The 56,774-nt window shown below is 41.4% G+C and overlaps 2 long non-coding RNA genes across 2 annotated transcripts; both read left to right on the top strand.

Moving 5' to 3' along the window:
• The first annotated feature begins 18,269 nt into the window (after positions 1-18,269).
• LOC138066194 (uncharacterized) lies at positions 18,270-19,447 on the top strand. The gene is made up of 3 exons (XR_011139435.1): positions 18,270-18,360; positions 19,129-19,183; positions 19,265-19,447. It is a non-coding gene; the product is annotated as an uncharacterized lncRNA (long non-coding RNA).
• A 20,539-nt stretch (positions 19,448-39,986) lies between these two features.
• LOC104146126 (uncharacterized) lies at positions 39,987-54,091 on the top strand. The gene is made up of 3 exons (XR_694564.2): positions 39,987-40,498; positions 48,043-48,285; positions 53,909-54,091. It is a non-coding gene; the product is annotated as an uncharacterized lncRNA (long non-coding RNA).
• Positions 54,092-56,774: the final 2,683 nt, after the last annotated feature.

Here is a 56,774-nt window from a genome sequence, read left to right as displayed (position 1 = left end):
GGGCCTGCCCTAGCAGAACACAGAAGCACATATTTGACCTCAGCTATATGACAAGTCCCAATGAGATCAGAGATGCGCTTGAAAATAAGCGTACATTTATAGGTACTTTGGCTCAGTTTGAAGCTAGACAGCTCCCAGTATTAGTTAGACTTGGCATTCAGTTGTTTAAATTGTGTGTCAGGCAAACCAGTCCCCTGATCAGCTCAGTTTCTTTCAACTTCTTCTTGTTTGCCCATATTTTTTTCAAGGCAGCGATTCCTAGATAAACGTAAAATTTCCTCATGCCTAAACTGTTTGTCGTCTGTCCCATGAAGTTGTGTATCTGTATGTACTCTGTCAATTGTGCTGTGCTCTCTGTTTTTTTTTCCACTCCGAGGCTCATCATATTTTAAATGTACATCTAATTTGTTGTCCTCTCTCACTTCAAGTTCGCTGTCTACAGTTGATGCTTGTCATTTTTCTTTAGGTCTTAGGTAGCTTCCTTATGTTCAGTGTTTTCTTTGGTGAGTCTTACTTCTCTTAGTGTTTCTTCCAGGCTAGTGCCACCAATGAGTATAATAAATAGATTATTTCCTTTGCTAGGTCATAAACTGCATCTTCCCTCTTCTAGGATTCACTTCTGCAATGCCCCAAACAGTGTTTAGGAGAGCAGGTGAGCGTATGCTGTAGGCATAGGAAAAAGTTTGATCGGTTTCTGTAGGGCTGTTCTTGTGGTGAAATGAAATATCTGATTAGGTCCCTGGCAGTCTGATCTGGCAGGATCAGCACCCTACTGCTTTCAACCTCTTGCTGACCAGTAAGTGGTTGTAGAGCCTGGTGAATGGCAGCAAGGTGCTTATGCTCAGCAGCTTCAAGGCAGAATGCAGTTTTCTACTTCAGGTAGGACCTTGAGTTGTCACAGTAGTGGTGGGCTTCATACTCACGTACTCCCCATGAACTCAATACCTGTCTACTTTCTCCATGGCTCTGTACCAAGCCTCCAAGAGCAACACTTTCTGCTCAGCAGAAGCACTCTCCTAGGAGGCTCTGCAATCATGTTGAAGCAGGCCGTGTTGTGGAGGGAGGACCAGGGAGAAGGTGGGTTACTGAGCCAGATGGCAGGAAGAGAGAATGGGCTGGGGACACAGACCAGTGCAGAAAAATGTGGGGACTTTCCACCACAAAACTGGCATTTCACCAGACAATGCTTGGAGAGGATATTACTGTTTCCATTCTTGCTGTACAGTTCTTTGGTGCCCAGGTATTGCTGTACCATTTCCAGAGCTATTGCTGCAAAATAACATTCACTGTGACCCACAGTGAAGTTTAATCAGCTTTGTAAGGTATGTTTTATATCCTACTTTTAAGAATAAATAAATAGAGCATCATTTAAAGACGAGGCATTTTAAAAGACCCTCTAGCTAAGCTTATTTCAATGACCCTTCTACATATAACTTTTTTTGTGAGAAATGGCCACTGTTTTGCCAAACATTTGGTAGACTTTTTAATTAAATGAACTGGCATTTTATACAACTTTTTTAGTTAACTATTGGCAGGCATTTCTGATATTTCAAAAAGACTGATGCTGAGTAAATGCAACTGGTCTCATATATTACGGCATCCCATTTTATATGTTGCTTTTTAAGAGAATTGAACAGGAGTTAAACCCAAATAAAACAATAATGATAACATTAATGGAGCAAACTGGGACCCAAAGAATGTATATGGAATTTGGGTTGTCAGTCTAATCAAGTGCCAACTGATCTGTCCTAAATTGCATTGTGCAGGCAGTTTTGTCTTTTTTTTTTTTATACAGAGAGTTACATAATGTATGCTACTCTCACAGCTCTGTACATAATTTTGTATATTAAAATATACAACCTATTCAAAAAATAGACACATGCCGTACAAGAGAAGAAACCCATAAAGTACAAATTTGCCCCTCTGTACACCTTCTCCAGGCACCCAAATGTTATTTTCTGCTATTTATATTCCCAGCAGTTCTTGTGCTTTGCATCTTCCTAGTGTTATGTAACTTTAAAGAACATTTTTTTTGTGCAGACCGAGCAAACTGATTAAAGAGAGGTGTCTGCCCTGCAAGTAAATCATCAGGCATAGGATCCTTATAGTTCTGTACAAGTTAATACACGCCTTCCTATCTCAATAACTGGAGGCGTTTTGTAACAAAATATATTTCACATTTCATTTGGTGATACATCAAGCATAAATAGTCAGTCAGACCCTCTCTCTCTTTCTCACTTTTTTGAGGTGTATATTTGTTTGAATTCTCATGTTATTCCCATGTACTTGCAAAAATTCCCATATATTTGCAGTTTGCAAAATGGATACTAAACTACTTTTGTGTTCTGCATATGATATATATCATTATAAGGTGCTTGCTTTAAATGTCTTCTCTCTGAAAATTTCAACCTGTAGTTGATCTTGCTCAGAGCTCCAGCACTGTTATTCAAGTTTAGCTTGCAGTTTATTATAACTCTGTGATCCTTTTTTGAAGAGCTGCTAACCAATTACTCTCCATCCTATGACTGCAGAGTTGTATTTTTGTGCCAAAACCATAATACTTTGTTCTTGTCTCTACTAAATTGAATACTGTTTTGCACGGATCATTTCTCCAATTTTCCTACAGGCATACATATTAATAAGAATAAAGTGGTTCCTCTAAATCAGCCTTAACCAAGTCATTTAATGCAGGTCAGAGGTGTTATAAAATGAAATCATAGCAGTCCAAAGAAATGAACAGATGCAAATGGCAGAGAGGAGAACTGAAATTTAACAGCTAACATCATGATGGTTCAAGTTGTGAAAATAAGTGTTAGTTTTAGGAATATTATTTGTATTGTTGTACAGTTCTACAAGTAAATATAAAAAAGTCTATCATTGTACCAATAAACATAATATTAAGTCCTTTTGTGCTAATAATCCAAATAACCAGGGTTAAGTCATTTTGCAAATGAGTGGTTTCTCAATATGGCTACTATGTGTAATTATATATTTATGTAGGTGCATACTCACAAATATTTTCTTTAAGAGTGCCTTTATTCAGGTTTGTTCCATAGTTTCCATTCTTCTTTACATATAGACGTGCAAACACGCACCCAGTTGTTGGAAAAAAGTGTAAGACCCACTATGTCTCATATTCATGTCATTTCTCATTATGAAAAGTGCCTGTACATGTGTTTAAAAGTGCTGATATGACCACGGGAATGACTGTTACAGATCAGCCCAATTCAGCCTTTCTAAATACCCACATAACCATTGAGCATTTTTCATATCCTGGCTGGTTATTATCAGTACACCCAAAGTTTCTCAAAAATTTCAATTGTAAGAATTCTTTAGGCATAGGCTCAAGGAAGCTTTGCACATTTTATTTGTAAATATTTTCATGTACAGTGGGCCAGCTATAGTAAAAATATAACACAAAGAACAAACGTAAATAAGGAATGTTAGATCAACAAGGCATACTAAAGAAAACACCGATGAAATTCCTCCATCTCTTCCATCTGCCCTCTTAATTTCTCAAGTATATCTTGTCGTAAACTACCCTGATTGCGTGACTGCTGAGACACTATTAATTTCTTTTCTTTCCACAGAGCCAAAGATTTCAATGCTAGATACGGATGATATTTTCCCACAACAGCTTGTCTTCTTGCACAGAGCAAGCCATAGAACTACACAGTATAATTTCTGCATCAAGCCCAGAGTGACTTTGAAATGTAGCATCTTTTCGGAAAGAAAGCCAGTCGCAAATCTAAGCTGAAAGTGATGGCAAGTCTACTGCATCCATAGAAAAACTGTCCCAGGGTTAAATTCTGATCTGAATTTCTTTATCCTCAGCTTCAAAATATAAACTATCCTTATGCTTTTATTTTCCACACAGTAGTAGACTAAATAAAGATGTCTGCTACTGGAATTTTTTTGAAGTTTTCTTCAAGAGCTTGTTTCATCTGTTTTACCATTGTCACCCCATTTCCACAATTCTGTAACCCAAAACACTAATCTGATTTTACATGTATATCTAATCAATTAGTTTCAGTTTAAAAAAAAAAAAGATTAAAATACTGTGTGATGATCCTTGCTCCATATCCAGCCCAACTCCTGGTCAGTCAAAGCTCTTGCATCAAATTCTACTCCTCTTTTCCCAAGTAGAACAATAGCCTCTTTGGATTGAAATAGTTATTAACTCATTTTGAAGTTCTTACTTCTGGCTCCGTGTCAGAGAATATTGTCTTATAACAGTATCTGAAGTGAGCTTGGGCTGTGAGACATGGTCTTATCCTGACCCTATAAGCCACCAATACAGTCCTGTCTAGCAGGATATTACTGCAAGATTCATCTGTGTTTGTGAAGCTAAGACAAGACAGAAGCCATCAAAGCAGAAAGTCTTATTAATTAGTAATTAAATTACTATAATGAATTAAAATTAGTAGGAAGAATTCTTTAATTCTGCATTGAACCTTTCTTTTTAAGTATAGGACGATTTCCTTACAGCTGAAGCTGTAAGAAAAAGAAATCAAAATAAACATGTGTTAATTATACTCCTGGACCTGCTTACATGTCACACTATTTTTAAAATATTGCTTCATTGTTGAGGGTTAGTATACTGTAATAGCAAGTGGCAGAACATGTCCTAAGTAGGGATTTTCCATTACACGCAGCAATTACAGACAATTGACATTTGATTATAATAACCAGCAAACTTTCATGAAATAAATGACACCTGAGTATGTTTCATAACCCTTTGCCTCGCCCTACCCTGGAATGCATCTGTGCTGCGTGAAGGCAAGGAACGTTTCTGTAGATTGCAAACAGAATTATTTGAAATCAAGAGAGTGCAGAGGTTTCCAGAGATAGGCTATAATAGCTAACTCAAATGCTGTTTGTAATGCCATTTAGAAGTATTTACTCTCCTGGGGTTCTGCATATTTTGTCAGGAGCAAAGTGGTAAAGGGACTGGGCTGTCCTCCCCACCTGTGTAGGGATTATATGCTTGCATCCAAAAGTTTCTGCTTTTCCCAGGCCTGGGTCAGCAGTGCCTTGCATTTTTACCAGCTCTCTGCTTACATCAGTGAATAAAAAGTAGAGGTAGCTGCTGTCAAATTAGAATCATTTTGCACAGAAGTACAGGACTTGTGCCACGTGTGTTTAGTGCCTGTGGTTTGAGCGGCAGTGTGCAAACCTATTTGCCTGCGTGAACGAGTTCATTATGTAACTATCTACTGTACATTTCCTTGCTTAAAGACCAAGTCCAACTAAACTATGTGCGTACAAATGCTATGCCAAGAAAATTAGGTTTGCGGATGTCTCTGGACTTGAGCAGTGGTGTGTAAAGATATAGGAAAGGTATAGCTTTCCGCAAGGGTGGTAGAACTGTATTTCCATAGACAGAAAGTTTCCATTTAAAGGGCTATCTGCACACATAGATCTTTTATATATACAGTGAATAATGTGGAAGCATATTTTTCTTCATTTAAAGAAAAAAAAGAGCAATGACTGAGAAAACAGATTTGTACCTTTCTAATGCTGACTAGAGTGTGATATACTGCTATTACACTATATAGTGATACCCGTTGCCTTTCAGCACCCTCAAAATTGGTCCTCCCTTCCACGTAGCCATCTTTCTTAATAACAGTCTACCTACCTCCTGATCTTATTTCTCCTCAGAACAGGTTTTTTTCCCCTCTTGCTGCCCCCAAGCAAAGATTTTTTCCTCCCCAGTGCATTCCTTGATCTTCTACTCACCAAAACCAGTCTGGGACACTCCACTGAGTGTTGTGCCACATCTTCAGTTCTTCTCAAGACAGCGTGACTAAACTGGTGACAGAAAACTAAATAAATGTGTAAACAGATGAAAAGAGCGCAGCTGGAGTTGAGGAACTGCATCTTATCACTTCTTGCTTTCTTCCATTCTTCTGATGAGGAACAAATTCTTGCAAACGCAGAGATCCACTTGGCTGATCAGAAGCACGGAGAAAGCATGGATGGAGACTGCAAGATGTTTCAAATACTTAACTGCTGTATAGTGATGAGAATATTTTTACAATACATTGGACAATATATATTAGGTTCTTCGCAATTCTGTTGTTTCCTCCCTCTGTGAATTTTGCTATTTTTTAACACAGGCTGTTAGTTTGTAGAGTTTATTCATCTTAAATGTAAGAAACAACATAACAGTTTTGACATTTGAACTTTAGGCAACCCTTAAGAACTCTTAATTGCACAGCTTAAAAAAAAATCAAGGCCCAGCACAGAACAGATGTATAGTAATAAACTTATCTCATAATGTCAAATGATTAAACAGTGGATTCTTTTTTACATTTAAATATACAAGACTTTCCATTAAGGGGCTTTGTTGACTCTGATAACAGTTTCACAACCATTAAGTTTATTTCTACAACTATTTGTTAAAAGCTAATAAGGAAAATAATAGAAACTAATTGAAAAGCAAAGCAAACAGAGCAGAGCCTAGAATGTTTCAGTTAATAAGCAATAGAGATTGCATTGATTTCATTTTATAAACAACATTAATCCTCAATAACAATTAATGTGCAGACAGGTTGCTTGTTTAAGTTATCAGATAAGATGGCCTACTCAGGTATATATCTGGGGCAGTAATTTGAAAAGGATATGAGGATTCAAGAAGCTATTGATCTCATCCATCATAAGCTTGTGTCATGAGAAATGCTCTTGGCAAGATGCAGCACTTCCGTTTTAACATTTTAGAAACCATTGCTGCTCAAAGAGCAGCGCAGAAATTCCTACTGCTGGAAAACTTGTCAAGCCTGAACAAAAACTTTAAAGTTTCAAAAAAAGCTTTATCCCAAACTAAGGAAATGACTGAATTGAAGTGGTCAGGTGGTGTCCATTCCTATTGCACAGACAGAGAGCGGGAGTGCTTGCATCCTCAAGTAAAGCTGAATTTAGATTCAAGGCTATGGGAAGGTTTGATCCTGGGTATCATCTGCTGACAGAAAACTGCAAAAGCTGTTCCTGAAACACGTCTGCTCTTAACTCAGGAGTGGAGCATTACCCCCTTCCAACTAGTAGCTTAGAACTGAAAGGGAGGCTGGAAAATGATGAAGCGAATGCAAGTCTCCACCCTGGAAATCCAAACCAAGGCTTTTTTCATGTTGTATAGAAGACACTAATGCAATTTTCACAGCTCTGGTGTTGACATGTATTGCTTGCAATTACTCTATGACACTGTATGCTAGGTGGTGACTGAAAGCCTCTTGAGGTATATTGATGTAGCTCGCTGGGGAGATGCTCCACTTTGTTTAGCAGGTGGTGTAACAATGGCCAGAAGAGCAGCAGTACAGACACAGCATGGCCTGGCTGCCCTCTTTTAGTTTCATGAGAAGTCCAGAGACTTTTCCGGGTTGCAAGCCTGTGCTGAAGATCATGCTATCCCCCCACAGTTGCTGCTGGTTCCTATGCAAGGCTGCTGAGAGAGAGCTAGGTAGATGTGTTGTGCTGCGGTTGTATGTTCAGTTGTAGTGCGGACATAAAGATGGAGCTATGAAGCTACAGATCAGGCAGGCATGGTCTGAAGGCCTCTGGCATAGTCAGAGTAGTTAGCACCTTAGCACTTGCCTTACGCCTAAGCCTCATGTGGGTTCATGAGCAACCTGCTTTTTCTGTTTCATTATCTGCAGGACCTGGTCCAGTGGGTTTGCTATGAAAAATTTACTGTGAAAATGCCTAATGTGCCACAGTCTACACACAGCTTGGTGTGGCAAGGTATCCTTGTAGCCATGTGTTTAGTGCAGTAACCCATGATACAAAAGTGGGTGTTTGGGCTCAGTTTTCTCCGTTGCCACAAGGAACACTGAAGTTGCACGTTGTTCTGTCAGCAGTGGTGTGACTTATTGTTCTTCTGCTGGAACTGTGCTGATTTGCAGGGATTAGTTCAACATACATTAGATGAGAAAGGAAGATAGAGAATCTGGGTGTGCTTCTGCCATCTAATGTTTAGGCACTTGCATAGGAAGAAGACGCTTTGGTGTCAGTACCTGATTGACTAAACAGGCAATATGAAACTGGGAAATAGGCAGTAGACAAGGTCTGACACTCTAGTTTCCTCCATTTAACTGAGCGTCCTAGAGACTAAACTCTCTCTGGCACGGAAAATACCTGATTATTCCAAGTGGTGTGGAATAGCTTCCACAGGAAAGGAACACATTAATCCCAAACTGCTCTTTAAGGAAAATTGATTCAAATTCTTTTGTTATGAGGAGAAAAATGAAGCCCATTCTCCTATGGATGTGGGTGAGGTCTCTGGTGCTGAGCCAGGCAGATAAAACAAGAGTAACTTCCTCCATCTGTGCTTTGAGAAAAATGGAATGTAGTCCTACCTCAGGTTTTAATGGAGTCTGACTGTATAGCATAGGGTTTTGAAGCTCATGTAGGGTGTCAAAAGCCCTAGGAAAGGATAGGATTTCAGACGTGGTCTTCTCAACAGCCTTTGCTGTTCTGTAGAAACCCTAGTCTGTGAAAAGAATGTTTGGGCAATCTCACCTTAAACCGGAAAAGGCCAGGAGCTTCAGGAGCTGCCCTGAGAAGGTCTGCTTGAGGGGAATGCCTTTTTCTCCTTTCTGAACTGAAATGATGTCCTGTGCAAATGAACGCTGAGAACAAACGCAGGACTGCGGTAGTGAAGTATAATGTAGAACGGCTGTGTTAGAAGCTTGTAATTTGATATTCTTTGTTCAAGACAAATGCGTTCCCATGTATTCAGATCAAATTTTAAAATAGAGCATTACACTGCACTATATTTTTGCATATATTCTCTTTCCTATTTGGATAATATGTATTATCAATTAAAGATAACAATACAGATTGTTGGAATCATCAGATCAGTAAGAGAGAAGCTAGCAAACTGACATAAATGGAAACATTTGCTGCAAGCACATATCTGTTTATTATAAAATCGCCTGGGTTTAGGAGAGCAGACCAGAAAAGATGGTAACAAAAAGGAACCAACAAAACTGTCTGTTTTAAGGCAGAAGCTTGCAGTTTCCCCAGGTAAAAATTTCCTGTTAACTTTTGCAGTCCTTGGAGAGTAGCCGACTGTCATCAATTCCTAGTCAATATTTGTGTAATGCTCTTTGGCAAGTCACGCCATTTGCTGTTTACTCGATCAATGCATAATAGGCCAATGACTCAATATTATAAAACTCAATGACCTGTGAAACTTCAACATTTACATTTCTGTTAAAAATCTCAAATAGTTTTTTATTAGTAGGAACTCAAGCTAAAATGCCAATCAGATAAGCACTATGACAATTATTAGCTATTTTCTTAGTCACATTGAGACATATTCTAGCGCTCTTTCTTAGACCAAATAATATGAAATAAATGAAACTACTCATAGGGAAAGATAAAATTAATCATACATTAGTGAGATTAGAAGATGTGGAGATTAGACTCTGTCCCGGGCAGCACCAAAACCCTATCTATCTGACTTTTCATGTCAGCTTACTATGGCATGTTGCAGTGATTGTACCAATATGGGCATAAAATGTTCTCTATCTTAAAGTACTGGTTAGATGTTTCACAGGATCTCTCTAGATGGACAACAATTAGTTGTCTGATTATCAATGTCTATATGGTTTTGCAATGTTAAGAATGGTAAATATATTATGAACTGAAATCCTGACCCCACTGAAATCAAAGACTCCCTTTCATTTACAGCCTCCTGAAACGTTCAAGTTGCAGCTTGTTGCCGATACTCAAACCGGCTTCTGGCAGCATAAAACATCTTTTACCATGACTTAAACTATAGCTACATGAGTAGCTAGTGCAGTCTCAATACTAGTCAGATCCTACTTTCCCTTCCATTGCCAAATAAATCACTGTGTTGCTCATGTCAGGTAAAACCGTTGTGAATTAATGAGCATGGCTGAAAGAGAGGACCAGGGCTGTTGCGGTTCAGTTGGGTGTTTACTCAGGCACCATGTCTCCATGCAGAGGCGCCAGCTTCTGCAACTGCATTTCTGTTGATAGGGCACTCCCAGTATGTTTCACTGCAAAGTCAAACCTGGCAATGTAAACTGCTACTGTAGGTGGCTTACATGGTTTAAAGTTACATGTCTGACTGTCCTGAAAGCATTAAAAAAGCTCAGACAGGTTGCTATGTCTGAGAGGCAATTCAGGAATTTGGTCCTTACAGTGCTCTAATTAACATTCAGTGGTGGATGGTGTGGGCACTTAAGTTCATTTCAGTGCAAAATCAAATGGGTGAAGTTAAACTATTTATTCCTGAACGCAGTTTGAAGACGCCTGAGAGTGCTTATACCAGCTGGTCTGCCTTGCATCTGTCACAGATAACCACCTCTAAGCTCAGGGACAAGTACAACAATGTTGTGAGTGTTGTACATCAAACATGAATGCTGGTTTGACCTACTGGCTCTGGGTAGAAAGTTCTGGTACCTTAACTGTATGGATATTCTGTTAATATAGCAGAATTGCATGCTAGAGATGTAAATCTGTCCTAAGAAAACAGATTTGGGCAAATACAGACATTATCACATATATCTTTTTTTCCTCATTTTTTAAAATACATAATCTTCAAGAATGGTCAAGAAGCTAAATCATAGACATGTTTACTAGAGCAACCGTTTTGACTAAATATCCTTATTTATTTTTTTCTATTGAGAAAATGCTCAGCAATCTATCAAGGTTAGGTTCAGTTGAGAAGGGAAAGGTATTACTAAGAACAAGGAGCTCTTAGTAATAATCTGATCTAGTTAATAGTAAGTGCTGATATAAGAGCCTTTGAGGCTCTTGGAAGATTCAAGGAAAGAGAAAGGTAGCAGAAGATGTGATACATGATAAGAGAAGCTCCCTGCTGGCCAAATGAGCTGTTTCCAGGCCAGGGAAACAGAACTTGTGAGCAGTAGCTACAGTCCTTCAGAAGGCAGGGTCTGAATTTGTAAGCTTTGACTGCTGCACCAAACACTATGAGGTGTATTCCTCCAGTGAAAGACTAGTGATGTGCAGCCAGTCAGAAATGCTCACATTTTGCATTTGGAGTAGCTCCTGTATGCTTCTCAAAAGCATTTGTGGAACAGGAGTAGTAGTAGGTGAGGCATTTCAAATAACACACACAGGAGGGGAAAAATATCTGGTTGCAGACACAAGAAGAAAGATAAGATTTATCAGACTATCCCCGTATCTCCAAAGAGTTTTTCTGACAATTTTAGCTGATTCTGACCATGCTGGCCGTGGTATGGCACTTCTGTTCCAGCAGTGCTTTGTGTCCCTCCCTTAGCACAATGGTCTCTGTTTATCTTGCCCAGTATGAATGCGCTGTAATCATACGTGTATATGTAAGTACAGGTTGTTACATGCACTACCTACCTAAAGCAACTAGGAGCAACTGTTGGGTCACTATTTGCATGAAGAATGCGTGTGGGTTTATCTTTATGCAAAAGGCACCAGACACACCTGCTAGAACAAACGAAACATTTCTAGAAAAAACAAACCTGCCTTTTGCTTTAGTGAATATCTTCAGTCTTTTCTCTTACGTATTGCACCATTTCACCAAACTTGGAACATCCATACTGGCTCGGGAAAGTTTGTGATTCATGTGAACCTTGAAGCAAATGCTCAGGAAACAAATTAAATCAGAAACAATGTGAGGAAAGGCTACAGGGGAGAGAACACATCTAGCAAGGGAAACCTGAGGGTATGTCAACAGAGTACAATGCTGAGCAGAGCCAGCCAATATTTCTGAGCCGCACTGAACAGCTGGACACAGCTACATTAGGCAACATCTTTTACTACCTCTGTACCACCAGTGCTTGCTTGTCAGAGCTGGGCGATAGTGCAGCTCGGTACTGTTAGAGCAGTTCTATCCTTCTTGCAGGGCGCTTGCACCAGTGTTATCCTGCCACTTCTTTCTTTTAGGACAGGTCAATATTATTTTTGATAGGGAGGGAGGCATTCAGGCTCCTTGTGAAATCAGACTCATGTCAGGGAGAAGCAGCTGCCTCCTCTCCCACTCTCTCCCAGGGCGGCCTCAGCAGGAGTCCCTGCCAAGCTCATCCCCTGCTAGGCTCAAGGGCAGCCTGCAGCTCCTCAGCCCCATCATGTTGCACTCAGAAATATGCCCAGCTTTTCTTCCCTCACTTCATACTATGGAGAGGGGTTGTTCAGCTCTGGGAATGAAAGCATGCTTTGGATGCTAAAGTTCAATTTCCCCTGCCTACCTTTTGTTTATTCTGTTTGCACCACAGTAAATGAAGCCTCACCCACAGCTAACTCCATTTAGAAAATCTGCCAGGCCTTAAGGCCTTAAAAAAAAAAAACTCTGTTAATTGTGTTATACTGAATAATGAAATTGGAGCTATCGATCATATATATATGTATAAATACTTAATAGGGTAGCGCTCTTGGGAATAAGCAACGGAAAAGCCTTGCAGTACAGAAGGCAAACGACAAATGTTCATTCTCCTCATTATTTGAAGTGCATGAACAAGCAACTACATGGACATTGAAATAACAGTGACTATGAAATAAAAGGAATAGTGAAGCATGGAATGCCAGTTTAGGATAAGGTGCAGTAAGTAGCAGTGCACTACGGTAATAAAAAAGGAATAGAAAGAGTTCTAGTTTCCATTACTGCTCAGTGCGTTTTGTTAGGCACTGCATTTGCTGTGAATGGATGAAGAGGGTCTAATAATGGACAGGATCAATAATAGGAAATTTACCTTCTGATGTTTCTCATCACCACTGCAAGAACTTGCTTCGTACAGTATCTGCACAGACAATTCTGAAATCTGCTTTCAGTGTCATGAGACATACACCTACAGAGCTCTGAACATTGTTACAGGAGTCTCATATTTCTCAGCCAGTGGACTAATGATGCGTCACTTTCTGTCAATTTCCACACCTGGATAACATGTCATCTACCTAAGCACACTAAGGCTTGTTTTGGCTCCTCCTCTCCAAATCTTAAACTGGATTAGTGCTCAGGTCTTTGACGGAGAAGGAAAGACTTGAGCGGTAGTTTCTTCATCTCTCTCTGAACTCAGACGTCATTGTGAACCTGGTTAATCTGTGCTATCAGATAAGGTGGCTTTTTGCTAATGTCAGTGAAAGAGAAAAGAAGTAAATGCCTTTTTCATCAGGCTTATAAACTGCAAAGGAAAGGGAGGATGATGCTACCAGGGTAAATGAAAGAATGATGTGCATATATGCATACAACTACTTAAAATATGCATGCATTCTGTGAAATGTATTTAATGAAATCCCACTACAGCTTCCCAGGAGTATTGCTGAGTGAATGAATGAGTAGGCAGGGAAGCCAGTTAGTCATATGAATCTTTTTCAAGCCACTCCGCCGAGGTCAGCAACTTTACATTTTTTGACCAGTGGAGTGATCTCTGAAGTGAATTTGACCTACTATTCTATTTTAAAAACCAAGACTTTGGTCTTGCAAAGATTAGCACACCTGCTTCTGGTCAAACATGTAAGTAATCTTCAGGAATTCAGCATGATTCTTTGCATACTTAAAGTTCTCCATCACTGCCAATGTGTATACTTGCAGAAAAACATATTACATTTGAAAAAAAAATGAGCTAATCAGCTGAATATGAGCCTTCTTGTCTGAAAGTCAATGTCATCTGTTCAGGAATGGTTCGAAAATTCTACTGAAAAACTGAGACAGCAGCAAAAGTAAACGAGCGTCAGAAACACGGAGTGCTACAAAAAATCTAAAGGAATGGATCAAAGTAGAGCTATCCAGTGATACAGACTGACAAATCATGTTCTTTTTAGCCTCTTTATCAGTTGCAAGAAAGGACATCTCCATTATAGTATTTACATTTCGTACCTCTAGCTTAGATTTTTATGTATGAACAAAATTCACAATGAGTGTTATTTAACACTCATCACCCCTTATCTTAAAATTAGCCCTATAATCACTACAGGTTTCCTCTGCACTTGGGAAGCTTGTAATGGTGCTAGGAAGTGCTGATCCAGTAATATCCTCTGTTCAGACTGCAAATATCATCTTAGCTTTGATTGTAAAGGAAATGAAGGATTACACTGGTCCATCTTTTCAGATGTATCACGAATGTGGTGGTTTACTGTATTTTTAACTACTCCAATTTTCTTAGGCATATGTTACACAGTCTACAGAATTGTGTAACACAAAAGAGTTTTTACAGAAAATGGGTTATAGAAAATGAATTTTAATAGCAATTAGTTATTTTTTCTTTGTGGCCATATTTCTTTTTGGCATAATCAGCCTAATTTGCTAATAATATGGTAGCTGCTGTTTCCTGCCTATGATTTTTGGTGACCAGCCAATGCAGTCATCTTCTCCTATCCTACCACTTGATAAAAGAATCCCTTTCTTCAACTCCCCACGTCTCCTCTCCAAGTTATAGACTCCTACTGTGTTCAAATGGGAACTTGTGCAACACTGTCCGAGGAAAGGGAAAATCCCCATATGTATATAGAGAGAGTTCCAGAAGTACTTTTTCAAAGATGCTCTCAGAAAGGGACTTATTCTTAATGCAGATCACATAGGTTAAAATCAACTTCTTTTTTAGGCCTAATTACATCCCTTGTATAAGTGGAGCCAGCTGTTTCCCCCCCTCCCCCCAGCTTCTTCAGTTCCTAGAAGGTTACTCTAGCTCCAGGCCTATCAGGTTACTGTTGCCAAGGAGTTTACAGCTGTACTTAGAGAGGATAATCTACTGTCAGTCATCTCATCTGTATGATCACATGTAAACTCTGTTTCTTCAGGATTACGGGCTTTTTTTGCCCTCTCTTACATGCTGCCCTCTGTGATTTGGATGGTCTTGAAAGAAGGAAGTTACTGAGGCACCCAGGACAACAGCTCATGCCCGATAAATGCACCCACAGCTTAGCTGTGGCAGTGACCATGTGCGGAGACCCTTTCTTCTGGTCGTGAGCCATCATCCATGTAAAGAGCATCCTTCTGAATTGCAGTGTGTTTAGAGGACTGAAATGCATCTCATATTGCAGTTTTTTACTATGCCAGCCATGTTGGAGGGCTTATTTTGAGCTGTTGCAGGAGACCTCTTTTTTTTCTATTCAGCAGAAAGCGTTTAGGCAATCTGAAGAACTCTTGTCTCCCTTCCTCCATTTGAGCTCAAGTCTTCAATTAGACGTAATTGAAAAAGGTGGAGTAAATGGCAGGTGCCTGCCTCTTCGGAAGCCATAATTATGAGTAGCTTGCAGACTTGGAATTTTGATGACTGAATAAATAAAGACAGATGCGTTTGTGTGCACACTGGCAGCGGTTTTGACAAGATGACACAGGGATATTTGCAGCTCTGTGCTCTGTAGAGTAAAGGCAAAAGTGAGGAGTTTAGGCTTCTTTCCCACTTTTATTTGCAAAATGAGCATCCTTTCTCTTCATGTCATTATATGAGGTGAATTTCTAACATGCCTATGAAATATAATATCAACTGCAGTTGAGGCTTTGGCATTTGTTTGTGCTAGCCATAGAATTTTTTTCCAACATATTTAATAAGAAGACTTCTCTTATATTTCTATTTCTATTTTTACTCTTCTCATTTTTTCTCAGCCTTGTACAGGTGAGGGATGACCCTGAATCTGGGTAGAATTTGGGATGTGCTGCCAAGTAATCCTGTCTCCTAATATCAAAGGAATACCACAAAGAAGGCCATGAAAAAGACTCCTGATTCCTTTAAAAGTTCAGTCATACCCATGTTGCTATGTGGCATCTTTATGAAAAGTGAAAAAAAAAAACCAACGTCAGCAGAGAGCATTGCTTGGAACAGAGTAATAGAATGTTTGGGTAACCAAGTTCTTTACAAGGTCTTTGTGTTTCCTCTGCCATGGCTTGCAGGTAGCGATGCTGGGGACAAGGCAGGTCTCAATAACAAATCAAATGAGAAAAAGCTGTTATCTAATCTATGGCATAACAAAATACTGATGCATCTAAGACATTAGCTGTCTTCTCCTCATATATTGTTAACTTGCCATGATTATTTTATCTAATACCAAAAAATGTTCTCAGAGTACTGTTTGGTCAGCAGCCATCTGTGTTTCTATTATCTTGTATGTTCAAGATTCATACACCTTATTTTTATGCTCCATTCTGTGTGTGCAATCATGACATGGTCACTGTTGAAAATGACTCACCTTTTTTAAATTTACCGAGGTCCTTGGAGAATACTACTTGGTGTATTTTTAACACACTTACCAAGCTTAGTTCAAGAATGGTGTGTTAGTTTAAGATAATTTCTTATCTTTTATGTAACACAGAATTTGTACACAGTTAGACTTTGGTAGACCTCGTCCGACCCAGTTCTTCCTGTGTGGAAGGAATTCTAAATTACTCCATCTTACAACTTTATTCTGTTTTGCTGATATGTAAGCTTAAGTAGCCAACATATAAATTAAAATAGCTAGAGTGATGATTATAGAAGTTTTGACAGTATACATAGGGCTAGGAGATTGACATAAGGAGCGGTAATGTAAGAAAGTCTTTATTTTCTTGACACTTGGTCTCTGTTGTTGTAAATGAAATTTCTCAGGAACAGTATCTGTGAAAACTTATAGAAAGGATGCTTAGGGAACAGCTTTACTCATCTATTTATCCTGCCCAAAAATCAATAGTCACGGATATCCTTTCATTGCTCCCTAAGGAAGAACAGAGGAAAAGAAAACATCTAAACTGAAGGCAAAATATCTAAGCAGATAATGAATGAGAAATGAGTAGAAACAGCTTGAAACAGTATATTTCTTCCTATGTTAGATTATTATAGTTTTTTGAACTGCTATTTTTTTAACTCAGCTATTCCCCATTAGCTCACAGTTCCTTTATGTTTCCCCCCTATATTCTGCTCATTGGAATAATTTATTTCTGTAGCTGAGTGTCCATTATGTTGTGTAGTGAGGCCCTCCAGATTGAAAATGTTTTCATTCTTCTCTCTCCTTCAACTAGAAGAAAAGCTCTGGTCTGTGAGACATCTGCTTTCTAATCATTGGACCCACTATTCTGTGCTTCTTTGTTGTGTTTTATAGACCTGCAAAGTCACATCTGCCTTTACACACTTGTACGATGTACATTGTTTGCTTCAACAAAGCTATTTTGACTTATGTCTTGTTTCTACCACAGATCTGGCATGATTTCTCAAACAACTTGCTTGTGCCCAGGAACTGCACTGGTTTTACACTGAAGGCAGAAGTTGCTGAAGTATATCAACACGATGAGGTTTATTGGTGCAGAAATAATTCACTTCTGCCTCTGTTGGTTCTGTCTTCGAGTTCTAATGTATTCTTTTGTCTTTACTCATTACAGTAAAAGCTAGTGTTGCAATGTTCAATGACTGTAACATAGATCAGTACTGTGAGAGCCCAGTTTAGTTTTAGTGTTCTTTTTAGATGATAACATAGCTGCCCATTGCATATATTGTGGAATAGTAATCTAGAAGATGGGAGCATGTGCTTACATTTCCGCTTGTGGTACTAACTCTTGATTACAGCCCTCCCTCTGCTGTGAGCATTATAGCTAATGCTTGGCATTGAATTTTTAGGTAGAAAATTAGCAACAGGTGTTGTTAATAAAAATAAATTACATTTGCTATCTAAGATCATCCTGCTGCCTTGACTAGTGTGAAGCAACTCCTAGAAGCTCATCGCCAGTGGAGCTCTCACTACGAATATGATTATGCTACATAGTAGCAAAGTGGCATTTTTACCTGCATAATTATTTCCTACTTCTGTTCCTTGTAAGAAAATAAATGAAGGCAAAAATTCCAACTGGCAAAAAAGCTACTCCTGTGTCACAGAGCTGGTAGTGAAGCTGTTTTTGTCACTGGAAGTATTACTTCCCAACCCTCATTACAGAATCACAGAATCGTTTAGGTTGGAAAGGACCTCTGGAGATCATCTAGTCCAACCTCCCTGCTCAAGCAGGGTCACCTAGAGCATATTGCCCAGGATCACATCCAGACGGGTTTTGAATATCTCCAGGGAAGGAGACTCCACCACCCCTCTGGGCAACCTGTTCCAATGCTCTGTCACCCTCACAGTGAAGAAGTTTTTTCTCAGGTTCAGATGGAACTTCCTGTGGTTCAGTTTCTGCCCATTGCCTCTTGTCCTGTTGCTGGGCACCACGGAGAAGAGGCTGGCCTCATCCTCTTGACACTCCCCCTTCAGATACTTGTACACGTTGATGAGATCCCCTCTCAATCTTCTCTTCTCCAGGCTGAACAGGCCCAGCTCTTGCAATCTTTCTTCACAGGAGAGATGCTCCAGCCCTCTAATCATCTTGGTAGCCCTCCGCTGGACTCTCTCCAGGAGTGCCATGTCTCTCTTGTACTGGGGAGCCCAGAACTGGACACAGTACTCCAGGTGAGGCCTCACCAGGGCTGAATAGAGGGGCAGGATCACCTCCCTCAACCTGCTGGCAACACTCTGCCTAATGCACCCTAGGATCCCATTGGCCTTCTTGGCCACAAGGGCACACTGCTGGCTCATGTTTAACTTGTTGTCCACCAGCACTCCCAGGTCCTTCTCGGCAGAGCTGCTTTCCAACAGGTCAGTCCCCAGCCTGTCCTGGTGCATGGGATTATTCCTGCCTAGGTGCAGGACCTTGCACTTGCCTTTGTTGAACTTCATGAGGTTCCTCTCCGCCCACCTCTCCAGCCTGTCCAGGTCCCTCTGAATGGCAGCACAGTCTTCTGGTGTGTCAGCCACTCCCCCCAGTTTAGTATCATCAGCAAACTTGCTGAGGGTGCACTCTGTCCCTTCCTCCAGGTCATTGATGAATATATTGAACAAGACTGGGCCCAGGACTGACCCCTGGGGGACACCACTAGCCACAGGCCTCCAACTTGACTCTGCGCCATTCACCACAACCCTCTGAGCTCGGCCATCCAGCCAGTTCTCAAGCCACCTCACCGTCCACTCATCTAGCCCACACTTCCTGAGCTTACCTAGGAGGATGTGATGGGAGACAGTGTCAAAAGCCTTGCTGAAGTCCAGAAAGACAACATCCACTGCTCTGCCCTCATCTACCCAGCCAGTCATTCTGTCATAGAAGGCTATCAGATTGGTCAAGCATGATTTCCCTTTGGTGAATCCATGCTGACTACTCCTGATCACCTTCTTGTCCTCCAGATGCTTAGTGATGACCTCCAGGATGAGCTGTTCCATCACCTTTCCCGGGATGGAGGTGAGGCTGACAGGCCTGTAGTTTCCTGGCTCCTCCTTCTTGCCCTTTTTGAAGACTGGCATGACATTGGCTTTCTTCCAGTCCTCAGGCACCTCTCCTGATCTCCAGGACCTTTCAAAGATGATGGAGAGAGGCCTAGCGATAACATCCGCCAGCTCCCTCAGCACTCGTGGGTGCATCCCATCGGGGCCCATGGATTTGTGGATGTCAAGTTTGGACAAAAGATCTCTAACCCGATCCTCCTCAACCAAGGGAGAGTCTTCCTTTCTCCAGCCTTCCTCTCTTGTCTCCAAGGTCTGGAATTCCTCAGGACTGGCCTTAGCAGTGAAGACAGAAGCAAAGAAGGCATTCAATAACTCTGCCTTCTCTGTATCCTTTGTCACCAGGGCACCCGCCCCTTTCAGCAGCGGGCCCACGTTTTCCCTAGTCTTCCTTTTGCTATTGATGTATTTGAAGAAGGCCTTCTTGTTGTCCTTGACATCCCTTGCCAGATTTAATTCCAAATGAGCCTTAGCCTTCCTTGTCGCATCCCTGCACGCTCTGACAACGTCCCTGTATTCCTCCCAAGTGGCCTGTCCCCTTTTCCACATTCTGTACACTTCCTTCTTCTGCTGGAGTTTGGCCAGGAGTTCCTTGCTCATCCATGCAGGTCTCCTGCCCGCTTTGCTGAACTTCTTCCTCAGAGATATGCACTGATCCTGAGCCTGGAGGAAGTGACGCTTGAATATTAACCAGCTCTCTTGGACCCCTCTTCCTTCTAGGGCCCTACCCCAGGAGATTCCCCTAAGTAGGTCCCTGAAGAGGCCAAAGTCAGCTCTCCTGAAGTCCAGCGTTGCAATCCTACTCATTGCCCTGCTCCCTCCTCGCAGGATCCTGAACTCCACCATCTCATGGTCACTGCAGCCAAGGCTGCCCCCAACCTTCACATCTCCAACTAGACCTTCTTTGTTCGTTAGTACAAGGTCTAGCATTGCACCTCTCCTCGTTGGCGTCTCCACCACCTGGGTCAAGAAATTATCATCAATGCTCTGCAGGAACCTCTTTGACTGTTTGTGCCTAGCTGTGCTGTCTTCCCAACAGATGTCAGGGTGGTTGAAGTCTCCCATGAGAACCAGGGCCTGTGATCGTGAGGCTTCTTCCAGCTGTCTGTAGAAGGCCTCATCGACGACTTCCTCCTGATCAGGTGGCCTGTAGTAAACCCCCACAACAGTGTCACCCATGTTACCTTGCCCTTTAATCCTTACCCATAGGCTCTCAACTTGCTCTTCATCCACCCCGAGGCAGAGCTCCATACATTCTAGTTGCTCCCTCACATAAAGAGCAACTCCACCCCCTCGCCTTCCTGGCCTGTCTTTCCTAAAAAGCACATAGCCATCCATGACAGCATCCCAGTCATGTGAACTATCCCACCATGTCTCTGTCACTGCAATGAGATCATGGCCCTGCGACCGCACACAGATCTCTAACTCTTCCTGCTTATTCCCCATGCTGCGTGCATTGGTATACAGGCATTTGAGAGAGCCAGTCAAGCACACAGGCTTCCCAGAAGAGGTGCAAGAGGATCCTCCATAGCCATGTTGCATGCTGTCTCCCCTGGTTGTATGCACCCGCTGGAGGCATCCTGACTTGAACGGTGTTTTACTGACTCCCCTGCCACTATACCACTCCCCTTCCCCCATCTTGCCTAGTTTAAAGCCCTCCTTACCAGGCTGGCCAATCTGTTGGCAAAGACGCGCGTGCCCCGCTTGGTAAGGTGGATCCCGTCTCTCCCCATCAGCTGTTGATCTTCAAACAGGGTCCCATGGTCATAGAAACCAAAGCCCTGTTGCCAACACCAGCAGCGCAGCCAGCTGTTAACTTGGAAAATTCGTCTACTCCTCCTCCTGTCCTTTCCCCTCACAGGCAAGATTGAGGAGAAAACGACCTGGGCTCCCAGACCCTTCACCACCATTCCCAGAGCTCTGAAGTCCCGTTTGATGGTTTCCAGTTTGCCTTTCATGTCATTAGCACCCACATGGAAGATCAGCAGAGGGTAGTAGTCTGATGCATGGACAAGCCTTGGCAGTCTTTCCATGACATCTCTTATTCGAGCCCCTGGCAGGCAGCAAACCTCTCTGGACAAGAGATCAGGTCGGCAGATAGGTGCCTCTGTCCCCTGCAGCAGGGAGTCACCCACAACAATCACTCGCCGTTTCTTCCGGGGGTTCCTGCACGGCACAGGGTCTGCCAGGCCAGTTGCCTCCCTTGGAGCCATGCCCAGCTCCTCCTCGGCTTGGAGGGCGCTAAACTTGTTCTTCAAGGGTAAGTCTTGAGGAGGAGCAAGAGCCTTTCTCCTTCTGCGAGAGGTCACCAGCTTCCAGCCCTCTTCAACAGCGTTATGATGCACCTTTACACACGGTGCTGAGCCCTCTGACACCTCCGCTGCAGTCGGGGCAGGGGACTCCCGGAGCTGAACAATCTCCGAGAACACCCTGTCAATCTCCCGCTCATCCTCTCGGATGCTACGCAGCCTACTAACCTCCTCCTGTAACTCCTTTATCTGGTGACGCAATTGGTCAACCACAGCACACCTCACACAGGAGAGCTGACTGTCAGCCCAGGCCTCGCGGAGAGGCCCCAGGCACTGCCTGCAGCCTGACACCTGCAGAGCTGCATCTGCTGTCTGAGGGTCTGTCTGGGTTGAGGCCTCAGACACAGCCAATGCAGCACCTCCCGCAGCCACTGGGGAACGTGCTCTGCGGCGTGTCATGACCATGCCTGGGGAAGGACACACCACTGTGTAAAATGGAGAGATGCCTTCTTTGCCTTCTGGCGCCCTTCTGCGCGAACTGCTGCGCAAACTGCTGCGTCTGTTCGCTGCCTCTGTTGCGCAAACTGCTGCGTCTGTTCGCTGCCTCTGTTGCGCAAACTGCTGCGTCTGTTCACTGCCTCTGTTGGCTGCGCTCTGGGAGCTGCGCTCTAGGCCTGGCTCTTATATAGGCCTCTGCCTAGCAGTGACTCACAAGGGTGCTTGACCCACCCAATCAGGAGCCACCTGAAACAAAAGCCCCAACTCCCTCTGACCAGGGCAGCCCAGAGAGCTCGTTAGCAGCAGCCCCACCTAGCTAGAACTTCCCAGGAGAAGTTAAGTCAAGGTCCCCTGCAGTAGTCCTTGCCTCGCTCTCCCTTCCTGCTAGCAGCAAGCACCGTCTAGTTCCTCGGGGGTCCCCAGAAAGTCTCCACAACTTCCAACAAGGCCCACAAAAGGCCCAGGCAGAGCCCAGACACTGCTGCGCAAACTGCTGCGTCTGTTCGCTGCCTCTGTTGGCATTGCTACCAGGATGTCAGTTAAGCATGTCATATAATGCAGGTCTGAATCAAGAACAGCTGCAGTGTGAAGATAAAAAAGGACCACAAGGAAGGAGAAAAGGGAAGTGATTTCCACAATCTCTAATTTCATTATTCCATTTCATTATTCATTTTTTTTCCTTATATTAAAATAAAAAATGTCAATATTGGAGTTTTCTTCAGTCTGGTCAAGGAGAGGAGAAAAAAGAGAACAGCTTTCTTTCTGGAAAGGGAAATTAAAAACATTATTAAAAGTATAAAAACTAGCATAAAATGTACAATGGACAATGTACATGCAACTACAGTATGAAAGTTATCCAGTCATAGCATAAACTGTTTTAAGGTCTAGCCATCTTTCTCTTATACTATTTGGAGAGCTCTAGACTATGAGGGGGAGTGTTCACATGAATGAGAAAGGAGACAAAGACAGGCCCTCATATCACAATAATATAGTGCAGCTGTTGTCCTGGATATGTGAGCCAGAAGTGAACCACTTTCACACTCTGCTATATTATTAGGAAATATTTTGAAGAAAAAATATTTATATCTCAAAATACAATTCAAAGGTTAATGATAATACAAGACACTGTTTTCTTTTAAACCATTACCTGTTGTTATTTGTGTGATGATAGGATCAAGCAGTCCTAGCCACAGATAAGAACCTCATTGTTATATAAACAGAGAGTGAAAGGTCGGCCTCCTTAGAGCTTGCCAAGTAAGCACTTACCGAAAGATGAGGGAACATGGGAAGACACTAGGACTCTACTGAGCTGTACGTTAGGATGTGCATTGGCCCAGCTTAGGCAGTGTATTGGCACCGTCGGGGCCTTTTCCCAGGTTTTTCTAGGTGTCATGATAGAGGAAAACGTTAGAGACAGATTTTGAGGAATATAGGCAAGAGCTTTCTGGATGTTTTTTTCAGTCAGAAAGAGAAGAGAAAGGTATGTGTGTGAAACGTTTAGAAAGCAGGTAAGAGAAGCCAGAGCTGCTGCTTTTGATACTAAAGGAAAGAACACAGGTGGGGTAAAAATAAGCCTGGAAAGTGCAGGGAAGGGATTGTGAATGAGAAGCAGTAGAAACAGGAGGATCAGTGAAAATGGATAGCCTTTTCTTAGGAAAGAAAGCTTTCCAAATTCACATCTCCCTTCTCCCATTGTCCTCGGAGGGGCTTCTTAACACAAATCTCTGGTGTTTCTAACATGGTTGAATTCAGAATGCAAAATTCAGAGGTTCAGTTCCAATAAATATGTAACATTCAGACACTTCTGTCACACCATAAGCAAGTACTTTTTGAATTGGATGTAGCCCAGCTGGAAATAAGGTGAGAACGGACTTTCTTGCAAGATTTCTGGTACAGGCAGCTTTTGGCTGAGTTGGAGACATTTTGAAAGGAATATTTTTAATGCTATTTCAACATTTCTTCATCCAATCAAAGCCAGGAAGCTCAAGGATAATAATTTAAAAAAAGAAAGAAACCTTGTTGAAAAGCTACAGTAACTGACACACTAGAAATAGGATAAGCAAACAGACATTTTATCTGAAACACAGTAATGTGGGTTTTCTTCCTTCCATGATAGAGATGAACATTCAGGCTGCGACTCTTCCACTGCAACTCATTGTTCCTCTTCAGTTAATATATATAAATGGCAGCCATGGGCCCAGAGCAGATTCCTTCCCCTAAATATTTTTAAGTTTTGAGGATGTTTGTTTGAAATCTCCATCTGCATTATATTTTCCCTATGATGAGAGTAAATGGTAATCTAAACTCAAAAGGGAGTAAGCGTACGCCACAGTTTGAAAGCACAAAAGCAAGGTTACCTGAGAAAGGCACCACAAGAGAGCATCTTTATAGCAAGAAAGGAACTCAGAGACTGCCTGTCCTTAGATATAAATACGCAGCACTAAGAATATGGCCTCACCTCTGTCTTTATTGCTGAGCTGAACCTGTAGTTCAGTGTAGGTGCCTGGATCTGGGGTCTGGGGCTTGCACAGGGTTATCGATCTGAAAATTCCAGGGTAGATCTGCCTTCCTTTTCTTTTTCATCTCAAGTTCGCGCTGGTCATTTCTTGACTTATGGCACCACATTCCTCTGCCTCTGTTCCTTCAGAATTTTATTTCCTGTCTTACTTCTTCTAATCCCTTCCTATGTGAACACTTTGGTCATGTAGACACTCTTTATTGGACTCTATATTTTTCTAATAGCGGTGGGAAGAGGAGATAAATATTGTTCTTGTGTGTGAACCTGGGTAAGCTTTATCGTGTGTGTTCTTTTGACTCTTAAGCCATATTTCCTGCTTTCTTTGTTACCCACAGCAGTATGTAACTTTCCTTCCTTTGTCCTATTCAAATTCTTAAAAAAAGAATCAATTCAGAAAGCAGTTATGGGTTCATGATTTCTAAATTTTCCTATTTCCTTCTTTTTCTTTAACTTGCTCTCCAGAGCAGACTCTTTAACGTTGTGAGAATAAACACTTCTCCTCTGTTTATCTGTGCCATACCACAGGTGCTCAATACACATCTTTGGTTTCTTAACATGAATAAATACTCATACTCTCTCTGACCACAGAAGGTTAAGAGTTGAGAGTGGTCCTTCTGTGCTTGTGCAGCAGGGTGCCTGATATTACAATGGCTAGAGCTGGACAAGAAACAGCTTTCCTGTCTCACAATTTGGTTTTGAAAGTGTGACTTTCATCCCAGTTGTGATCATTTTGAAATGTTTCACTTGGATTATGGTCTTTCTTTTTCGCTATAACTATGAGGTAGCTAGGAAGATTTTTTTAAACAAAAAACACCTTCAACTGAAAATGGCACTGTGTTCATTTTTTAAATATCCAAACAAAATATTTATTGTTTTGAAAACTTCTTTCTTTGTTAAAATTTTTCAAATTGGGAAATTTATTAAAAATAAAAGCGATCGTTTCCTGCAAGAAAGTGTTTGTTTTAACAAATGGGTGTTTTCTGACTAGGAATGTCGCATGAAAAAATTCCCAAGTGGCTCCTCTAGAGGCTTATCAATTTAGCATAGTGACACATTAGAGAGCTGCTTTAAATTCTATAATTTCATTACTCAGTCAGTAGTAATAGATTTTTTCCTAAAGCCTGATCCAGAACTTACTGCAGTCAGCCACTCTTTGCATTCAATTGACTTTATACCTGAGAGATTCAAAGCACTTGACAGATATTAGTAGCTTCACGAGGCATCTCTGTGGAGCTCAGTGAATTTTTCTCAGTATTCCAAATGTCGAAACCGAAGCACCCAGAAGGTGAAGAGACTCGCTCAAGGATATTCACTGAGTCAGTAGTGGGAGCTTGAGCAGCAGCAGCATCTCAGAGCTAGACTTGGGCCTTCACAGCATAGGAAAGATAGACGTGGACAGCAGCAATAATCTTAGTGTTTAAGAATTTCATTCATAAGTGGTTCTAGTGGTGAGTAAGAGTCTAGAACATGTTCAGTGCAAGTGGATGCACAGTTCATTAAAAGTTTTGTGCAGCGCTCACGCCTGCTGCTTTTAGGGGGGAGCCGCTCGAGCTAAATAATAAAGTGCTGCTTCCGAGGGAGCAGCAGGTCAACCAAGCATCATGCAGTGCTTTGAAAGGCACTTAGAGAAGAGCTAGTTTTTCCTGTGTGCAGTTCCAACTGGCTATCTCTAATGCTAACAGCATCTCCATAGTTTCCACCCAACCCCAAATTCTCTGTCTCAGTCGCTTAAGGCTTTAAGGTACAGTTCTCTGTACCATAATTTCTTTTCAATTGAGAGGTAGTGCTTAAAAAAGCAGCAACCAATAACTACAGGTAACGCAAACTACAGATAATTATATTCTCGCATTGGCCACATCCTGGGCAGTTGTTGCACGAATGGCATATTTCATGGTCCATATTTCATCTAGACAAGGTTTTTAAAATTAGATTGACACCTTTCAAATTTAGTTTGTTATCTTAGACTTTCCTTGAAGGCTGAAATGTGTATGCCTGCAGCATCAGCCACATTTAAATTTGACTTGCAGATCATAAATTTGGTAGCTGGGAAAAAATAAATATAATCTTTTTTTGGGATAAGTTTGCCAGGACCCTTTTGGCAAAGATAATAAAGGGTTTATAATCAATTTGAAACAAACAGAAACTCCCATCAGTAAAGATACTAAACCTTCTCTACCCATGGCTTAAAATGACAGCTGTCCTCCCTAACTGCTAGTGCCCATGATATCTCAAGCCATCAGTTGTCAGCTGTGGCTGTACTTTGCTGTCAGAACTAGTAGCTTCCTTGGACAATTTATATGTTATGCTTCCCGATATACGAACAGTCCTGGAACATCTTTAATTCCTTCAGTACTCCAACTTTTTACACAGAATTGTGTCACTTCTCCTTTAGACCAATAAGCCACAATTTTCCCAACATGTAGTATGCTATGCTGAGCAATCTGTATATGCCCTCTTTGACTGTCAGGGGCAGAACTCAGCTTAAGTACCCCTTGCTGTGTTATCTTTCTTCTCATATATGTTTCCCCCCTTACATGGACTTTTTCTTGTTGTCAGTCTAGCTACAGCGCAGCACCTCTGCTGTCTTTTCCAAAATTTCCCTGAGGTTCTAATCATGTTCTTCCACTGTTTTTTCCCGTGGTCAAACAAATGTTATCTATTGCAGATCTATGCAATCTCAACTGTTGCATTTTCTGATGCAACTCTTGTGTCCTGAAATTAACCAAAATGCAATCTGAGGAAATATTGTCAGATGAAGTGCTGCATCTGCTCAGACTTGTTGGGCATTGCCATGGTAAGCATTAACTAGCAAAAAAAACATGAGTTACATGTGTCACCTGTGCAGGATTTCAACTTTAAGCTCTTTAATGACTTTTTGTTTCCAATCTTTTGCTACCTACAGGATTTTTTCTGGTAGATCTACAGGGTTCCCTCGTTTGGCAAATTCTGACTACTTTGTCATGATCTGTTTGTGTGTCTTCTAGTGTCCTGTCTTGGAGCTGTTTGTTCTAGACTCCAGGTGTGAGTGGGTCTCTCATTCAGCATCAAATTTTTCCTTCACAGTGGCTGTGCAACCTGAGATGAGTCACAGACTTTATTTTCCTGTTTGTGTTCTCCAGTCAAGAACCGCCATCTCTCACATTTCACTCTCTCCCTGGAGTAGAGCATGCTTCAAATTTTTGTAATGTGATTTCACTTTCAGTTCTCACTGTCTGCGTTAACTGAAGACTGTAAAAATCTATCAACTACTTCAGAACCCACTGCTGTTGGAAAAAAGATGATATTCTGATTATGTTTTTTTTCTCCTGATACCTGGGCTCTCAGATTCAAAACACAGAACTTTTTATATGTTTTCCAGTTTAGCATAATTGAAGAGAGATTCAGCTCCAATGGAGCTTCTAGGCATGCCATTTTCCCACCCAAAAAATTGTCTTATGTCTTTTGTACGCTTCAAGGACAGTGATTAGGTGCTTAAATTAGTACATGGAAGAGACGAGCCTTATATTCTACACCTGGTTCCATCTGGCTGCCCCTAACAAGAGTTTAACAGAAGCCTAAACGGATTCGGCCCAGAAAACTCACAGCATAAAGACAAAAACTCCAGTAGCAAAAGGTCTGAGTTAAGCTCCACTAACCGAAGGCATGAAAATCAATCCAACCATTGACGGCACTTGTGGACTAGAAGTAATTTGGAGATATCACAAAGAAAACTCGCAGTGGTGAGCCAGGAAGCTGTGCAGTTAGTTGGGGTGTATGGTATTTCGGTTATGACAGAAACACATTTTAGGATAACGTATTTAATTTCATCAGGAAACTATGCGTGTAATCAATACAGGGTGTGGGGATGTTACCTAGTGCTGTTTAGTGCTTGTCTTACTCCTGTGATTGCTTCCTGCCTGTGTGAGGGAGACTCTATAAGAAGTGTCCTTAGGTCTATATGTCAATTTTAAAAATTCCTGCTATATTTTAACCCACTAAAGAACAGGAAGGACTGATTTGTTACAGTCCTTAACAGTCTAGTGTGACGGAGCACTGTGTTGCCTTCTTTGGATCTCAGAACTGCGCCATGTCTTTGATCCAATCCAAGAAAAAACCCCTATGAACTATGTTTCCTATGTAATTCTTAGGCACTGAGGAGAAGAAAGTAATTCTCTTTGCCCCTTTTCCACCTGTCTACTTCCATTGCTACGGCTGTTTAACAGCAGCCTGTGACTTGCTACCTCCTCACATCTGCTCTCCAAGATGCCTGGTTCAGCCTTCGCCAGCTGGTGCCTGGGGAGCACCGTTGAAGCTGGTCGAGGCGGGAAGCATACCAGTATGAGAGGGCAAAAAGTGCCACAGCTCACTCTCTGGTGTATGAAAGGAAGGTCTAGTATCCCTGGAGGGGATTACTCCTTTGAACTACCTCTGGGGTAAAAGTAGCAACATGTTAGCCATCAGATAAGAGCAATCAGATATGCTGATATGCTGTTGCTGTATTAGCTTCATCTTCTGAGTAGTCATATGAAAACTTTTACTAGAATTTTTGTACATTTGCCCAGAAGAAACCGAGAGAGCTGTGCAATAGCTCTGTTCATTACTTAGACCAAGCCAGTCATGGCAGCAAGCAAAACCTGCTAACAGGTTGTCATGCTCACAGACTCCCCAGTTTGGAAGGACAAGATGAGACTGTGAGAATGTCATTTTAGGGAAGCAGTTTGAAAGAGCTATTTCTTATACATGCCATACTATGCCACTATATACATTTCTTAACCTACATACATTCACAGATCTCACATTCTGTTGGTTTTAGCATTTGGTTATTTTTATCATTTTGATATTAACTTTATCGTCAGTCCCTAATTACATATCTGTCTTGCAGGTGTGTTATCCATGCCTAATTTATAGTACCAAAACTGCCCTGGGACTTAATTCAACACGTATCCCAGTGTAGCAAGAAATTGTATCTTTACGCTCTATTTCCTAATTAACATAAAGCTATATTTCCCTTGCTGAGTAGAAAAATAAAATTCCTGCATAAAGTCATCTTTCAGTCATTTAATGCCTGGTCACTGCAAAACTCGCACCCAGTAGGCCTCCCAGGGCCCAGGGACTTTTCTTCTACTTGCACTGCTGTGCTGCTAAAAGTCCAATGCGTTCAACAACATGGCAGGGATACGATTCATAAAATTCAGACCTGCCTCCTGTCTCTGTATTTCATGTTGGCTCAGGTCTAGAGAGGGAGCGGGTGTGACAAATGGAAAGTCCAGATGTGGAAGAAGTGATAAGTGACAAAAGCCTGAAAATGAAAATCTTGGAAAAATGATTATTTCAGAAAAGTACACACACTTTACCACTTATACCTTAGTTTGAATAGCTATTTGTGCACCATCTGTTAAGTGGTTTGTAATTTGCCAATAGATATCAGCAAAATGAGTAAGTTAACTGTATGTATTACTTTGGTGTATTGACAGCTTTGGAACCCAAGTGAGAAAAGTTCATGGTTTTTGCAGAATGTTGTTTCCTGTGCCTCCACCCTTCCTAAACTGCAGAGCGAAAGACAATGTTTCAATCAAGCTAATGCAGAAAGGCATTCCTAAAAGACTGCTTGTTTATGTATTTTGTTACTGAACTTTGTTCTTGCTTCTTTTTTAGTGTGTTGATTTGCTCTGCGTTTTGGTGGAAAGTACACCACACATGGTTTTCTGACTTTATGTACCTCACAGGTGCTCCAGCTAGAGTATAGCAGTCAATTGAATATGAAGTTTAAGACTGAGGGAGAAGTGTTGTGGGGCACAGGACTCTGTTTTCCCCCCAGGTTGATGAAAGGCCCATCCCTGGCTCCTGCTGGAATGCTATAACTCTTCTGGAAAGGAGAGCAGAGAAGATCAAAGACAAAATACTGCCAAAGAACGAAACTTATAAAGATTCCGCAGCCTGTCTAATTATCGCATCATTCTTTGAGTCAACACGCAAGGCTTCTGGTGCCAGCTGTGAAAAAGGCAATTAATAACTTTAAACTAAGCCCAGCTTCAGGCTGAGGACAAGAAGCTGTGAAGAGCTATGTGCAGGTAACAGACCTGCTGTTTTCATCCCTTTGTGCAGCACACTGATCTTTTCGTGGTGTTGTAGTAGGGATGGGGGGAAGTGCCTTTAAGAAACTGAGAAACACGATTAAGTCTGTGTAGATTTTGAAAGATCTCTGTCGAACCTGAAAATGATGGCATTTCAAGAAGATAAGGCGAGGAAGTAAGGCTCACATCATAAAAGCTGAAGAACTGGTCTGCAAATGCTACAGGGAGAATAGCAAGGAGTTTGCATCCTGCTATCCTGAGATAAACTTTCCAAAGCGAAAAGGGTTCCTACCAACACACATTGTGCTCTGGCTCTGACAAAGGACCGTGAAGATTTCTAAACATTTCTGGTTGAATCATGGCAGCAGCTGGTGATGTAAACTTTGTAAATAGTTGCTATCTCCATTTTATAGGTGTGAAAGCTAAAGCACAGAGGGCAACGCTGATTCACGTGAAAGGTCTGAAAAGTCTCAAAAGGATGTCAGTTGTTTCCAATCAGTCTGATGCTGGGTTTTTGTTTGGGTTCGAAATTCCAGTTGTGAATGTGTGCCCAGGATGTGTCCACCAAAAGACAGCAACATTTTTGGCACTGAATGACTTACTCTGGCTCAGAGAAGAAGACTGTGTCTGAGTGCAGACTAGGAATCAGGTCTCTGCATTTCAGTGCCTGCCCTTGAAACTTAAGACTGTATTTCATCTTTTTAACATGTAAATAACCTGTTCCATGTACCCTGTAATACCTTCATACACCACACACTAAGCGTTTTCCATCAATGGCAGGCTTGGCAGCCAGAAAAGTGATCCCCAGTACCTGATGTGTGGTTTATGGAAAGAAGGATTTCATGACCAATTTTGCTACACATTAAGGGCAAAAAATTGCCCAAGTGTGTTTTATATACATCTAGCAGAAATCCCTGGTATTTCTGAAGTTGTTTCTAAGCCACCTTGTTCCAATTTAAGATTTAGCTATAAAATAAACCTTCTTAAAAGCTGCATGTCGTTATGTTTTGACTTAAAATTAAAGGAACATTGTAACTTCTTTTATTTTGTTAATATTCCAAAAATAAATATTTTTACTTATAAAGCTTTTAGGAAAATTCATTCCTGTTTACAATCCCAGCACATGCACCATGCTGGTTCCAATTCTGTCAGCCAAGCAGCTGTCCTGCCATTAACGCTCTTTAGCAGCTGTGTTCTTTTTGCTACCTAGGGACCTGTTATAAAGCGTTTACAGAGTTTCATGCAGACAGGTGTCCCTGCAAAAGCAATGCCGCCTGCAAAGGAATGTAATAAGAGCAATCTCTCTTCCAACACCCTCAGATATTTTAAATATTTTATGTCAGTAATAAAAGACAAAAGCAAATTATTAGTGTGCTCCACCCTCCTACCCTTCAGATAATTTAAACAAGGAAGTTGTACCGTTGCAACATTGTCCACTTGAATGGAAAATCTATTTCTCTCACTTTGCTTCTTTAACACTTTATAAAATGAACTAGAAAGGTGCTAAGGAATGAACTAGCAGTATAGATATGCTGTGTCCCTGACAGCTCCCTTATTGAGCATGCTAGCACAGTTGAGGTGTCTTATTTGGCATTTAGATATTTTGATGATGGGCACCACAGAGCAGTTAATTTCAGGATTGGAGACGTAAACTATCCTTTTGCTTAGAAAAAGAGTATGTCTGTTTCTCTGTCCTATCTTAACACCAAAATGTTTTCAACTTAGGTTAAAATAAATCAAATTGCAGAACCGGGCACGACTGTAATCTTAGGAAAAATAATTGGAGTTATATCTCTGTAGTAACTGTGAGTTAAATTTCAACATTTGTAACTGCATCAGTCAGGCCAGCTCTACCACTCATCAAATTTTCAACAGTGTGCAGCCTTTCCAGGAGCAATATAAAAAGCAGCTGCTAGCCAACATTTCCATTCATGAATGATCAGAGTTAGGCACCTAACACACCTCAGTAAAAGTTACCCCATTTACAAACAATGTGGAAATGAGTATGCTCAATTACAGTCAGTGTGGCGCTTGATTCAATGCTCTTGGCAAGTTCTTCCTTTGATTTTGGGAGATAAAGCTGTGGAATTTTTTTGTTTGTTGCTTAGTACTATCCTAAACCATCAAGAGATCATTGAAGTCTGCAAAGGTTTCTTGAAAGTCTGATGGACATAATTAAATCAACGTTGTAATACCTTTGTTATGCTCAAGTGCATCATGAATTGTGTGCATTGTGGTTGATTGGGTGCGACTGCAATCTGTCTGGCAGAAGCTGCCTAGTACAGAAAACTAGCAGAAAGCCTTGAGGTCAGATTTGTTTACCTGCAGCTGAACAAATAATATTTTGTTACATCTGAGATAAGAGTCTGTGAGGAAAGGTAGACACTTAACAATCAGCCTGCACGTACTCTAAGTGCCTTGCAGAAGGCCTTAGATGATGCAGTAGTCTCTCACTGATTGGAGAGCAACCTCTTGTACCTCTCAAGAGAGTTCTGCATGTGTTACCATTGGCTTTCTGTAGTGCTGAATATAGGGCATAGTAGTGATGCGTCTACACCAAGCATTGACTGCCAAGCATGGCCTCAAGCATGCTGGTGTAGCCACCTGGCAAAGCAAAGCGCTAACCCAGATGCTAGATACAGTTTAGCTGCATCAGCAAGGCTTGCTCCTGAACTCATCTGTTCTTTTTCTTGAACATTTGCATGGGATGCAAAGACCTTTAATCCAGATCTTTGCTCTGAATCTGAGAGAGGTAAGATCTAGACAAACATACCCAGCATTGCTGGAAAAACCCTTGCTTTCTGGTCTGTTGAAGAAAGGAGCAATAGGGACAAATTTTGTGTACCTAGTTCCTATCATTTTTTCAACCTAAAATATTTGAAAAAAATCATAATTAATTTTATATCTAATTGTCTAGCCCTCTCTGCTGGAAGAAGAAACCACAGGAGGAGGACAGCCGTGGCAGTCAGCCAGCAATGGGAAATCTCTGCTTATCTGAATACGACCATAGGGCCATAGAAATGTCGGTTGAGAGGAGCCTCTAGATTTCAGAGCTCTATTCAGACTTCAGTGGCAAAATCCTAAGCTTTATACTATGGCTAAACAATTTCCTACTGTATTTGTATTTGTATTTCTTCAAGTCCAGTTATCTATCTGAAAATAAGACATAAAAAATAGTAAGTGCCAGTTTGGACTTTCTCTCTGTTTATCTGATTTCCACAAGCAGCACTCTTTTTTATCCATCTCCCTAGCGTATCTGGAGTTGTCAAATGGCAAGGCCAACCTGCTCTTTGCAGGTGGTGGCTACAACAAATGGAACGCAGAAACTCCGAATGGAAAGGCAAAAATCATCACTTCATTTCCTTACTGAGGCATGTGGAACTGAGAACGAGGATACATGCTGGTACAGCATGGCATAGCCCTTAGACTAGCTTTTTTGTTTTCAACTTTACTTTTGGGGTTAAAAACTTTTAATTAAAGAAAAATAAACAAAAGTGGCCAGTATTACTCTCATAGACATAACCAAAGGGGTTTAACCAGTAAAGGAAACAGAGCTGAGAGATTATCTTAAACTTTTTCCCTATTAAAACAATTCGTTTTATATGTTGCCACAATGCAGCAACTTTATCTGAACTTCCTTCCAGCCTCTATAAACATGTCCTTAAAATAAATGTTCTGCATTAATATTTGAAAAATTCATTCTCTCCGTGACATTAGGAAACAACATTTTTAAGTAGTAGTAGTAGAACTTGCTTCAAAGCAAAGCATTGAATTATTTGATGACTTCTGATTCTTTTTTCCAACTTAGTTGGAAAATATGTTTAGTGTATAATCCAACTGTAGCTTTAACATCATTTCTTCTGGCTTCTAGTGAACTTTGTTACATGAAGCTGAGGTTTGGATCAAACAGTTTTTCTGGGGCAAAATCTCCATCAAAACAGTTTGTGTGACTAAAGTCTGAACAAAATCAGTTGGATAAAAAAGACTACCATTTGTTATCCATTTCATGCTGAAGTGAATCGTAAAACTGCTGTTAAGGAATGTCCCTTTCTGATATTCAGTTCTCTCCTTCAGAGAGTGCAATGTATTTTCAAAGAGTGACGGAAAAAAAGTTGCCTTAGGAGAAAAAAAAGTCCGTTTTAGGCACCCACTAAAAGGACTGACCAAAACTGGTGCTGTCATTCAGTGATGACAAAATAGCTTTGTTATCAGTGAGGTTGTCTAGGGGGGATTTCTGCTGGACACTGTGAAAGAAATTATGACAGGGAAAGGATCTGAACATTTTACCGCTTTAGCCTTTAAAGCTTTGAATGTTGGATTCTGATTTGATTCGCATTAGTATGGTTTTCTCAGCATAAGCATGGGCATACCTGATGTGTTAAGCTGAGAAAACTGTTATGGGGAAGCAGTGGATAAGACAGAAAATGTAAGACTCAAGGTTGAGGGCAGGACTGACAGACTTCATGCCTTTCCCTTAGCCTTTGCCCACCATCTCACAGTTCCCCACCAGTGACTTGCTTCAGCCCTCCCAACTTCTTCTAGTTCATTCCAGGGAGATTTGACTGCATGGGGGAAGGTAATGTTTTTTATAGATTTTAACATTGTTGCCTCAAGGTTTATCGTTCAAGTTCTTGCACCGTAAATGGATAACAACAAAGCAACGGGGATGAGAAAACATTTCCAGTGTGTTTCAAGTTGTAAGTGGCACACTTTCACCTCTTTCCCCCTCCTCCCCTCAGCCATCCAGGTGTCTTCAGGAGGACTGTGTTTCTGCACAGGCACCAGCATTTCCAAACAACAAGTGGTTTTGGTTGCCCTCATTTGACACACCACTAGGCAGCTAATCATCAGAAAGCAGAGTAAGAGCCGCTATTTTTAAAGACTTTCATGAAGTCTCAAACTGAAGGCTCAGAAAGTCATCAGCATGCAAAAATAGCCCACGTACAGAGACAGGCAGAGACACTTGTGCAAGCTCAAACTGTGCAACCATAGCAAACTCAGCTTACTTTGAAGTGAGGGTTGTATCAGTGGGGGGACCCTGCATTTCCTGCCCTTTTCCCTTTTCTCTTTCTGTGTGTTCCTTTTTGCCCTGTGGGCCTTTTTCCTTCTTCCTTTTTTTTTTTCTTTTTCTTTTTTACCCTCATAACAGATTCTCGGTGGTTTTACTCTGTTGACAGCAGTAGGCAGCAAATGCTTTGCACACCTTGAAGCAATTTCTTTCCCAGGTCGTGCTGTGCAATGAATCTAATGAGCTTAGATGCTCTAAGTGCAGAGGAACTGAGTTCCTATATATTTCAGGGGGGACAGGAATCTGAGTAAATCCCATTGACCGCAGTAGGAGGTGGTTAGATGTATGTTTAGGATTTGGGGGAAAGGAGTGCAATGCGTAGGAGAGAATGGAGCTCTAAGGAGGGGGGATTTTGTGGTGAATTCTGAACTCCTTGATTTTTCTAATTAAAAAGAAATCACTTAAAACATTGAAGTAAAAAATATTTTTTTTAAATTCCACTCATTTTGGAAATTTCCAGGTTTAGGAAGGATAACTTGTGCGCCAGGAATCCCAGGTCCCCAGGGGACTGATTAGATCCCCAGAGTCAGTCAGAGAAGCCTGGAGGGCTGTTCTGAATTACCACTGAGCATTCAATGGACAATATAGCTGTTAACCATAGTTTAGATCAGCTGTGAGACCTGATTTTTCCTGCACAGAGAATTTTACATTTGAGCCTGGAACTCCTTACAAGCTCCCCCCACCCAACATCCCCAAACGAAGGATGGAATCTCAAAAAAGGCTAAAGTAAATAATGTTTTGTTGCCTGATTTTTACATAGGGCTTCATCATGCAGTCATTATTGGTAATGGAAGAAGAAGAGGTTACTAGTGTGAGGGGGAAAAATCCTACAAATGTTAGGATGATCTACAAGACAAAAGTCCTTGAATTAAAATCTGAAGATTTGAATACAAACTAAGTAGAATAATGTAAGGGTGCATCTGACCAGTTAAGATTTCTAGGGTGGGGGAAGTTGGGGAGGTTTTTGTCTTTATATTTACAATATAAAAAACTTTGGTCATGCATAGTCTTCATTTTGAATAGCCATGTAAATCTCATACATATTACACTTAATGGCTTTGAAATGCCATCCGGATGCTTGCCTTGAAGTCCTTATAGGAATAAATGCTGTGTTTATGTGACATCACAGCCTTGCCTTGCAGATAAGTAGTGTTTTTTTCTTGTTAGTACAGAGCCACCTTTTCCATGTCCCTGCTGTAAATAACCTCCTTATCTGAAGGCAGGATTGCCCACCTGCCTGCTGGGCATCTCTGGAAGATGACAGTAGATTCGTGTTGGCACTTTCCTAGAGAAGCTCATTCTAATTTTCTGCTTATCTGCCAGAGGAGTCTGATCAGACATGCTATTTGAAAGGTGCATTGGGGTTTATAAGCCTCATGAAACAAGGCGGAGGTTAACCCAGGCAACCATCAAGCTGTTATTGAAAATTGGCCTACCTTCAGAGGATAAAAGAGCAGTGGGAGGGTCTCTTCAGGCAAACAGCTAGTGAGTGAATTGCTAAAAAACCTTGATCTTCAAGACACAGAAAGAAGGAGCTTTCTGAACTTGGAGAAGATTGGTAAACTGGAGGTTGACTGTGAAACACTGGTGCCCCCCCACATAGTGGGGATGGGGACTGCGTTGCATGGACACGTGCCAGTTGGAGGAGAGCTTTGCTATGAGGGGATGCTCTCGGGTGCGGTGAAGACAGAGGGATTCTTGCAAACCAGATGGGTAAGTCAGCTCCTCAGAGCTGAATTTCAGATGAAACCTGGACCAGTTCATTATTCCAGGGTGGAACCAGGAATTTCCATGGCTTTGATCAAAATTATACAAAAGTAATGGTTCTGGACATGGCTTGCTTTGAAGTTCTGAACTTGAATTTTGAGAGAATCCAAAATGTAAACTAGAATAAGCTGAAATTTATTTCAATAAACAAATTTTGTGGAAAAAAATATTAAAAATCTAGGAAATCTCCTGGAAAGAAAGGAAATTCGACCTTTTTAACATATTATTTCAAATGTGATGAGAAATATACATCATATTTTAATTCTTCCTCTAAAAGCTGGGAAGGCTGTTAAAAAGACAAATGATAATGAAATGGTAATGTTTTCATTTAAAAGCGGTTTTGCTTTGCTTTTAAAAACTACCTTTTGTGTAATTCACTTTAATTTTCACTTTATCAGAAAGAATGTAGTACAGACTCTTTTGTAGCTTGATAACATGATGGTGTAAGGATTAAAGTTCATACTTTCTATTTCTTTTCCAACTTGCAAAAATCTTGAAAAAGACAAAGAAGTGCCCATTTTGCTCCCAAACCTTTCTTTCGGGAAAATCATTTTTTTCTCCATCTGGAAAATTTCCAAACTTTTTTTTCTGTAAAAATTATTATGAGGAAAAAAAATCTAAGTTGATATTCATCCCTCGTGCACATGAAACATAAAATTTATTTGTACAAATGCTGATGATCAGAGATTACTGAGTTTATCCCAGTCCTGTTCAACTCCAGGGACACTGATTGCTGTAACTGTGGTTATTAAGGAGGCAGGAGCAATATTTTAATGGAACTCCAGATGTGTGGGGTGTGTGTGTGTGCGTTCGTATGTATACACATATGTAAATATATATAAAATATGTGGTTATGTGTTTTCCAGATTACTGGAAACTCTTATATCAAGACACAGACATTTGATTGTGAACAGTGCAATTCATCCTGAAGAGGAACAGTTTACACACAGCTGAAGAACAGAGACACTATTTAAAATGTAAAATTTTCTGTTTCATGAAGCTTTCATCTTGATGGACATTAATGTAACTTTCTTTTGCCAAGCTGAAGATAAACTGTTTGTCTTAAAGTCTTATTCCAAAATAGAGAAATGACTGTAAGTGCCTCACCCCTAAAAGGAACAGTATGTAATGAAACAAAATATGCCTGAACTTATATTTAATTTTGCTGACAAATGACTTTTGAGTGACTGGTTGTTCCTCAGCTTCTTTTCCAGTCCTCTATTTTTATGAGGTTTTTTTTAATACTGATCTTTCCACAAACTGGTGACACACTGTCATCTCAAGATTAGAATTGGTCAGAACATGTTTGATGAAATATATTTTAACTGAAATATGCTGCTTCTTGGAAGCCAAAACATTTTGCAGAGAGATTGGTGTTGATGAATCTTTCAGAGGGGAGGTTTCTGTAGACCAGGATGAGGTTTCTGGTCCTGTCCAATGTGAAAGTCTGACTGAAAGCTTGATCTCTCTAACCCAGAAATAGACGTTTCAACACAATTCCACACCCTTCCATTTGAAAAGTTTTTGTTTTCATTTCAAGACTGTGTGAAAAGATTTGAAAACCTGCAAAGTTCTGAAATGGACTAATTCTACTGTTGCCCAGCCAGCTCTGTTTGAGACCTCCTCTCCCACAAACTGGGGCCAGATTTCTGAAAAACGGCTAGAACTACAGACGTAGTTTTTTTCTTAAGAAGTTGCCGGTCACTTTTGTTGTTCCTTAAGCGTAAGCACTCTTTTTTCTTTGCCATCAAGGCAGGCTAAGAGCTATCGGAGCAGATCACAAGCATGCACACAGCCAGGGGCTGTGGTGTGGTTAACTGGCGCTGGCTTGCTCTTGCACCAGTACGTGCTAGTTTCAGCAGTGTGACTGCTGTGACCTATCCAGAATTTTTTCTTTTTGTGGCAGCCTTAAAAAAAAGTTTTTAAATGTCTGATTTTGAATTCCTCCACAAAGGTGACTTAGTTGAAACCCATACCCGGTTGAACAGGATTGGGTTGCGTTAAAGAAAGCCGTTGTGCCTGTTTCGTCTGAAAGTCTATGGAAGGAAGATATGTAGTTAAGTTTGCAGTTCATAGTGGAGTTAAACTTTTTTTTTGTTTTGAACAATTGTTTCGTTAAATGACTTTAGTGTTAGTTGTACAGACTGAATTTTAGTGAAGTGTTTCTTGCTCTAAAGAGATGGAGTCACATTTTCAACCTTTGATGCCGTGGTTGGATATTAGCTAGATAATCTAAAAATCTGACCAACTCCCCTAATTAGACTTTGATTCTTGCAGTATACAGTGAACTTTACTGGTCATGTTTCCACTCACTGAACTGAGGCCATTTTCCAACATACCTTGAACTTAGCGTAAAACCTGAAATATCTTATCTAAAGCAGTTTTTCTGTGGATTCCCTGAAAGTGCTAGACTTCATCAGGAAAGATTTTTGTTTTATTAATATTTTTTCAAAAGTTAAGCCTTCTTCAAAATTGTGAGTATTTTTGAAAATTGGCTCTCCTATTAGTTGAAGTATTATGAGAAAACACCAATTTCTCCCCTGAAAAGTATAATGAGAACTTGTAAACACTTCTACCCAACTTTTCTTCCACGGAGGACCTTGGGGTGCCATTCTCAAACAAACATATAGCCTACATTCTCCAAGAGATTCCATAACCCACTGGGAAAATTGGGAATCAAATGTCTGTATACTGCTTGAGGAGCTGGGCATTGAAGAATGAAGAATCTGTGTCTGTCTGGCAGTCTGTGCGATGTGGGGTCCTGATCCTTCACCCCACTTTCGAAAATGGGACTTGATGTGACTGAAGTGCTGCAGGAGACTATGCTGCAGACCTTTGAGAGTAAGAACAGTGCAGCGGGACTCCTCAGGGATACTCTGTGTGAGTGGGTTCACAACAGTGGCTGTTAAAATTTGAGTCTGGCAGGCTGAGCCTTCTTGCACGGACAGCCGTTGGTTTTCACTTAATTCAAACAGCCTAATATGCATGGTCCACAGCCCATGGACAGACCATCAGAGAGGAGCCTGTACAGGATATCACCAAGACGACTGCAGTCCATTAAAGGGAAAATACCCAACTGCCTTCTGAAAGCAGGAATTTGTCAATGTGACTAGCTGTTACGGTGGGTGGTCTTTGGACTACTAATACACTGTAGCTGTTAGAAAGGTATTTCCATCCGTTATAATTTGTAGTGTTTACTTACCCTAGCTGTGACACTGCTTTTGACTCTGCAGTTGCAATTGTAAGTAGTAATTCAGTAATCCTGATGTCATATTGCAACAAATAGACCAACCATTATATAGGAAACTGTACTGCAGCAGTCACTGGAAACTTCATAGCATCAGCCAATTTAGTTAAAGGTGACTAATATCTTATCCAGCTTCCAGGGTGCTAAGGATGTTGAGTGTTAAATGTTAATATGTCTACTAGCTCACATGATCTTAAGGAATGGCAGTTTGTTACTTGCCCAAAAAAGGCATCTCTTTTTGCAAAAAAGACCTAATATGTGGCACAAGGGGAAACACTATTTCACTTGCCGTTAGTTTTAACTGCCGTCAATGGCACCCGGAGTTGCCAAAATCAGTTCTGTAAGGAGGAGAAGAAGAACAAATTGTAAAAAACAGTAAATTGAAATCTCTTCTCCTTCTATTTGGAAAACATTTTAAAATCCAGAATATTTCTGTGGAAATTAGAGTCAGTACTCAAAGAATTCATGAGCTGAAGAGGAAAACTACACCCTCTCCACTCCAGCCTCCCCAAGAAAGATGTTCTATTTTGATGAAATATAAGGAGACAGAGAGACTTTCCAGCTTTCCACTGCAGCATTACTCAAGAGTCATTTTTGGAGATGCAGAAAGGCATGTACCACACTGTTTTTTTCAATATACCAGTGATATTCAACATGAGAAGTCCTTAGGGTCCATGGGCTACTTGTAAAGGACCTTTTAGGAGGAGAAAGTTAATATATTCTCTGCAAAACCTGTGGAAGTTTCCAAAAATACCTTTGTTTTCTTTGGAAAATCTGCACTTGTCCGCATGTGGAAATTTCAGTATGACACAAACACTGTAGCAAAGATCAGGATATCCACCTGGTGTGTAAAAGGCTATCATTCAAGATATTTCTGCGCTTTCTTCCACAGCACCTCTACTACAGCCACCACTATCATCCTCTTCTTTTTAAATTGCTCTCCCAGATACAACTCTGCTGTGAAACCAGCCACGTTATAATTGCTTCAGGGCAGTGCAAGAGGCGCATTCAGTTACATCCACAAATAAAGCCACGAAAAGTAAAAATGGGTTCAGTTAAGTGTAACCTTTCCCCACTCCTTTCTTATCTTGCCAGTTTTATAACCTTTGGGACAGAAGCCTTGTTTAAACATGTGCTGGTGTAACACCCTAATTTTAAATACGGACCTGTAGGCAGCAGTATAACATAAGTATTAATACAATAACTATGACTGCAGACCTTAGCTGAACCCTAGAGCCATATTTATTCCACAGTACAAATATAGTTATTCAGCGGTGATCCTTTGCTTGGATAAAATGTTTCCATTCAAAATAATGATAGTGTTTAAATTAATTAAGTTACACCTGAAGTTTGTCCATGATGCTATCTCAGAATAATAACCTAATAGTGGTACCCACAGCCTAATCAAAAACAGGCTTTGTGGTTTTAGGCGACAGACAAACACTTCTGTAGACCTGAGATAAAGAAGATGTAGCACTTCTAAGTGAATTAAGAGCCTCAACCTTACCTTCAAAAGTAACTTAGCCATTAGGACCATATTTTCAAAAGCATTTATGCATTGCTGCTCTCAACAGTAGCAAAGTGTAAATGATAAAGAGAAAGCTCTAAATTATCTGTACTGATTTCAATGGGCCTGAGATGCCTAGGTGCACATGTGCAGCCATTCACACCTATGTAATTTAAAAAATCTGAGCTTAGATGCCTCCCTCACTTTTAAAAATGGGAAATAGCACCACAAAACCTTTATATACAAAAACAGAAATGTGAGCTGAAAGCACCTTAAAAAACAACTTTCAAAGGTATGTTGATGACCTGGGTTGTGAGTAAGGTGCCTGGGAGAGTTGCTAAGAAGTAATTTAACTGTCCAGCAGGCATCTGTTCATGCATTTAGCTGGTGAGGTATTTAGAAAACCTTGTCCCTAAGGACTTTATGCTTGTTGGTTAGACTCCTAAGTCACTGTTGAAAATATTATCTCAAGATTCTGTTCTGAATCATCTCTGCTGTGCCTGGTAAAAGAGTGCCCAATGAAATGGAGTTGTTTAAAAGCAAATACATATTTAAAAAAACAACTTTTTTAAAAAATGTTTTTCTATCTGAAGCTGTCCTGTGAAGTGAACGTAAGGCATAAGGAAAACTCCGTAAAGGCTTGGACTTGCTTTGAGCTCTCACTTGTAGAAAAAGCTTTTTGCCTGGTGTCTTGTATAAATTAATTTAGTGTCATTTGTGCTGAAAGGACATGTTGGCTCTTGATCTATTGCTCACAGGCACTTTTCTTTGTATTTCAGAGAGATAAGAAAGCATTCATGAAGTCACAGCATTTAAAAGGCATAGGTAGAAAGTTCTGTCTCCTTCCTTCCTCCACTTTTCAACTGCAGGAGTTTTTAGAAGTGCTGCTGTGTTGCTGCTCCGCTCAGCTTTCCAGCATTGTCCTTCTGCCATTCAGATCATCTCTGGAGCCTCTTTGCAGCAGAGATGAGCTAGGGACGTTCCAGGTGGGGATGAGAACTAGCTAAGCTGCTGGAACGAAGGAGAGAGTTGGGGCATGGTTACTCTGTAGGATATACTCAGAGATTTTGAACTCTGTCTGAACCAAGTCTGACTAGTTTTGAAGCAAATTGGAAATCACAACCAACAACTGTTTGAAATGTTATCAGAATCAGCCAGCCAGATTATTTAAGGCTGAGAAGGTTGTGAGCAGTGGCACAGAGTTTAGTTGGAGGCCTGTATCTAGCGGTGTCCTCCAGAGGTCAGTCTGGAGGTCCAATATTACTCAGCGACTTAGAGGAAGGGATAGAGTGCCTCCTCAGCAAGTTTGCTGATGACACGAAACAGGGAGGAGTGGCTGATACACCAGAGGGCTGTGCTGCCATTCAGAGGGACCTGGACAGGCTGGGGAGCTGGGCAGAGAGGAACCTCATGAAATTCAACAAAGACAAGTGCAAGGTCCTGCACCTAGGGAGAAATAATCCCCTGCACCAGGACAGGCTGGGGGTTGACCTGCTGGAAAGTAGCTCTGCAGAGAAGGACCTGGGAGTCCTGGTGGACAACAAGTCAAGCATGAGCCAGCAGTGTGCCCTTGTGGCGAAGAAGGCCAATGGGATCCTGGGGTGCATGAGGCAGAGTGTTGCCAGCAGGTGGAGGGAGGTGATCCTGCCCCTCTCCTCAGCCCTGGGGAGGCCTCACCTGGAGTACTGTGTCCACTTCTGGGCTCCCCAGGACAAGAGAGACATAGAGCTCCTGGAGTGAGTTCAGCAAAGGACTACTAAGATGATGAGGGGACTGGAAGATCTCTCCTATGAAGAAAGGCTGAGAGAGCTGGGCCTGTTCAGCCTGGAGAAGAGAAGACTGAGAGGCGATCTCATCAGTGTGTACAAGTATCTGAAGGGAAGGTGTCGAGAGGATGGGGCCAGTCTCTTCTCCGTAGTACCCAGTGACAGGACAAGAGGCAACGGGCACAAACTGAAACACAGGAAGTTCCACCTAAACCTGAGAAAAAACTTCTCGACTGTGAGGGTGACAGAGCACTGGCACAGGTTGCCCAGAGAGGTAGTGGAGTCTCCTTCGCTGGAGAGATGCAAAACCCGTCTGGATGTGATCCTGGGCAATATGCTCTAGAGGACCCTGCTTGAGCAGGGAGGTTGGACTAGATGATCTCCAGAGGTCCCTTCCAACCTAAACCATTCTGATTTTCTGTGATTCTGTGAGTAAGAAAGATAACTTGAAGTATGCAAATTAGCCAATCTGGGCCACTGAGATTGGGCTATTCAGATTGGGGCTAGTCTACTACTATTAGATTAAGGTAGTAAATGAGTTAAATTAACTTGCATTTATTTCTTATTGCTGTGGTTAGGTGCTTTCAAAGCTAGCTCCTCATATCTGGACTGCACCATAGTGTAGCTATAACCTCAGGTCCTGAGTTCAAGGCTGTTGCCTTCAGAGTCAGGGTCTGAGTTTTGACCCATCATAAATTTGGATATGAAAAATTATTACCTTTCAAGGGCAGTGACGTTATTAGATAAACAAATACTTGAACACTCTTTGTGATAGCTCAGAGGCTATAGGAGATGTTCAATGTGAAACGAGATAGTTATTAAAAATGTTTTAACTAAACGCGCAGTACACTCAGGGGCTGACTGAAGTCCTGAGAAAATCACCTCATTTAAAAATACAGCTATGGATGAAGAAGTTCATTTTGTTTCAGCTGCAATGGTTCATGTTAGGAGAGTTCCAATATCAGTTTTTGTGTCAGAAATTCTTGTAGAGCTTTTTTCTAGCAGAGCATTTTTTTTCTCTTTTCATGACTGGTTTTGGCTTGCACTTCCCATGGCTTTACTTCAGTAGTTAGAACTCAGGATTGAAAAACTGGAGACAAATTTCCAATTACCACTTTCTGGTGCCTGCCTTTAAGCAAAGTCCCTCAGTACATCTCTACCTCTGTTCCAAGTCTGTGAAATGACTGTCAGAATTTTTATCTGCCTTAAAAATGAGTTGAGGGCTTTGACTGACTGCAGAAGTGAAAAGGGTTTTTATTTTGGAGCTTCAGGGAGGATTTTTATCTGCTCTGACAGCCTCTAGTAATGCTTCAAAGCAGGAGCTTCCTGTTAGCTAAGGTGAGAAGGCACAAAATAAAGAGTGTGTCAGGCACAGCAGTGCTGGGCCCATAACTGTTGTCTCTCTAACCACATGAGGCCGTGGGGTCTTATCTGCTTTTAGCCTGTTTAGGACTTGTATGTTATATGCCAATCTTTTCTTTCAGTAATTCCATCATTTCAGAGTAAGAAGAAAGTAGGAAGGAAGTAATTTCATCTGCCTTAAAAAAAGTATAGCTTGCTCAGAATTACAGATTTACGTCTCCCAAAAACAGAAAACAGTGGTTCAAACTAGAGCTAAGCATAGGCATATTCTCTCTCCTTGCTTAATATGCAACTATTTCTGACTTTGGAGAGAGGAATACATGCATTTTAAAAGGGAATGCAGACCTAGTTATGAGAGTTTCTTTGTGCAGCTCTTCAGCTCTTCAGGAGGCTCTTCAGCCTTATTATGCAGAGCCCACTCTCACAGAAGCCCTGAGCCTGCTGGTGGTTTTATAATGTACCTGAATGGAGGCTTAAAGTAAGGCCACCAAATTCATTTTCACTCCCAACCTCAAGCAGGATCTGAATGCAGATGAAAGACTGAGGCCCCAACCCACCAAGTCACCTCACTCATAAAAGAGGTCAGAGGAATCAAGAACACATGTGATTTACAGCATAGCAGTAATAGTGGAATTTTATAGTGGCTTTCAATTGTAGCATTGAAATTGATTTCTTTACCTTCTGTGTATTATGTGTAACACTCGCTGTGGTACAGGACCAGAGCAACCCAAGTGGTGTGCATTAGATCCCAGTACAGCAAATAAGTCTCAGCATAATGTTGCCACACATTTATTTCAGGTGACTACATGTCAAGCTCACATGGCTCAAATATGCTTACCCCTGCTTCCGCATATATTTCATAAGTTCATGAGCTGTAGTTGTTAATAATACTAACAAATTCTTGTTTAAAAAAAGGTAGATTCTTTGGTAAATATAATCAACATCTGGTTGTGATTGGGGAGGAGATTGGTACTGGAAGTCATTCTGAGAGGTTTATAATGCTGGTCCTAAAACTTTCTACAAAATCCTCTCCCTCTTCTCCCCCAAACCCTCAAAAAAATCTTTCTTTTTTCACTTGATACTCTGACACTTTCTCTAAGGAAAACTTGGAAAACTTCTCTAGTAGGGAACAGTGCTTAAGATCTAAAGGAAAAGTTCTTATCTATTGCCCCAAGCTACAGCTTCTACATGCTCAACACCTGTAGTTTGATTGATAACACTTTACAAGATGTGATAAAGACACTAAATGCCATTAGTAATATTCCCACACTAGTAATCTTTTCTCAAAGTTATAGGTTCAGTTATTACCAGTAGCAGTTTCTATTTTTTGCTGCAAGCCGGTTTATCGAGGCATGCAAATTTGACTCTGTGCATGCAGTTAAAGCAAGAATATGACCAAGCATATTCTTGTTTCATGTTTAGGTCTGTATGAAAATCAGGAGGAATTGCCTCCAGTTATATTCTGAAGCAGCTGTGAACAAATGAGTCAACATGATAGCGCAATCGAGAGATCTGGTGGACAAGCTCAGGATGAAGAAAGTTTCACTTCATTTGTTTGTGCGAGACTTTTCAGATCTGATGTATAATCTGATGATATTCTCCATTATTTTGCACACTGCGCTTTACATGCGGCTGGGGTATGACAAATACTCTGCCAATAGCACAACTTTGTACTTCATTCTGCAATTTTTTTGATTCAGACTCCTGCACTTTTAGAGCTGAAGGAATGCCATATTAGCACAAAGAGCTTGTTTTTCCCCTAGTCTGGCTTCTTGTGCAATTACTGTTTGTTTCCACAAACTGAGTGCCTGCTACTCTGCACTGGCGTAAATGAGTTTACCTGCCAGATGTCAGGTAAAAAAAATCAGAGTGCCAAACAAAACAAAAAAACAGAAACCAGAGTCATCCTAATGTCACCTAGGGCTTTGTAACAGTGCCCGCAGCCTAGAAGTCTTTAGAAAAGGAAGTTCCAACCCACTGTGGGTGTGAGGGAGCCGAATAAGTCAAACCTGTAGGACACCCAGCAGCTGGGGTCAATCACTTGGACTGCTTGTGTCTAAGGACAGTCCTGCTAGGTAAGACTTCATAGCATTTTGCACCTACCATCACACAGAGCAGGGCAGGGAAGGATCACCTGCTCCAAGCTTGCCAGGCTTGTCTCTATTTTGATTTTGTTCCAAGCCAGCATTGCTGCCCGTGCTTCCATAACGTCAAATACCTACATCAGAAAAGGTCTTGGAACCATAATGGTGATCTGTAGAAAGCCGCACCAGTTTGGTTAGCTTCCAGAGTAGAATTAATGAAAGAAACGGTCCTACATGCTAGGTGAAATGCCTGTTGCCTGGAACTCTTCCTGGGGAAGCAGGCAGAGGTCTCCCTTACATCAAACATTGAGTTCCAGTTTCTCCTGTAAAGCTCTTCCAGGCCGCTCGTTCTGCAGGGAAGTATGTTTACTTTTTTTTGGTAATATTTTAAAATATGAACAGTAATAATCTTCATAAACGACAGGAAGTGGTGCCTTAAATACCTGTTCAAAAAGCACCTTTATTATGACCTCCTGAGCAACACAGTTTTGCTTCTTATTTCTTCACTCCCATTGCAGAGTTGCTAATTAAAGATATCTTGTAGACTCACACAGGAAGGAAAGAATTTCACAAAATATCCTGTTTCCCACCCCTAGGATGGGAATGGAGTGGGGGGAGAGAGAATGAGTCAAAGGATGAGCACAAGAATATAAAGTTAAAACTGCAATAATGACAATAAGGGTTTGTTCTTTTCCACAGGAGCCTGTCCCAAGAAAGGATTCCTGGTGGGCCATTTCCTGTTCACATTGCAGTCTTTCTCATGAGAATCCACTCTTGAACCCTGTGCCTCCCTGTAGGCTGTGACAGATGGTGGCATCCAACTGTCCCTGACTGAGTGAAGTGAGGAAGAGCCAATGGCATGAAGCCATACTGATGGTGCTAGTGTGTGAGGTCTAATCCACAACCAACACTTGTGTTGCAAGAACTGCAGCAAGAAAAAATGTATGTACATAATTGCTTTTGTCTGCTCCAGATAAAATTAGTGTAATAAGTCTCAAGCATGAAAAGACACTTCAAGAGATTTAGTGCATTTTGACTAATCGGTATTAAATCATACTATGAGGGTCTTATCCTGTGACAAGATATCTTGAGGAGTGCTAAGCATCTCTGATGCTCATCAAGAATGCCTAGGAGTAATTAGGGATATTTAGGACGCTCTACAATTGCTCCTGGAATAACTCCTCTTCTAGCTGTGCTGTTGATCTAAACTTCTAATCCCATCCAACCTGAGTAAAGAATTCTCTAGTAGAGGGTTGGAGAAAGCAATACTTGCTAAAGTATGGCATGCTACACCTAGATACTGGTATGGTGTGTAACATATAGAGAAACTGGAAGCATTGGGAGGTGCAGATCCACTGAATGCTGTCATCAATAAAGTACACACTGCAGTTTGAAATCTCTATCTCTCACTTGATTGCTCTCGTAGATGCCCAAAAAATCCCACTCAGAAAACACTTGGCCTTGTGGAAGGTAGTCCAAGGTTATTTTTTGCAAGTTAACTAAAAACTCTGGCTTTGATAGAAGGAAGGTAGAAAGTATCTCTTCCTTTAGCTATCCTCTCAGTAGTAAAATCAACTATTAAGCAATTGTTTCACTTCAGGTTTCAGAGTGTGGGTAAACACCTAGATATGGAAGGTCAGATGACTATATTATGGAAAGGCCTGCCAAGACATTTTCTGCTTGGAGGCAGATTGAGGCATAAAACAATTACAGAAAATATGTGAGGCAGACATAAGAGAAAAATCTGATAGGTCTGATACTGTTAACGTATTCTAATGAAAATGATACCTCCAAAGTTTAAAAAAGTGAGACTTGCTTGTGCAACAGGGTTCAATTACCAGACAGTCCAAGAGCAATAATCTATACTCCACTGAGAAAAAAATTCTTTTTTTCCTCAAACAAAATAACCACTCTTTGGAAGTACCTTTTATTCCTGACAAGTTAGCAGAAACTTTGTAGAGAATTGATAACAGGATGGCAATGCTATTCTTTAGATAGGTAAGTGTGGTATTCCTGTCTAGCAGTGATGATGTCTGCCTGGCTCAGTGCAGCCACTACAGCCTGTTAATGCCACATGAATAAATACAAAGCAAGAGTTGTGCCCTGGCAGAGAGCATTAGGCTGTGTCGCTCTAGCGAAAGCCCTTGAGACAATATTGGAATAATTCTTGTAAAGTTAAATATACCTTTGAATTCCTGCTTCTTTTAAACTGATACTCTATTCCCCTACATTTCATGAAAGTTTTTGTGTATAACTAATCTTAGTTGATCCCATTATTAGATAATAAATGCAGTTGATGGAAATGTGCCAGAGGCTGCGTTTTCAAAAACATAATCACATGCTGCAGTTTCCGGTTTTGTCCCTAATGACTCTGGATATGAAAGCTATGGCTTTCAGAGGAGCAAAGACTTGATCCATTTGTTTTTAGAATAGGAGTCATGCATTTGCTTTTTTTTAGACCTCCAGTGGCCTATTTGGAAAAAAAATGGGTATTAGAGAATATAAATTTTTCTTAGAGTACAGAAATGAAAATACTCAAAGAAGGCATAGAACTAATACCTTTACAATCATCTTCATATTCAAAATACTCGTTGCAGGACTGCAGAAACACAGGTAAGGCTGTAAGATCAAGATAAGACCTTAAAGACTTTAAGTTCATTCTCCTTCACCAAGAAAAGCTGGTTAAATACATTTAAATGCTTTCTAGTACGTGTCAGAGAACAATCGCTGGAAAAACTCAGAGTTTAGTTGGAAGTTGATAAAAATAAGTCAGAACAAAGGTTTCTTATTCTGGAATTGCTATCCTATTATTGTTGTTCAGGAATTGTTGTAGAACGGCTGTTCTGTGATGACTCTCACTCGGAGATAAACCCATCAGCGAACAGCTCAATATTTTCTTTCAACTTTCATATCATTGGCTAAAAACAGAGGTGATATGATACAGAGCTGTTGTCTAGTCCTTATTATATCTATGAGTATCTCATCAAGATAAATGCAAAATATGAGAGTAAATGTTTGCAGGTTGTAAGTGAGGTCAAGTTTTATTAAAGAGAGGTCCAACAGATTCTGTCCTTCACAGTCACAGTGACAGAATTCACATATGCCCCTATATTTGAGAATTTCAGTTCAAACTCCCACTCAGGAAACGTGGTTTAATTTATTTTTCTGTTCCTTTCGTATTGACCAATTTTAACTCCTTAGCTGCAATCACAGTTTATATCATTCAGTGGTTTATCACCAAGAACACCTGTGTGGGAACTGAAGGTGATAAGGAGATTTTCTATACATCACTGTTTTCTATTAGCAAGGTGTGAGCAGTCACTATCTGTTTCCTATTTAAGTAAGATAAGGGAATTATGAAATGGGGTGTGTTCTACCTATGGTCAATATGTAAAATCCCACCTCAAGAGATAAACACTTGGAAACTGTAAATTAAATGTAAAACCAACATCTCAAAGATGTTCATTCATGGATTTTATCATTCATTTGTATTCCAGGACAAATCTTTTTTCTTTTTTGTTTGTTTCCTTTTTTTCTATAACACTCCTTAATGGCCATGCCACTGTGGGGTATTCAGTTGCATCACACTTCTTGTGATCATGTTTGGCTGCTTCTGCTTCTTATACTGCATTGGTGCCTGCAAGGGTGTATGGCTGAATAAAAATGTAGGGAGACTCCTAAATCTAATGGAGTGGTGTGAGCCAAATACCGCCTGATGGGATTGGGCCGAGTTAAAATGAGGTTTTGTCCTTGTAACTTCACTGCAAATAGAGCAGAAATGGAACTTGCCCTTTGAAAGTACTCTTGTTTTTGAAAATGTCCTGCACTGACCATAATACAACTAAGAGGAGGGATGGCTTCTAGAGACAGCACTGGGCTAGGAACCGGGACACCTGTCATGAATTTTCAGAGCCCTGGCCCTCACAGGTATGAAGTTCCTCCATACTGCTGAATTCAGTAGCCTCAACACCTTTGAGAATCTGCCTTCTTATTTTTTGAGTTCCCTGCTAAAATACTAATGCCACTATTATAATCTATGTCTTGCCTATTTAGACTAGAAGCTATTTAAATTAACCTTGCTCTGTAAATGTTACTGGGATCATGGAACATCAATCTACTCCACTCAACCTGATGCAGCTGGGTGCCTGTATTGTGTCCCCAACACAAACAGCTCAAATGCATTATATGTACAGAAACATTGCTGTCTAACCCTAGGCATTTTCCCCTATCTATATTTTGTATATAAATAAGTAGCCTGGCTTTCAGATCTGTTGAACAGCTGGAGCATCTTACTACTCTCCAAAGAGTTGGTTCTGTGCTTCTTAATTTTCTTGAAACTTCTCAAAAAAGTGTTTTTCTGCTGCACGTGTGACAAGACTCCCCCATGGCATAATGCAGCCCTACTGACTTCTGGCATGGTAGCCCATCATTCTACACTAGTAAGGCCTTGCCAGTCTTGTTTTGCATTGTAACCATGCTTCTTGACAGAGAATATGCAGCAGTCATATTTTCTGGGACACAAGAGAAACAGTTAGGAGACTTTTTTTCTGGCTCCAAGATGCTGACTCTGCTTTGCTCATGAGCCTCGTGTTGAGGAGGCTCTGCTGCTTTTCGGGGTACTGCTTGCAACTTGCTGAATTTTCCAGTGTGAGACATGATCTTCTGATATCAAAGCAGATAAATCTACCTGGGTGAGTTTGGCTCACCCAGGACTTTGGTGCCTTGTCAGGCAGCCTTCCTTGTTAGCAGCTGTTTTTCTGTATGGAGGGGCTTAACCATTCCTTCTACTGAACTGAAAAGAGGGGACTTGGCAAGCTCATTGGCTTAATGAGATCTGCAAACTGTCTTTGAATCCAAGACTCCCATGATGGTAATTGTTAGCACTTTTCAACACAGCAGTCTCTATATGGGGTAAAATTTTCAAGAGTGCTTAAGTGAAGGTCAATAAGATATACACATTAAATAAAAAAATAAATAAAACCCTGTACCCATAATTAACAGATGTTTGTGGTCCTGCAATAAGTGAAACTATTTTAACAACATTTTGGTAGAAACCAAACGCTGAAGTAACCCTTTGGTTAAAAAGCAGCATAACCGTGCAGCCTTATGGCAAGGACTGCCTCCCAGAGGAAAAAGCAGCACCGGGGTTCAGGGAACATTTAATTACTTAGACAAAACGAAACGGCGCCAACAGGAGGGTGCTTGGAAGCCCTTCCACTCCGCAGCACCATACTTCGGGGTAGGCTGCCCTTCCTGGTGCCACGGACTGCTTCCTGAAGCTTTCAAGGGTGTTGAACTGATGCCCCGGCCCTCGTGCTCCCTGAGGCACCCTGCTCCACTGCTGCCGCAGCCCCGGGTTGAAGCGCGCATCCCCACAGTGGCCGAGCCCTCGCGTCGGGCACGGCATGATGCGCCCCTGCATCCTGGCCAAGGCAAGGGTGACTTTGCTCCTTTTTCCCCCTCGTGTCGCTTCCTTTTTGGGGCAGCACGAAAAAGGCAGCAGGGAGGAAATCTGTGTGGCCAAGAGAGCTGCTTGAAAAGGCACAGTGCGGTTATCCCTTATGGGATGGGGAGCTGTGTCCCCAGCGGGGAGAGGGCTGCTCCAGATACCTCAGGAAGCCAGAAGAATCATCTCCTGAAATGACGCTACCGAATAGAAAGTGGGGGTAGAACACCATTCCTTGCTCTGTGAAATCTGGCCTTTTCATTTCCTTTGCTTTTACTACATGTGTCCAAAAATGAAGTGTTTCATTTTGGGGGTCAGAAGGAGCTTTTCAGTGCAAAATGACATTTTCCAGTTTTTCACTTCATGTAAGGACTGTGGGGGTTGGGGGGGGGGGGGGAGTTACTTCAGTGTAATCCAAGCTTCCAAAATGTTGCCTGTTCAGCAGTCAAGTTGAAAAGAAATGTAATTATTCATGCAGCCCTACACACTTCACATACAGTAGCAGTGAGTTACACAAATACATATATTTCATTTTAAGGGATTCACTTACACAGTGAAGCAGCAAAGTCTTCAGCAAGATGAACCACAGCGACGTGTTTCAGATTTAGGGCTTGGATTTGTGAGTGCATATGATGGACATAGATGATAGAAATAGAGTATAAATTCCACTTAGATTTATTTGAGTTCTTTCTCCTGTTAAAGCCTGCAGCTTGTGCATTATATCTGATCGTTGCTTGCTTCAGTAACAACCCTGCGTGGGTTGGAATGAAAGCTTTCCACGTAAGCCTCAGCTCTGACGACTTGACTAGCTCTGACCCAAGTAGTAGACTGCTTTCCACTGCAGGCAGAGGAGTTACTACGGTGTAAAGTGAAAGAAGCATCTGTCCCTAGGTAGAATAAATGAAATAGCATTTATCGCAACAAAAACAGCGGAGGCTAACTGGATATCTCATTTATCCTTCTAAATGTAAATGAAAATCATATGTAAAATATTATTAATAAAACAGCTGGCACCTTTGGTTATTTTAAGCCTGAACTCTGCCAAATGCAAATACAATAAATTCAGAGAGAGAAAGCTGGGTAGGCTAGTCCAAAATCTGTTTTTATATTTTTTTACAGAGATGCCAAGACTGTTTGATCAACATGGGAGAGCAATTTGTTGACTCACGAACGTAGCTCTCTCTGATTACTGCTTACATAGCACTTTGGAAAGGTTGGCCAAATACCTTCAAGTCAAGTACCTTGTTATTATGAACATGAGTGCCAATAACAAAGAAAAAATAGCCTACATGTCACTGAATAATAAATCAGGTAGGTAAATAAATGGTTTTTCTAAGAAATGCTCTATTTACATTTCATCACGTGACATGGCTTTGCTTATACTCATGGATGTGATAACACTAAAAAGAGAATATTTCTCTTTCAGTGCAGCATCTTGGCATCAATCATCTAAAAGCATCTAGTATTCTGGGATCTGTTTGCAATCAGACAAATGAAGCAGCAAGAGAGTGGTAAGACCAATTTTTAGCTTAACTCATGAAGCTTCATAGGTAAACATAGCTGGCCTTGTTCAGCAGTCATAAACTACCTCTCTCACATGAGCCTTTGGAATAATTACTCATGCAGAACAGGTATTCATCCTCTTTAAGCACCACATGAATGAGGCCACTGTAAAGTTATGCAAAGAGAATACATTTCCAATCTGATAAGAAGTCCGTAATAATTGCTGGTATTTTCCATAATATTAGTTTAGGGCTACAGCCACAAAAAAGGTTTAGGCATGTAAGCTCTGCCTAGCTGCCTCCGCAGGCATTTGTGGCCAAAATTTAGACACTCGAACCCCCATTCAGCTACTGCCTAACCCTGGAGGCGTCTGAAGTCTGCAAGTGCCTACATTTTTGCCAATAAAATTCCTGAGGTGCCCAAAGGTCTGCTCCTAGGCACGCCTGGAACTGCCTCCTTTTTTTTTTCCTTCTCTTTTACTGTGCTCAGTAAGTAGACATTGATCTCGTATTTAACCCCTGATGACATCCACGAATGAGATCTCTGACAAACCTCCTTGAAGAAGCCCCTTCCAATTGCTGCCCTGATGACAAAAAAATAGCATAGCTGGTGGAAATAGCTGGTTTAGCCTCAGTTAAACCCCCCCACACCCCCACTGAGGCAGGAGACCCACACTCAAGGCCTGCCTGCGCAAAGGAGGGGAGAGCTGGCTGCATTGCTTTGATCTGAGGAGAAAGCCCTGGAGCGTGGTTTCCACCCCAGCCATGTGTGCCTGCATGCCCCAGTCCCTGGCTGGCGGTTCCGCTTGCCTGGCGTGCTCCCTCCCCAGGGACCAGCCCCGGGTGCCACGCAAAGCCTACCAGCGTCAGCAGGGAAGGCCTGGGAGCGCCGTGGCCTTGAATCCCAGCCAGCTTGGTGATTAGAGCACTTGGCAGGAGCCTCGTGCTGCGCTTTCAAGGGCAGCTGAGCCGACTCGATAGCTCCCAGCTGCCACAAAGGGGAGGCCTTGCTCCCTCTCCTCACACCTCTCGGTCACGAGGCCCTGCCTCCTCTTATGGCGCTTCTGGCACTCGTCAGACTCTGTTGAGGCAATTCAATTTCCTAAAATGCCAGAAAGACATTTTTTTCCCCCTTTGGCAGGTATAACTTTCTACTAGTTTAGGGAGTTATGTCATCCTGGATCCGGCAATGCCCAGAGCTGGCTCAAAGCGAGCAGCTTGAGCAGCCCTGCTGGCAGTGATGAGCTGTTGTTCAGCTCAGAGAAAGGTTTTCTTTAAACACCAAGCAATCAGATCACCCTTCCTCTTGAGTGTGGCACAGGGCACAGCCTTACATAGGCTGGGCAGCAGACACCTATTCTAATCCAGTGTACTACAGGAAATTTTTCTGGAGGGCTCTTATTTTGAATTAAATTATTCTTTTTTTCTTTTTTTGCAAAAGCAGTTCAAGGACTGACCTGCAAAATCAGCCTTTGGCCATCTTGTATAGGAGCTGATGTTCATGAGAAGGGGCTAACTTAGATTGCTCCAAAAGAAGGTGCAGGCTGACTGGAGACAGATGCTTCCTTGCCAGCAAAAGGAAGAGGGAGGTTGCTTTCTTTCAGAAACATATATTACTTCTTCTAGTACCTTTTAACTGTCTTCAGCTGAATTGCATGAAAATAAGTACTGCAGTTACACTTCAAGGTAATATGAGTCACCTAAATGTGATGGAGGCATTTTCCTCTTCTTGCTTTTCACTCTATTGGATGAAACCTTGGAGATAGATACACAGCAAATGCCGAATATAACAAATAGAAGGAGGAGACCTAGCAGGAGGAAAGTAGATAAAGAGTCAGAATGTAGCTAGGACTAGAAGGGAGAAGGAAGAACGCATGACCCTCCACATGGCCACGTTTTCAGCAGCTTCCTGGATTTAACACTCTACTATTTTGCAGTAGGTGGCCACCTCCAGCCCCTGCAGCAAAAGAACTCAGAATCCTACTGAAGTTTTATTCGTGTCCTTCCTGTTGGACTTTTTGGTGGGAGGCCTCAGTCTGGACCTCATCTAGACTTCTTGGATACAGCGGGGCAGCAGCGTACGCTAGAAGCTAGCACACTAGAAATGCATTCAAATGCCTAGCTGATGCAAACATGGAGATTGACTTTTCTCAGAGCTCCAGGGCTGTTTGAATTCACATTGTCATACACAGGTAGGTGGCAGCACACTTTCAAATCTATTAGCGATCCATCTTTAATCTCAGTGACAAACAGCAGGAGAAATCTTGTTTTGTCTACGCTTGGCCAAATTGTGCACGTATGTGTGGCTATCTGTACAGTTTTCAGCTCTAAGACAATCCACACCCTCTCAACAGAAAGCCCAATATTAACTATATAATAAGGTGAGGAGGAGCCAAGGCAATTGGCTGGAATGGCAGATAAGGTTTAAGCTGGACAGCACTGCCAATCTCCCATGATGTGGCTATAGCAAAGTCAGGGTGCAT

Source organism: Struthio camelus, chromosome 2 (assembly GCF_040807025.1).
Source record: "Struthio camelus isolate bStrCam1 chromosome 2, bStrCam1.hap1, whole genome shotgun sequence".
NCBI lineage: Eukaryota > Metazoa > Chordata > Aves > Struthioniformes > Struthionidae > Struthio > Struthio camelus.
The sequence above is the reverse complement of the archived record's forward strand: the minus strand, read 5'-3'. Positions and strand labels throughout refer to the sequence as shown.